This window comes from Triticum urartu, chromosome 7A (genome assembly GCF_056163025.1).
Source record: "Triticum urartu cultivar PI428250 chromosome 7A, HENAU_Tu73, whole genome shotgun sequence".
Classification (NCBI taxonomy): Eukaryota; Viridiplantae; Streptophyta; class Magnoliopsida; order Poales; family Poaceae; genus Triticum; species Triticum urartu.
This window is the reverse complement of record NC_141879.1, coordinates 4270682-4342290: the sequence shown is the minus strand read 5'-3', so window position 1 is coordinate 4342290 and position 71609 is coordinate 4270682. Positions and strand designations below refer to the sequence as shown.

General features: G+C 47.6%; 4 protein-coding genes and 1 pseudogene across 5 annotated transcripts; 2 read left to right on the top strand and 3 right to left on the bottom strand.

Moving 5' to 3' along the window:
- Positions 1-3476: 3476 nt before the first annotated feature.
- Positions 3477-4079, top strand: LOC147956712 (leaf-specific thionin-like). The gene is made up of 2 exons (XM_087537901.1): positions 3477-3708; positions 3953-4079. Exons 1-2 carry the CDS (start codon positions 3477-3479, stop codon positions 3961-3963), a joined length of 243 nt encoding a protein of 80 aa, XP_087394027.1. The 3' UTR covers positions 3964-4079.
- Positions 4080-10253: 6174 nt separating this feature from the next.
- Positions 10254-12594, bottom strand: LOC125524401 (F-box/kelch-repeat protein SKIP11-like; the record flags this gene model as incomplete). The annotated part of the gene is made up of 3 exons (XM_087531432.1): positions 10254-11299; positions 11394-11428; positions 11489-12594. Coding segments are annotated over 3 exons (2187 nt in total), but the record flags the coding sequence as incomplete, so codon positions are not given.
- A 26927-nt stretch (positions 12595-39521) lies between these two features.
- LOC147956711 (uncharacterized) lies at positions 39522-40441 on the bottom strand. Its single transcript, XM_087537533.1, has one exon. It carries the CDS (start codon positions 40369-40371, stop codon positions 39688-39690), a length of 684 nt encoding a protein of 227 aa, XP_087393659.1. The 5' UTR covers positions 40372-40441; the 3' UTR covers positions 39522-39687.
- Positions 40442-45998: 5557 nt separating this feature from the next.
- LOC147956710 (uncharacterized) lies at positions 45999-51964 on the top strand. Its single transcript, XM_087531430.1, has 3 exons — positions 45999-46456; positions 47430-47863; positions 51822-51964. The coding sequence occupies exons 1-3, from the start codon at positions 45999-46001 to the stop codon at positions 51962-51964; spliced, it is 1035 nt and encodes a 344-aa protein (XP_087387556.1).
- Positions 51965-54140: 2176 nt separating this feature from the next.
- On the bottom strand, positions 54141-65044 carry LOC125524645 (disease resistance protein RGA5-like; annotated as a pseudogene). The gene is made up of 6 exons (XR_015610047.1): positions 64412-65044; positions 59160-60108; positions 56745-58736; positions 56566-56651; positions 55413-56474; positions 54141-55312 (listed from the first exon to the last, which is right to left on the bottom strand). The product of XR_015610047.1 is annotated as a disease resistance protein RGA5-like (transcript).
- Positions 65045-71609: the final 6565 nt, after the last annotated feature.

The window sequence follows — 71609 nt, the reverse complement described above, 5'->3', positions numbered from 1 at the left end:
CGACGAGGAGGAGGAGGAGGAGGAGGTTGGGGAGGGGGAGGCAGGCGAGGAGGAGGGTGGTGGCGGGATGGGGGTTGACAACAAGGGGTGGCTGCGTGGTAACGCAAAGCTACCAAAGCAGGTTCCTTCTACTGAGGAGCAGAAGTGGCTCATTGAGCCCACGGGGAAAGAGTAAGTGCCACTTTATAATAATTTCATTATTTTGCTTGTCATATGCTCATTCCGGTTGTTATTTATTTTGCTTGTCACATGCTAATAGTTTATTCTTTTGCAGCAACTGGATATATTCTAAAGGGGTCCATATTCCCAACGGCCTCATCACCGTCTTGCTGAAGTTATACTGGCCGTGGTTGTACTGTCTGGATCTAGTCAGGCACCCGGACCGTCGGGTTTTGGCCACGAGTTGGGACCACTGGGAAGCGGCCCTCCACGCGGACCATCAGACCCATGCCAAGGCCGTGATCACTACTTTATGGGTGAGTTCTCTTCAGAAGCACAAGTCCATTCTAGTTTCATGAATGATTTAACTCATGGCTTCTTCCATTCTTGTTTCATGTATGATTGTAGAAATTCTATCGAGTTCTTCCGGAGCACAGGGCAGAGCGGACCAGATCGTGCTGCGCCAATGCAAGAAGAAGGCCCACCAGATGCAGTACGAGGTGCGCTATGTGGCCATCTCGACATACTATCACGACTATCTTAGTGTGAAGATGACCAAGGAAGAAGCGCGGAGGATGGGCATTACCTTGGAGAGGGACGAGTACTTGGCGGTAAGTATAAAAGATTTTTCATTATGCTTTCATTACCTTGTGGTACATTTCACCGTTTCGTGTTGACATGCCATTATGCTTTCATTATGTAAGTGTGTACAAATTGGTGTTATGGAAAAGAAGAGTCCTGAGCGGCATTGGTGGATCTTTGGTGTGATGAGGCTGGAGCCTGGGCGGCTATGAGAATAAAAAACAAGGCTAACTGAGGGAAGGAGGCGGGAGTACATGCTCAGGGAAACCGAAACCACTATCTCCACAAGGCAGTTAATGTATGACTAACCCCATTAAACATTCTTCTTCTTCTATTTACCATCACTTTCTTATGTATGACTAACCTTTGTTTGGTGGTGCAGGAGGAGAAACTGAAGCGGCCGCGCTCACACATGCAGGCGTGGGAGATCTCCCATACGCGAAAGGACTCCAAGCCTGGCGAGCCCAAGTACTACGGCAAGCACCCCGCGGGGAGGAAGAAGGCCTACTCCGATGGGTATCTGAAGTTACATCTGGACACAGCGGCGGATCTGGACGATAGGGTGGTGGTGGGCATGGGGCCGAAGGAGGACGGTCGGGAGGAGGTTCTCAATGTTGTGATCACTCCTACTATCTCCTACACACAGCTCTGTCGGATCGACCCGAGCCTGACCCAGCGCACGAGCACGCCAATGACCAGTGCACAGTCACAGTCCCTCTTTCAGGAGCGGCAATCTGTAAGTATTTTCCCTCTTATCTTCATTGCTCACTTTATTTTCCGCATTTAGTAGTTTTATGACTTCCATCATGTCATACCATAGGCCTACCTGGAGTACACACGCCAGGAGACCATGGCGTGGCATGAGAGGCTTTATGCATACCATGAGCAGAGGGATCGCCAGATACAGCACGCTTTTCAGGAAATGGCGGTCGGCAGGTGTCCTCAGTTGCAACCAGCACAATGTCCTCCAGCACAACCAAGGTTGCTGACCTTTGAGGAGTTTGTGATACAGAACGCTGGCCCCTCGCCGGTTAGTTCATCCCCAATCTATTCACCCAAAGCATATCATGCCTTTCAACATAGTCATATATCCCGTTAATATGTCTTTTCAACATCCAGGGAACCGGTGGATCAACCGTTGGTGGTGGTCTTCGCAGCACTCCCGAGTCACGGAGCCCGACCACTCCGATCCGCGGAGGCGGAGGTGGAGGCGGTCTTGGCGGTAGCGCTGCCGCTAGCAGTGACGACCTGGGCTTCGGCGGTCTTGGCGGTGACGACCTCCGTGGTGCTCGACGTCCTGCCTTTGGGTCACATTGTGGCGGTCTTGGTGGTGATGATACTTATATGCTTGTGATGTTTCTTATTTGTTGTTTATGAGATTCTTATATGCTTGCTGGTGATGATACTTACATGTTTATGCTTTGCAATGCTTCTTATGATGTGTGATGATGAATTTGTTGTGTGATGTTGCTCCTTGTTGTTCTGGGTTGCATATATTGTTGTATGATTCTTATATATGCTGTATATATTCAAACGAATTGAGCTGAAACAAAACAGAAAAAATAGACATAAACTATGCCGACGGCTAGGCCGTCGGCATAGAGCTGGCGTGAGCTCCCAGTGGCTGACACGTGGCAGGCCTATGCCGACGGCCTAGCCATCGGCATAGTTTCAAACTAAGCTGACGGCTAGGCCGTCGGCATAGGCCTGCCCCAGGGGTGACGCCTACTCGCCATGTGGCACGTCTATGCCGACGGTCTAGCCGTCGACATAGTTCCAAACTACGCCGACGGTTAGGCCGTCGGCATAGACGTGCCACGTGGCGAGCAGTCGTTGGTCAGCACTTGACGGAGGCCGCCGTTAGGCGATAACGTTGCCGACGGCCATGGCCGTCGGCATAGATGTACGGACACCGTCGAGATAGGACCTATGCTGACGGCCTCCCTGGCTACGCCGATGGATATGTTGCCGACGGGGGCCGTCGGCATAGCGTGCGATTCCGGTAGGGAATGCTGACTTTTATTTTCGGATTGGGTTAAATATTGCGGCAACTTTAGGAGGGTTATAGAAAGAGAGATGATTGGGGTTAACCATAAACAAGTGAGCCCGAGTGGGCTAGGAGCTGTGGCCGAGTGGTCAGATATAAATTTCAGCATGAGGCAAACCTATAAAAAAAATTATCAACAGTAGGCCAATTGTTTTTCTAAACTACTCCAACTTCTTTCTACTTTGAACATACCAGTATTTCTCCATGGTGCAATCAAGCTTGTGCAATGATCCTATTGTTTTCAATTCTCACGAATCAAAGATAGAAGCTATATAAGCCTTGCTGAGCCAGATCTTATCTAATTGTCCAACACGTACGTACAAGCTGTTGTCATCCATAGCAATAAGTGTTGTGAGCCTGTGACATGATTATACTTTCCCGTATTCATGACAGTGAACAACCACCAAGAAGACGACGGTGGCCACGGCGACTACATGTTTATATGACATGCATGCACCACTACCGTACGTTACTACCTAATTAACCCCTTGCCTGTGCTGGAAGTCAAACCACACCTTAACAATACAACATTGTACACCCGCAAAAAAAAAACAGTACAACATTTTACAGTTGTTGCGGTGGGGCAGTTAGGAGTGTGTAGATGCAGCTTGCAATATCTCCTATAAATAGCTGGCATGCAAGTCTAGGTCCATAAGCAAGTTTTCTGAGTTAATCATACAAGGAGAATATGGAAACCAAGAGTCTTAAGAGTGTGATTCTGGGAATACTCATACTAGGCCTAGTCCTACAGCAAACCCAGATAGAAGCTAGGATCTGTTGTTGTTCTGACACCGCATATAACTGCTATAAATATTGCAGTATGATGAGTGGCGATATTCTCAGATGTGCAAAGAGATGTGGCTGCCAAAGTCTGGGCAAATGTCCTCCTTGTGTTCGTTTCAATCTTTACGCGGACGCAGGTAAAATGCAATCCCATTTTTTCATATATTTTTACTTGTTAATCTGTTATGTACAAAATATTTCTTTTAAAACAATACGTTTCCGTACATGATGCTATGCAAGCTGGGATGTATGCCCTCATTGTGTGGTAGCATGAACACCCGTGAGATAAATTCATTATGTACCTTTGGCTTGCTTATATTGTTACTCATTTGAAGTCAGTGATTGTTTCTAATGCGAACTATTTCCCTCGGTGGTTGGCAGTGAAGAAGTGAACGATGTCGCAGAGCACTGCAAAAATGGATGCTACCGCCTCCACACTAAGGACACTTACGTTGCCACAGCTATTGCTTAAAAAAGTGTAAGCACCGAGATTTCATGTTGAAACCACGGGCACATCGATGTTATCTTGAATAATTGGGTATCATGTACAATCCAGTGTGTCACCTGTTCTGTGTTCCTTTCTAAATATTTCCACTAAGGGTCTCGGTGGTGCCATTTTCATGAGATGTGCTCATCGTTTTGTAATAATTGGATATCATATCCAACATCGTGGGTCATCTTATTATGTTGTATATGGTTGTCTAGTAAATGATAATTTAATTGTTTTGTTCTTTTCTACTCCCTCCGTCCTAAAATGCTTGTGGCTCTGATGGATGTATCTAGTACTAACTTAGTGCTAGATACATTCTTTTGAGCCCATTTGAGTGACAAGCCTTTTGGGTCGGAGTGCGGAGGGAGTTGTTTTTGTGATAGTTTATGCATTTTTATTCAACTAATAATGTGTGCTAAGTGTAATGTTGACGTACCTATAAAAGATCCTTGACCATATAAAACATGAGGTCTATACTGTGGAAAACAAGGAAACCTCAAATTCTAGTTTCTTGTGACTGTTCGTGTCACAACTAATTCTTTCCATAACCAGTTAAGGTGGTACCGTAATGATTAGTTATGATAGGGGAGCTATAGGAAATCTCTGTATATGGCCACCAGACAAAGATTGACCCGCGGGCTTCGCTTACGAGAACCCCGACTCCAACCACCAGGGTGGCCGCCTCATCATCTGAGACCGTCACTCGGCCATAGACAAACCATACAGGCGTGTCCGACCAAAAAACACTACTGGGAAAAGATTTATATGTGGCCCAAAATTAGTGGCGGGTGCAGCAAGTCACCCGCCATAGCTATTTTGCTGAAGTAGCTGTGGCGGGTGGTAGATGACGACCACCACTGGTACAGGCAGAGCAGTGGCGGGCTGTACCACGCGCCGCCACAAATAAACTCTTCCAATTTCCCCGCATGGTGAAATCTACCACTCTACCAGTGGCTGGCGCACGACACATGACCGCCATTGGTTCATCGGGCAACCGTGGCATGCTCGCCATAGGTAAATTGTGGTAACCCGTGCCAAAATAAGCAGTAGATATACATAATTTAGCTGTGGCAATCCCTACTGGCCGCCTGCCACACATAAGTTAGGTCCAAAAAATCCAATGAAAATCAATTGATAGAAAACTAACTCGAAAAGTGACATTTTTTGAGAATGAGGCTTCCAATGATGTCTATTACTCATGGAAAAAGTTTGAAGTTGAAATGATTTGAAAAAAGGAGTTGGGTGTGTATGACGACGGTTTTCGTTCGAAATCCTTACACTTGGAAGCAACTAAAAAAGGAAGCAAAAAGAATGAAAAACTCTACAAATTGTAGAAACATAGCAGCATAACATTGTCAGCAACATTCAGAATTAAGAGATTTATCCTGTGACTGAATGAAGGACCATGGTAAAAGGTCTGTAAAATTTAGGCACGTCAAAGTCGACCCGACCAGAACCAGATATACATTGTGTCCAACAACATACATTAGATGGTGCGCTCTGTTAAGGCACATGGCCAACCAAATAGACGTGCATATAGATACGGACTGTAGTTGTGCTTGCATGTAGCTAGCTTTCCTCTGCTTTTGCTCTGTTTTCTCAACTCTGAATACTTGCCTGTCGCTTCCTCTGCTTTCCCGTACACAACCCTGTTTACTTTATATAGACGGACGCATAACCAGGACTAGCTATCCGACTCAAAGCTGACCTCAACTTTCTAATTCCTGCACGCTAGTACTACTTTCTAGTACTAGCTATTTTCCCGTTTCTTCAGTTACCAGCTCAGTTAACGGACTAGTTCAGGCTTTGTTTGTTTTTTTCAGTTCCATAGTTGTAGCTCGGGAGGGTGTTTATGCGCGCCGCAATGCCAGGTCTTGGGATGGCACAATCAGAATAAGATTGACTGGATAGTTGTAGTTCCAGGCTGGGCCCTTTCTTGCCCTTTTTACATTGCACATAAAAAGTGGCCCTGGGGGGCTCTTGGGGGAACGGCTGGAGATGCTCTGATCAGAATGGATCGTGGCGCGTGCAGCACTCCACCTCTTCCATGATTTCTGTTGTCAGCTGAATAAAAGGAATAGACAGAAAAGCTGCGCAAGTTTGGCAGCACAAAAAACCTTGTCTGAACTTTGTCTTCCACCCACCCCGCAAAAAAAAAAAAAAAAAAACTTTGTCTTCCACCTGACGTGAGTGTGTGTTGAGCGACAGAGAAAAGAGAGGATCGGCTGACAGCCAACACCTGTTCATACAACCCAGCTACCCACGGACATAATTAAACTTTCCTAAACTAATCTCAGCTTGATCACACTTGTATCTAACCGGTCTTGTGTTATAACCTTGCACACGTATAACTAGTACTTGCCTAATTCAACACAACTCAGTTTGGGTTACTTCACTATACAGAAGACATGATTGAAATGTGTTACAAGATTCAGACCTCACAAGGACTCCCGGGCGGATGTCGCAGGTGTGGTCTTCAGGGATACGGTGGAGATGTTCGTGAAGCTACAGTCCTTCACTAAAGGCATGAGATGGAAGAGCCATAATTATGGATCATGAATCTGGGCCAGTCAACCCTAAGCCTCTATACAGAAGACATGATCCTTGTTGCTGTCAAGACTTAATGGACTGGCGAGCCTGCTCAAAAGCAGTTGCGATATCGTTGTCTGCAAAACTGTTGATTCTCCATACATAGGAGGCAATTCTCTCTTAGCTTCAGGATATCTGTTCCAATGAGGCAATTCAAACTATTTAGTTGGGATATTAGTGTCACCTCCGATTTGTGGTCAGGACTCCGGGCTCGCTAGGTGCATTGCATGCTTGTGAGTCCTGAAACACGTTGCAGTTGTCTGTGTAAGATGGAATTGACGCAACCGTTTCGAGAAGATATTAGATCATACTCAGCTGAGCCAGTAAGCTATAATAGATGTGCTTCTTTCCAAATTGTTTCTTATTCAGAATTTGAACAATGTTCAGCAGAAAGAAAAGGGCAAGCTAGAGACTCAACTTGATGTTCAAAAGTAACCATCAGTAACGTGCTACGGTACAGATAACATTGTCACCAACATAATGATGGATTTATCCAGAAACCAAAAAAGGTTTCGGCTGCGTTTGGCAGCAAAGTTTCTTTAAAGTTTTTTGACAATACCACGGTTTCTGAAAAAAAAACCATGGTTTTGAATACTTCGATGCGTTTGGCTTAAGCAAAAACTAAAGTTTTGTAAACCACGGTCTTTTTGGAGTATCTGAAAAAGAGGTCCCGACCTCTTTTTCCAAAACAGAACGGAGAGAAAACGGCAGGGCAATCGCTGTTGATGTTGCCGTCTGCGTCGAGATAACAATATCCAACTGCGATCCCGTCCTATTTTTACTCTTTCGGTTATATGGTAAACGACCTGTATTATATCTGCAGGTCCGATTCAGTTTGATTTGTTTACGAGTAGTAGGTCTCACGGGTCCTTCCAGCCGGCGTCACGCGCTAGTCTCCATCTCTTCTCTTCATGATGAGCGAATCAAGCTCGCCACCAAGGAAAAAAGGTATGAGCTCGTCTATGCCCTACAAGGTAATTATCTATCCAGTCTGATTGGAACAGTGCCGCAAGAGGTCGCATATAGATTAGAGGTGACACCGCCAGATGGGATGACGGCACTGATTAGTATACAATGATCTTGCATGCATGGTTCTCCGTCGATTCCTTGGCCGCCGATTAATTTAGGGCGAGTAGCGCACACTGATTAGATGGATTGGTCCTCTTGGAGAACATTAGCAGGCTATTTCTCCATCGAGTCCTTGGCTGCCGATTTATCTCCGGTGAGTATGTTGCTCATTGATTAGTTCGATTGATCCTTTCAGAGAACACTCGTACGCAGCACGAAGCAGGTTATATATGCTAGCTAGCCAATTCTGTATAAATGGCGCACGTATGAATTTAGGACCGGCTGGATCGATCCTAGTATCTACTCCCTCCGTTCCTAAATATAAGTTTTTGTAGAGTTTTCACTATGAACCACATACAGATGTATATAGATGCATTTTAAATGTAGATTCATTCATTTTGCTCCGTATGTAGTCCACCTTGTGGAATCTCTACAAAGACTTATATTTAGGAGTAGCTAGGTCGAGTCGGACGTGTGCATGGCGGCTGCATGCAGCCGGCCGCCGTTAACAGCCGCTAATTACCCAGTCATCCACTCCAAATACTTGGGTCAAAACTTTGATAAGACAGCACCAGCTAAACACATGTAAAACAGAGAAAAATATTGTTTTTGATAAACTGTGGTATTCCTCGACCATCCATGCTAATACTGTGGTTTTCAATTACCACAGTTTTTTAAAAACTTCCGTGCCAAACTAAGCAAAAAGAAAGAAAAACTCTACAATTTGTAGAAGCATAGCAGTATAACATTGTCACCAACATAATGATGGATTTATGCTGTAACTGAATGAAGGACCATGGTACTGTTACGGCACATAGCCCACCAAATTGACATGCATGAGAACAAACTCATATATTATAACATTGCCCCGGTGCTGGGCAAAGATTGACAATCAGAACTGATACATGTAGATACAAACGGCTTTCCTCTGTAGCTTCAGGTTTCAGGCGTCAGGTCGACTCTTCTTGGGGACAGACAGACATGCTGCCTCACCCTAATGGCAGCTGCTATCTATCTTTTTTGGCAAGGAGAATACACGGTAGACTGTGATTGTAGATACTCGATATTTGCCGCCATACGGTACCGAATCGAAGGCATCAGGAACACTAGGTAGCTACAGGACCAACACTTACAGATCAAGCCGTGATGACTCCACTCGACTTGATCTCATGGACTTGATCTATATTGAGTAAAGATACAGACAAGTACCACATCACCTTATTTATCAGTTATCTTTGAGCAGGAAAAAACAACAAGTTCGGTCTTTCCTTCTATTCTGTTGAAGCAGGTTGTACAAACTCTTAAGAAAAATGAACAGACGGAAAGAAACACATTCATTTTAAACTATTAGTGCACGTTAATGTAGCATAGATCCCCCGCAAAAAAAAATGTAGCATAGATCAAACTATGAGTACCTACCCTTTCAAAACAGTTGACAGAATATCATCTTTTACACAATCACAATGTGTTAAGTGTCAACCTGAAGTCCACCCAAGAGTCCGTCTGAAGTCTGAAGTCTGAACCTCACAAGAAATGCCGCACACTGAGTACAGAACACAAAACAGACAATGACGGAGATGCTGCCTGCTCACGCTAATGGCGGCTGTTATCTATCCTCTCTTTTTCTTTGGCAAGGAGGATACACAGTAGACTGTGATAGTAGATACTCAATATTTGCCCCATACGACGCTGAATAGAAGGCATCAGGAACCCTAGGTAGCTACAACACCAACACTTACAGATCAAGCCAAGATGACCCCACTTGACTTGCTAGGTGCATTGCATGCTTGTGAGTCTTGTGACACATTGCAACTGTGCGTGTAAGATGAAATCCACGCAACCGTTTCGAGAATATATTCGATCATATTCATCTGAGTGAATACGAAATGATACTCATGTGCTCCTTTCCAAATAATTTTATATAGTCAGAGTTTGAGAAATTTTGAACAGAAACAAAGGCAAGATACAGACTGAATTTGATGTTCAAGAATAACTGATAGTGGCATGCTACGGTACAGATAAAGTTGGGTCATAGTAACAGACAGTAACATTTCTGGAATCCAAATTGAAACAAGAAATCACTTTCTCCAAACTCATACATGTCTTCTCTGTTTGTAGCATCAGTGCTCACAGGACACTCCAGTAGACTTGAGAATGAGGCACAGGCAGACGTTCCAGCATCCACTGCATGGAAATATGTACAGAAACACGGTGTCAGTCAAACAAACCCGCTAATTGACCATCACAAGTAATATCAGTACCATTCAGAAGGTGTTAATACAAGTGAACAAACTGGGTAAAAACAAAATAGACTAGAGCTGCTCACCTGATTGATAATAGAGAAGACATGCGCCTCTGTTGCAGCCAAAGTTGAATCATCGACAGTGAAAAAGCCATGTTGAAAACACGAGCTGATGATCCAACTACGAATGTAGAAATAGATTGGGAAGGAAAACACGAACTAAGCTCTGAAACTGGGCATAAATCTTCATTCATTCATAAATGCCCATTGCAGTCGGCATTTATTCTGTTGCCTTAGCAACCCATCACGGCGCACTGAATCTTGTAGCTCGTGAATGGCCGTGTGGCAAACAAACTCCACACAGGCGGTTGCCCATCCGGGGTCCATGAATGAAGCTCAACTACCTTTTCATCACTAGAGTTGTTTGGAGGCCCAATAACAATCAGCCGGTCACCACACGCTCGGAAACCCATGTCCCTGCCCTTTCCCTTAGAGTGTACAGGCAATTTTCCAAGAGTGATCCACTTATTGCCCAGCTTATCATAGTGCTTCAACTCATTATTCTCACTGTAATCAGCGGCATAAAGCTCATTGTTCACAACTGCAATGAGCGGAGGAGCACCCATGGCTGTATTGTTGAGCCCCTGAGACATGTTGTCGATGACCCTCCATGACCGCCGGTTCAAGTCATACTCCTCACCGCATGTCAATAGCTCGTCGCCACTGGTAGTACCACCGATCACATAGAACTTGCCATCCATGAAAGCGCCGGAGCATCCGCACCTGGCCCTATTCATGCTGGGAAGGAGTGTCCAAGTATGTCTCTCGGAGTCATACATCTCTGCGGAGCTCAATGACATCGTTACGCGAAATAAGCCTCCCGCGACATACGCCATTTCACCGACACTTGCTGACCCAAACGAGGACCTCGCTTTGTTCATCACATCAGCCTGCCATGAATTGGTTAGGATGCTATATCTAAAGGCTGCGTTGATCCCAAACACCAGCAGCTCGGTTCCTACAGAGAGCAACCCCGTGACGTATCTTAGAGCCGGAGGCATCCTGGGCACATGGATCCAGCGCCCAGTTGACGGGTCATAAGCGTCCCACTCGTTGGCATCATCGCAGGAGAGGTATATCCAGTGCTCAGCCACACCATTCTTGCGACGCAGGCGGTAGATGTCCCCGTTGCGAACCACCGAATTGAAGTCACGGTTGAGGGAGGCGATGGCGCCATATTCCCACCTGGAGAGGCGGTGGAGGCAATAGATGAAGAGGTCACGACCTATCACATCAATGATATTGCTCCACAACACCACATCCTGCTGCTCTCCACCCTCTACACCTGACAAAAGTCAACAGTTCATCCATCGTTCCGCTAATTGCTAAAAAATTTACGAGCAAATTTATCACCTGATGACTGAAAAGCATACCTGGAGGATGCAGGCGCGAAGAGGACTCCGGTGAACTGCATGATATCCTGCAGATTACAACAACCATTTAGATAGCTTCATTTAAATTGAATAACTGAGAGTTACAAAACAATGAACGAGGACCATGGGAACCATAATCCACTAATTGCATGTCCATTATAGGATTGCCTGGATGATTACTAACTACGCCAATCCTGGAGACATACTCTAGATCAAGAGCTGCACCCCCAAATTTAGCGGAGACCTCTCTAAGGCCTGTCATATTCTCAATGCTGATTAATGCATTACCATGTCGATATTGTTTCCACTGGTCATGCTTCGAATAAAGATCAAGTCGTTGGTCCATTTGAGAGATGGAATTGAAAACGAGCCTAAGCTTCAAGAGATTAGGCATAGCGTCCGCCTCAAATCTTAGCCAAGCTATTCCACTCATGAACCTCAGCTTCAAGTACTTCAGAGCTGTGAATCCAGCAGCCGTGCCAAAAATTATCTTAATATTAGGCGACTTCTCCACATACAAGGACAGAGCAGCGAGGAAAGGCAACCCTCTAAGAATATCAACATCATTTACTGACAGTCCATCCACTGCAATCTTCAGAATGCATAGGTTGCCAAGTTGGATCTTCCACAAATGCATATCACAAAATATGACGGGGCTGTGCGGTGAGACCTCAATTCTCTGGACATGCTGGGTAAGTTCATCCAAAATCCAGCCAACTCTTGCTTTTGAAGCATCACCATAACTAACCGAGGATCCGTGAGCCACCAGTTTTACAGTTTTCAGGCTGTCATGTCCATACCTTAAATGATCCAGAGCATACATGCTTTTCTTCAGATGGTCGGAATCTGAAGAGAGCGGTGTAGAAATGCAAAGATCCTGCAGGCGGTTCGGCTTGCAAACGCTCAGATCATCACCGATAGACCAATCCAGCAGATTTGTGTGAGGAGGAAGACTGAGGTGCAACAAGCGTGTGAGATATATAATGTCCCATGGAACATGAGTGCCTCTTGGTGTATCCATAACATCCAGTGTTTCCAAACACTGCAGCCCTCTCATACGGTTTGGAAGTTTTATGCAGACATCACAAACAATCTTCAGATATCTCAGATGGACCAGTTCTGATACTCTAGTGAGGTCTATGGACTGGTCTTGGTTACCATGACGACAGCCGGACAGCTGAAGGTTTAGAACACGAACAAGGGGAGGGGTCCAGCAGGGGCGCCCGCGTCAAGGAGGAGAAGGCCGACAACGACGAGGCGGTGAGGATGGCGGCGACGGCGGTGACTTCAGCAAGTTTTTTTTAGATTATTTAGTGCTATGTAATGAAAATACGCGAACTTTGTCGAAATATATGCCCAAGTTGGCCGAAATTTATCGTGTTTAGCCGAACTTCGCCGAACTGTGCTGAAATTTGCTATACATCTTTTGTTTTTAAACGCGCCTGGGGGCGGCCTTGGGGCCGGCGGCTGGGGACCAACTCGCCCCCAGGCCCAATTTTTGCGCCGGCTCACCCCCAGGCGGTGATTTTAGGCGCCCCCTGGGGGGCCAACGGCTGGAGATGCTCTAAGGTATCAAGACAAGGAGGCACAAGTCTCTTACACCAATGATAAGCTCAGCAACACAAATAGAACATTATTTGTGTCCCCAACATTCCCAATGGGTTTCAACCTTGCTAGCCTTGCTTGATGTACAAGATTTGAAAAGATAATGTGAATGCTTTCATGTATGCTATGCTACCACATGGATCGTGGTTTCATAGATTAAGTGAATGATTATCTCTATGCTTTTTTTTCATGCTTTAGGTTAACTAGGCTCCTAATCACATTCATGCATGGACAAGAAAACAGTCTGAAGGCTGCCAGTTCAACAAGCTTTACTATACAATATTGGTTAAAATGTTGATTGGCTGCATTGGCTGAAGTGACCCATACATTTAGTAAAGTCTCTCCTTTTTATACGTAAAGAACACTTGTGGATTCACGTGATAGCGCATGCATCAACACTTAGGCGGTTCGAGGACAAGAGATGAGATGGAAGAACCTGTAAATTAAGATTCCAAGAACCATATGCGCTTTTCTAGATTGGGTCAAGGCAAGTCAGTGTTTGCACGATAACATGATTGAGCATGATTATTACCCTTAAAACTGATAATAGTGGGAGTAACTTCAAGAGTAACATTGGGCACTCAACAATTTTGTCTATGTGGCAATGAGTTAATGGAGAGAGAGGTAAATTGAGTAACTTAACTAGTTACCATAACATCACATATCTCAAGACAATATAAGTCTATAACCTAATAAATGAAGTTTTGCATGACACCACACATGTTAAAACCCACTCTGAGGACTACATAGTGGGGAGTAACTTAGACTAGCAATATTACTACCTCTATGGTGGGGAACAACATATGTGTGGTGTCATGCAACTTTCATTTATTAAGTTGTAGACTCATCTTGTCTTGATATGTGTGATGTTACCCATAGTATGAGTAATTAGCTATGTTACTACATGCCTCTCTTTCATCATTAATTACTTGCCACGTCATATATTTTACCTAGATAAGTGTGATGTTACCACCTATATTACCCCCACTATGGATAGCAAGGAAGTAATATTGCCTAGGGTAGCGTGTATGTTACTAATGTAATTTACTCTCCACTATGGCTAGTCCAAAAACTCAACATGGCTTGATCAGTTTACTCCACAAGATGGCATCAACCAACAAGATGGGATTATACCTACTTTGTATTTCACGTTGTTGGCAAGACCGTTTCTCAAGCTGCAAGAGCATCCCGTCGGCCAAAACAAAACAAAAGCCTCATATCTTGCCCTGGTGGCTGACCAGTACCATCGCGGCCTTCAAGGTTCAGTGTTGCCAGTCGACACACTATCGTGATCAGCCAGTGCGAGACAGGCAACATCTACCACTACTTCGGGTTTGGCAAGGTACAAAATTATTCCGTCTGTGATCTACCTAACTAAATTGTTGAGCATGTAACAAGTCTGCGATCCTTAGAATTGCATAGCTAGCTACTCCATCCTTTTCAGTTTACTGGTCTTAAATCTGAAATCTCATCAATCAAGACAAATGGTGAGTGAAGGAAAGTATCTCGTACTTTACAAAACTATTTAAATTAAACTGATGCATTAATTTGAATCAATTGTAGTGCATGCATGCTTGGTCATTAGATGAGTAGGAACATTACACGCATTGGTGAGTTCATTTTTTATTTTGCATGCAAAATTTTAATGCGCCTCGAAAACTCAAAAGGAGATGAAGATGAGCCGTTTAAATCGGAAAAAACGAGAAAATTGAGCTAAGCCCTCTAAATCAGAAAGGAGATGGTAACTAGTTTTCTTTGTTTTATCTCTTGTGTGCTTAGTCTGTACTACCTTTGTGCTGGTTTCAAAGTCCCCTTTGTATTTTAAACCAAATTTTGACTAGAGATTTGACTAACAAAATATTAATATATGTCACCAAAAATTACATCGTTGGATTCGTATTTGAATAGTTTGCAATTATATTATTATTTATGAAATGCATTAACATTTTGTTATAAATCGTAAAAAAAATAAGATCAAAATTTGGCATAAAATACGAAAGAGACTAATAAACGAGGACGAAGGTAGCAGGCATTTATTAGCTCCGTGTCATTTGTCCAAATTTGCATGTGCCCTGGGCATGCATGTGGATGGCTCAACTACCAATAGCCGTGCAAACTGAACAGCTAGGTAATTAGCACTGTCCAACGCAGTTGTCTGCTACTGTTACTACGTAGTAAATAATTCAACCTGGCAGCTAGCTAATTAGCACTGTCCAACGCAGTTGTCTGCTGCTGTTACTACGTTAATTAACTCACTCCAATGTTGTTAAATTGCTAAGTAACTATTCGCTGCCAGTAGGCATCCCGTGAAGCAACACTATAAAAACAATACTCGGCTTCAGATGTCACACAGTCTTCAATGTTCAATTGTACTCCACCAGCTTCTCCATCGAGCTGAGTAGCAGAAAATCCAAAAAGAACACCAATATTTTCGAGCCTCCACCAGCTAATTTACCGTTTCCCCCTCTGTCTTTCTCGTGGTTGGTTGGTTACTATATGTCAGAGCAAATGTTAGAACAAACGTGACTATACGTCAGAGAAAACGTTAGGACGAATTTGTTGAGTATTGTGATTATTACAAAAGATATGATAGACTAGGATTTGTTCTAGGTTGTCTTGTATTTCCAGATGATCATGTACTAGTATGTGTCCAATGGCTGGCAGCAAGTTCGAGTACCTCAGAGGGACGAACAGAACAGATCGATGACCTCTATCTTCTCCCTGTCCTCAGTTCTTCTTCCTCCGGTATCCCCATTGTATCTCTGTATTTCCTATCCCTAGTGTGAGATTGCTTTCGTCTACCTCCCAAACCGCATCTTACTTCTCCAATACCCATTCCCACTGTGATTTGTGAGCTCGGTTCGTGACAGTGCAACCCGCCTCATAAGGGCATCCCCAGCCGGCCCCCCAAGACGCCCTCCCAGGCCATTTTTTAGCCGCTGGCGGGCAAAAAACGCCCCACTCAGGCCTCCAGGAAGCTGTTTTTCGCCGGATTTGTCTAAAATTACGACCGGCATGCGCAAGCGGAACGCAGCAAACTGGGAGGCAGCTGGGGGCGCCGGCGCGATACTTTCGCTGCCAAAGGCCCACTGCCAGCCTCTCTACTCTCTCTTTCTTTTCCTGGCTTGGCCCATCACGTGTTGTATGCAAAAAAGACAAGCCCTCTCCTGCATGCCCGCCTCGCTCCTCTGCTCTCTCTCCTCTCTCCCCTGCTCCTCGCTCCGGCAATCCTGGACGCCCTCCACCGGCGAGCCGGCCCCGTCTCCCGTCGCCGTCCTCGCCCGCATCTCCCCGGAGGAGCCGCAGGCGGCCGGCCCCATTGCCCGTCGTTCACCCCGCGTCGCGCCTCCCCGGAGCAGCCGCGGAGAAGAAGGTCTCGCGCTCCCGCCCGGACACTGCCCACCCTCCCGAGCTCGCATGGCCGCGCCTCCGCGCCTCCCGCCCTCGTAGCGGCACGCGAGCTCGCATGGCCGCCCCTCCGCGCGCACCTCCCGCCCTCCATGGGCCGCTCGCGTGCAAGGGCGCCGTCGACGCGCTCTTGTCCGGTGACGCCCAGCGGCGAGCGCGAGCGCCTGGCCTTGTGGCCGCGGCTGCTGCTGCTCGGCTTCTGCTCGTCTCCCCGTCTCCCCCCTGCTCGAGCGAGGCTGCTGCTCCCGGAGACGGTGCGGCCTACGTCATCGAGCTCCACGCGGGCATGGAGCGGCTCAAGGAGGATAGCAAACTGCTCGCCGCCGTGAGATAGGAGACGAGCGTGACATCCTACGGCGGTGTGCCGCTTCCTTCCAGTACCACCAGGTCGGCAACGAGGCGGCGAAAGTTTGGCTTTGGGGTGGGAGGCGGCAGCAGTGCGCGCGACGACTGCTGGGAGGTCCGTCTCGCACGCGGCAGTGCAACAATTCCGTGGCGCAGCAGCGCAGCCTGCGGGAGCCGAGGACGTGCGGTCGATGCCACGCCAAGGACATGCCATAGCGGCGGGTCGGCGGACGGCGCACCGTCGGCCCGCGCCTCGCGTCGCCGTCGGGGGCCAGGTCGCTGGTGCTCCTTCCCGCGCGCCGTGGCGCGCCTGGTAGCCGTCACCGGCGAGGCCCACCACACGGCGCGGACCTGCAGCTTGCCGGCGTCCACCTTGTCAGGCGGCTGGCAGCAGCATGGCGTGGGGCTTGGGAGGGAGGGAGAGCGGCGCCGGGGCCGGGCCGCGCGGTCGAGCGGGAGACGGCGGCTGATGGGCGCGAGGAGGAGCCGGCCGGGTCGCGGGCGCGAGGCTGCAGAGCGGGGAGGTGGCGAGCAGGCGGATGCAGAGCCGGTCGGTGGCGAGCAGAGCACGCACGCTTGGGCGGTGGGGGGGGGGGGGGGGCAACGAGTGGATATCATTCGACTCCTAGGCTATAATTTTCGCCGGTAGCCCCCCAGGCGGCGAAAAAAATGCCAGCATATTGTGTTTTGTTCCCTCATCATTGCTTGAATTCTTGCCATGTGGGCCCGGCAGGCACCACCCCCCCCCCCCCCCCCGGCGGTCCTTTGGCTCTCTTCCGATGATATTCTCTGATTTTTTGATAATTTATTTGGGCTCCGGAAATATATTGTCTTCCGCGCACTTATTTTTGGCTAGTTTTCCCACAGTACCACCCTCCTTCGTTTCAACATATAGATTAAGAGGAAAATAGCATCAGGATGGTGTGATAATTTGCAAAACATGGATAATCATGAGCAATTTATAATACTAAATAGTGATCCAAAATGGGTGTAACGGCTCTTAGAAGCTCGTATCATGGGAGCATCTAAGGCTTCGTCTCGCCGGATATTTTCCGCATGCTCATAACTCCCTGTCGATGCCACTGATTCCATATTTGTCCTCTAGTACAAACAACATCGATTGCAATTGTATCCCATGCACTATCCCAAATTTAGTGACTTCTGAGGTGATGCGAGGAAGCTTTCCAGCGGTTGTGGAGAGGTCCTGACGTCCGACTTGTGTTTTTTTACAAATGGACGGGCCGTTAACCTGCTAACACCACCACGTATTCTTGTGTGCATTCTATGCCACATATAGATATTCCACTTACTATCTATCTTACTTTTTCGATAAAGGGCGCTTCTGTTAACTCATAATGTAGCTTCAAGTGGATACAAAACATAATGAGCAACATCCGGTCACTGCATAGCTAAGATGCACACAACCTTAAACGAACAACCTAGCAAATTATAATTAAAAAAAGACAAGTTGGCGACATTAAAGCCATATGAGTCCAAAAAATTCTGAAACTTTGTGGGAATGATGATCAACAAATGTTGTGGGCGCTTGCAAAGTTTGGTGGTCAAACAACATTCGAGGAGCTATGTACAAAAAAGAAAAAAAATCACCAAAAATTAGTCAAAATGTAAGATCAGTGTTTGAGTAGATTTTGTAATTTCATATTTTTTGTACGGAGCTCCTCAAATGTTATTCGGTCAGCAAACTTTGCAAGCACCCATAACATTTGTTGATAATCATTCCCACAAAGTTTTAAAAAAAAATTGAAAATGTTTTGCTATGTTTTCTTTTGTCGGTGCACCCACGGCCGGGGTTCAGCCACTACTTTCCCATCGTTCTTATCACCTAAAATTTGGTACAAGGCTGGATACTGTTCCTGAAGAGTGGTGTTTCCTAGCCAACTGTCCTCAAAGAAACGTATCTTGGAGCCATCCTTTATCGCGAATGATCGAACGCGGAATAGATGTTTCTTTACCACCATCAGACCAGACCAAAAATGTGACTCACCAGGTTTTTAGTATGCCCGAGACAACGCTTTTGTCCAAGATACTTATTGCGCAAAGGGTTCACCAAAACACCATCCTCGGTAAGTAGGTTGAACAGCCATTTACCGAGTAAGGCATCATTCATGACCTGGAGGTCCTGAACACGTAAACCTCCCTGGTCTTTTGGTCGACAAACCACACTCCATTTGGTTAACTCTATGTGTGTTACTTATGTATGAAACTAATGCGTGGAGGAAGAAAAACTGTAGACGCACCAAAATTGCTACAGAAAATAGTTTAGTTGAGTTCAAACAAAAACGTGAAAAAAGTTCTTATGTCGTGGACTTGGGTAGTTTCCCGGCTCGCTTTTTACCTTGGTTAGGATTTAGTCATCCTTCATGATGAGCACTAACAGGCATGGGCGGCTCGCCATCGCCTGACTCCTCTTTGATTGTTGTGGCTGTATGGTTTGTCTTCGCCCTGCTCCTAACCCGCGGAGGTTCCAGTAGGTATACCATGGGCAACACCTTGGCCACTATGTTGTCGTTCAGTAGTTTGCTGTCCAGGGAGATGTTTGCTGCGATTTTGGCTTTTGGTCCCTGTACCTTCATCATCATGTAGCTAGGTGCAGTTTGGATCACCATGAGCTATGCCAAGACCGGTCTCCTAAGGAGGACATTGTAGACCATCTCGAAGCAGATGACTTCGAGAGTTCCCAATTCTCAGCTGAAGTTCTTCCCATCACCAAAGAACATTAGTAGTGTGATATGTCCAAGGGGCACATACGACCTCCCTAGGATGACCGCCTGGAATGGCTTCGAACTTTGCTCGATCTGCTCCTTTGGGATTTGCATTTAGTTTAGGGTCTAGGTCGTGATAATGCTCAAGGAGTTGCCTCTGTTGATGAGCAACCTGTGTACCTTCATGCTTCTGATATGGGCCAAATTACCAACGGTAAGCATCAGGACAGGGAAACTTGATGGGTAGCAACCGCTGCTTGCTTGCTCCGAGTTGTATAGCCTAAAAACAAGTTGGGTCCCCAGCTGCAAGGGTTTGCAGCAAGTGGCAAATTATCCCAAAGTGAGAAACTAAGGTATCAAGCCATGGAGGTACAAGTTTCTTACACCAATGATAAGCTGAGCAACACAAATAAAACATTATTTGTGCCACCAACATTACCAACAAGGGTTTTAACCTTGCTAGCCTTGCTTGATGTACAAGATTTGAAAAGATAATGTGAATGCTTTCATCTATGCTATCACATGCATCATGGTTACATAGATTAAGTAAATGAGTTTATATATGCTACTTTTCATGCTTTAGGTTAACTAGGCACCTAATCACATTCATGCATGGACAGGAAAACAGTCCGAAGACTGTCAGTTCAACACGAAATTCCACAAGCTTTACTGTACAATATTGGTCAAAATGTCGATTGGCTGCATTAACTCAAGTGACCTATACATTTAGTAATGTCTCTCCTTTTATCAAAATAGGCTTACGCCCCGCTATATTGATATAGCAACCACCCGATACAACATTCCGATCAACGCTGGGGCAAACAGCACAAGCACGCCCAAAAGAAAAAACAAGAGAAAATAAGATAAGAAATGCCAACAACGCCGGATCAACGAAAGCAACGGCACACCGCGACCGCTGCGCCCACCGAAGATAACCACCACGCTCCAAAGCCACCGAGTTGCCGTGTACCAAGCACCACCTTCAAGAAGGAATGCGACGATGACGACGCTGCTGCCCGGACGAATCCTAGGATTTCTCCCGGTACACGGAGGGTAGAGGGGGGAGAGGGTCACCCGACGCCCTTCAAGAAGGATGGCGGCGCCCGCAGGCGTCACCGTGTTGGTGCCGGCAAGACCCGACATGGATTTCTCCCGACCTCTCGCGCCCACCACCCAGGACCAACCTTCGGCTCCACCACACCCGCCGCCCACCAACATGCGCCAACAGTCACGAGGACACCGCCGTCGTCTCACCACGGCCAACGAAGCGAGGCCGGCCGGATCCAAACGAGACACCCGAAGACAAGGACCGGCAGCACCGCAGCCACGAGGGAGGGAACAACCTCCACCGGCTTAGGCGGTAGCAGACCGGGCATGTCTCTCCTTTTTATGATGCATACGTAGAGAACACTTGTGGATTCACGTAAGTAACACATGCATCACCACTTGGGCGGTTCGAGGACAAGAGATAAGATGGAAGAACCGGTAAATTAAGATTCCAAGGAACCATATGCGCTTTTCTAGAATGAATCAAGGCAAGCCAGTGCTATCTCTAGTTTACTCCACAAGATGCCGTCAACCTAGAAGATGAGATTATACCTAGTTTGTATCTCACGTTGGCAAGACCGGTTCTCAAGGCGCAAGCACCGGCAGACAGCACGTGACATAACTAGAGCATCCAGTCGAGCGAAACAAAACAAAAGCCTCAGATCTTGCGCTGGTGGCTGACCAGCGCCGGCGCGGTCTTCAAGGCTCAGTGTTGCCACTCGACACGCTGTCCTGATCAGCCGGTGCGAGACATGCAACACCTACCACTACTTCAGGTTTGGCAAGGTAGATAGATTATTCCGTGATGGCATCCCTACACATCTGTGATCCACCTGACTGAACTGGTGATCATGTAACATGTATGCATATCCAGCTAGCTTATGACTGCAGCAATGTGGGAAATTATATCCAGCTAGCTAGTTGAGCAGTCGTTGGATTACACAGAGTCTTAGAATTGCATAGCTAGCTAGCTAGTTTTCTTTGTCTTATTTGTTGTGTGCTTAGTCTGTACTACCTTAGGTGATGCGAGGAGGCTTTCGAGTCATTTGTTCAAATTCGCATGTGCCCTGGGCATGCATGTGGATGGCTCAATTACCAATAGGCGTGCAAACTGAACACTGTCTGCTACTGTTACTACGTAGTAAATAATTCAACCTGGCAGCTAGCTAATTAGCACTGTCCAACGTAGTTGTCTGCTAGTACTGTTACTATGTTCAGTACTTAATTAACTCACTACAACGTTGTTAAATTGCTATGTTACTGTTCGCTGCCAGTAAGGCATCCCATAAAGCAACACTATAAAAACAATACTCGGCTTCAGATGTCACACTAGTGGCGTCGCAGTCTTCAATTTCAGTTGTAGCAGAAAATCCAAAAAGACCACCAATGCTTTCGAGCCTCCACCGGCTAATTTGCTGTTTTCCCTCTGTCTTTCTCGTGGTTGCTTCGTTACTATATGTCAGAAGAAATGTTAGGACGAATGTGACTATATGTCAAGGAAACGTTAGGACGAATGTGACTATGTCAAGGAAATGTTAGGATGAATTTGTTGAGTATCGTGATTATTAGGAAAGATAAGATAGATTAGGATTTGTTCTAACTTGTTTGTACTTTAAGATGGTCATTTACTCCGGTGTATACACCCACAAGGCTCAAGTACTACAACAATAGCTCCATTAATCTCCCTCTTAATTCCACTTACATGTGGTATCAGCCTAACCATCTCAAAGCCCTAGCCGCCGCTTTCGCATCGTGCCGCCCCCGAGGCCGCGCTAACCGTACCAAGGGTTTGTCTGCCAATCCAGTTGATCGGCTGCCCTAGATATTCCTTTTCCCAATCTTTTGATCCGGAGTTTTCTTTCTCCCGCCGGTCGCATTGATCGGCGCTTTGTTTTTTATTTTAAACTTAAGATCGGTTTGCGTCGCCCGCCACCGGCGTCGACCCCACATGCCTCTGCTCTGACACAAGCGCGATAACCCAGCCTCTTCTCCGACATGGCGGCCCCTCGCGATGCGGCGGCCCGTCATGGTCATCGTCTGCGTGTCTGCCCGCCTGTCCTTGTGCTCCGGACGTCGCCGCCCTGCTCCGAATGGGACTACTCCATCACCTCCCGCGTCTGTCGCGTATCTACTGCCGCCTCCGCCTGGCGCTGCGTTTGCCGCTCAGGCCTGGCCGCTCGGGCTTCGCTTCTCGGGCACCGGCGCTGCATTGACAGCCCAGACTCTACTGCTGACACGCTCGTCCACACGTTGTCACACGCCTGCCGTCATTGTCGGCTTCAGCTCGGACGCAACTACTGCGTTGGCCGCTCGGGCTTCGCTTCCCGAACACCGGCGCTGGATTGACCACCCAGACGCCAGTGCTGAATCAACTAAAAAGGAAAAGAAGCGATGGTGGTGGAATTAGTAAAAGGCAGGCGAACATGTTTGCAGACTCGACAGGCATGAAAAGTGTGATCCTCGGTCTTATTGCAGCTGAAACTGAAACTCCTAAGAATATGACAAAGTGTGACGGGGTTGGGATGACCCAAGCGAGCGTGCCAGAGATTGACTCCAGCGAAGAGAGAAACCGGTGCGGTGGTAGTGGATGAAGGCGAGTGCACCGGATAGAGCTCGTCGGGGCTGTCACATCGGTGAAGTACCATCCTAGTTCGAGCGTCTTTGACACAAAAACCAAGCTCGCCAAATTCAACAGTAATAGGATTTTCACGAGTGAAACAACGAACGGAAATGAGATTCTTAATAAATGAGGTGACACAAGTATGTTACATAAAGACAATGGAGTGGAACTAGAAGGAAAAGAGGTGTGCCCAATGTGTGTGATAGGAAGTGTGGAACCGTCGCCGGCAATAATGTGGCGGTCGGTAGAGATAGGAGTGAAGGAGGCAAGGTTATCAGGATGAGCAAACATGTGAGCCGTAGCACCGGTGTTCATATACCAATCACCGCCTCCAGTGTAGTTGTTCGGTGTAGGCGTGGTGTACAACGCGGCGAGGGGAGTCGGATCCTAGGGCGACGGTGGCAGGGCCGGCGAGGGCTGCGGTGGCGCCATGGAGAGGCCATAGCCGCCGCTCAGCTGCGAGTAGGCCTGGGCGTTCGGTTCCCCCGAACCGAACGGTTCGGTACTTCGGTGTTTCAATTTTCTCGGTTCCTTGAAAACGTGGACCGATCGGTCTCTAGCAATAAACGAAACCGAGGCTTCGGCTCCCTCATCAATCGGTTCGGTACTCGGTTTTGTACCGAACAGACAGCTGGCGGGTTGGGCTAGCCGGATGGGATGGCTGCTGTACTCATTTTCTCGGCTGGGCTAAGAGATATGGTTTGTGTGGGCTAGATAACAACACGTGTTATGCTCAAAGAAAAAAAAACAGGCTGTGAGCGAGACAACACGCAACAACAAACAACACCTAGGCTAGGTTCAATAAAAAAAGAAAGGCAGGCGGGCGTCCAGTACACGTGACGAGAAGCATGGAGGGAATCTCGGGCCAGCCGGCCAGCCTATGGCACTGTTCGCCACTAAATCACATTAACGCGACATCAATTCATTTGATTTTTTTGCAAGGATAATTGATGTTCGTTGGCTAGTAGCACAAAGCGAATAAATGGGAGCTAATTTATGAAGACGCGCCAGACAGTTAGTGGTAGGCCTCGGTGCTTCGGTCAATTCGGTTGACAGACTGTGTAGACCGATTTCACCGAACAAAATTCAGTTTCTCAGAATTGCTAACCGAGCATAGTATCGAACAATTCGGTTTCGGTCACTTCGGCTTCGGTTCAGGTTAAATCGGTTCGATCGTTCGGTTTTCGGTTTATATGCCCACCCCTAGCTGCGACGGTGGATACCCTCCATAGGGTTGTGGAGCCGCGTAGTATGCCTGATGCGCCGGCGGACGCGGTACGGGGAGCGTCGGTGCAGGTGCCCGTGGAACCTGGAGCTGTGGTTGCTGCTGCTGACGAGGTACACCGACGTCCTGCTGCGGCTGTGGCGCGTCCGGTACAACGACGGACGACATGGTGTGGGCGCGGGCGGCTCGGATGGTTCGGGTGGTGCGGCAGCGCGGGATCGTGCGGCAGCTGGCAGCTCGGCGGAGGTGACTCGGCGTCGGGCGGCGGCAGCAGCGACTCGGTCGCGTGCGGCGGCTCGGGTGGGACGAGGCGGCTGGCTCGGGCGCGAGCGCTCGGGTGGATCGCGCGACGGCTGGCGCGGGTGAAGCAGGTTAGCGGGCGCGCGGGCGAAGCAGGTTAGCAAAGATGATGGATCGCGGGTGTCGTGGTTCTAACTCTGACAGTGATGTAGGGGGGTGACTATGGAGAGGCTAGATCCTAGCTATTGGGGAGTTGTTACACGCGAGATTTACGAGTTCAGGCCCTTCTCGGAGGAAGTAATAGCCCTACGTCTCAGAGCCCGGAGGCGGTCGACTGGATTATGCGTGTATGGATTACAGGGGTGCGAACCCTTCCTACTGAAGAGGGGGGTGGCTTATATAGAGTTCGCCGACCCCCTCCTGCCCTCAGTAATGCAGGGTTTTAAAGTACATTTAAGATGGGGCGTTACTGGTAACGCCTCTAATAAAGTGCTGTAATGACCATGAAGACTACTTAACAGCTGACCGTTTGCCTACGGAGTGACTGTAGATCTCCTGGCAGTCGAATGGGTAGCTTCATGGTCGAGTGGTAGCTTCTTGGTCGAGTGGTAGCTTCTTGGTCGAGTGTGTTGAACCTGTCGAGTGGGATGCCTTCAAGTCGATTGAAAGGTGATTTCTCCCAGGGGTGTCCTAGAGTAGGACCCTTCGGTCAGGTCCGTGTCCCTACCCTAGGTACATGTCTTCATCATTAGCCCCCGCATGGATCGAGGTTAGAGTGGGGAAAGAGTTGGAGATCTTTCCGACTGGTTCTTCGGGCTATGTGAGCGCCTCGTTTCGGGACAATCGTCACAGATGACGTTGCCAACCTTTTTCAGTCGCCTTGATCCATTCCAGGCCTTCCGTCGAGTGAATTTCTTTGTTTGTGCCATACCGAGTGCCGGCGCGATCGGGGTCTTCTGTTTTTTAGCAAGCTGTTCTGCGGCCCGCGGATGTCGCGGGATTTGGATTTTGGGAAGCGCGCGGGACGGGAGCCGCCGCAGTAATCGGGAGCGATAAAGCGGAAGTTCCTCGATCTCCGCGTCGCCTTTTTCGCCACGTACTGCGTGCGCGCCTGTTGCGGGATTTGACTGGATGGCCTGGGCCTACCGGTCAGCCACTCGGGAGCGGCCCCTTATAAGTTGCCGGCTCGGGGTTTCCAAGCCGTGCGCTCTCTTCTCCTTCCTTCTTCCTCTCTCCCTTTGCCAGTCTCTCTGCTACCTCCGCTCTCACCCTAGCGCCGCGAGCCCGTGCGAGATCTCTCCGGCGACGATGGTGAAGGGCAAGACCACCGCTTTGGAGCGCGCGAAGAAGGCGGCGGCGGCGGGGAAAGGGAAGAGATCGGCTCGGGGCGGATCCTCCTCCAGGACCGCTCTGCCCAAAGGTTGGATCCAGGGCGACTGGATGCCCTCGGTGCTCCGGCAAGACGATCTTGACGACATGGTCGAGGGGGGAGCCATTCCCCACGAAGCTGCACGTCTTCCGGAGGGAGAGATCGAACCTCAACCCCGTGACGGTGAGTGCGTGCTCTTAGCCACCCACATCGACCGAGGGTTTTCTCTGCCGCCCCATCCTTTCTTCCGGAGTTTCTTGAATTTCTTTGGAGCGCAGCTCCATCACTTTACCCCCAACTCCATAGTCTATCTTGCCGCGTTCATTTCCATGTGCGAGGCCTTCCTGGGTTGCCGTCCGCATTGGGGGCTTTTCAAGCATATTTTCACATGCCGCTCTCAGTCGGTTAAAAAGGCCAAGTTGAGTGATGAAAAGACGCAAGTGATCCAGCTGTGCGGGGGCCTGGCGATCCAGACGAGGGGGAAGAGCTGTTTTCCCTCTATCACCTTCCCGGAGTCGGTCCGCGGCTGGCAGTCGATCTGGTTCTACTGCCAGGACCAGGCTACCTCCGGACAGTCGACTGGTCTTCCTCCTTTTTCCCTCGACCGAGCCGAGAAGCCTGTCTCTCTGAAAGTCACGCCGGAGGAAAGGGCCCAGGTCAAGGTGTTGGCGGGTCGAGTGGTTGAGCTTGTCCGTGAGGGGGTGACCGGGATGGACCTGTTAGAGGTCTTTCTCCAGAGGCGCATCCAACCGCTCCAGGCGCGAGACCATCCGATGTGGCTGTATTCTGGCCTTGACGACACCACTCGGATCCACCCGGAGGAGGTCACCGATGAGATGCTGGTGGGTTGGCTGTCAAGTATCACGGGGAACAAAGACAACCCCCGAGGAGCCAGAAGGGTGATTCCACTCGACAACTCATATGAAGTGGATCAGGTATGTCTTTGTGTCGGATATCTGGCCTTCTGTATTAGTCTTCTTTGTATAAGTCGACTGACTTTCGTCCTGTCTGTTGTCCTCCAGGCTACCACTGAGATGTAGTCGACGCCCAGCGGGGCACAAGGGCCGACCGAGGAAGGTGAGGGGAGCGGAGGCGAGAGCGGGGACGACCAGGTCGAGTGGGAGTCCGACGGTGAGGGAGAGGAGGGCGACGACATCTTCTCCAGCGAGGAGGAGGAGGAGGCTGAACCCTCCCGCCCGGAGGGACGGTCCAAGCTCGCCCACGATCCAGCGCAGGAACGTGGCAAGGCGGCCGCTCCTGTTGGGCAGTCGTCGAAACGCCCTCAGACTTCTTCTCCTCCGCCGACCGGGAAGGCTCCCAAGCACCCACGAACGGCGCCATCTAAGCCGCCCAAGGCCTTGCCCAAATTGAAGATAGCTGTTCCCACCATTTCGGGGTAACAACAACACTTGCTTTCCTTTGTCGACTGTGGACGGATCCTTGGTCGATTCACTGGGCCAACTGACTAATTTTTGAGATTTGCAGTGGTGCAACTTCTGAGGTCTCCGCCAGGAACGACGACCAAGAGATGGAGGACGCTGTCACCTCCAACCCTGGTACGATTACTGCCGTCCTGCTTACGAGTCGACTGAAGCGTTGGTCGATTGAATGTTTTCCTTGCAGCTCCTCCTCATGTTATCGACCTCCCGGACGACGACGACAACACACCACTAAGGGTGAAGAGGAAGAAGAAGGTGTTGGCTGACAAGGCTCCGCAATCCACTCCCGCGCCTGAAGCTGCAGTTCGGGATGATGACGAACCCACTCGGGCTTCCGTGACTTTCGCTGTTCCTTTGACGAGTGTGCAGCCTTCAGCGTCGACTGCAGATCCGTCTTCGCTTTTTGCTGCGTACCCCGTCCCTGAGGACCAAGCGGCTGCTGCGAAGGAGGCTGTACGCCAGGCTGGAGTCATGATGGAGCAGGTAAAAGTGGCTCGGGAGGCTTGCCAGGCGGCTTACGACGCAAGCTCGGCTCTTCAGAGCAATGTCCAGGTCAGTTGACTTCAACACTTGGTCTGTTTTGGTATGTTCTTTGAAGAATCTCTTTTCCGAAGGTCTTTAAGTTTGTACACCCAGTGGGTGTGTTTGCCAATTCTTGGGCGAGTGGGGGCACGCTAAGTGCACCCACTAGGTGTAGTCCCCGAGACTACGGTCGACTGCTTGCAGTCGACTGTAGTCTTTTTAAGTTGAGTCGTAGTTGAGTTTCTTCGCTCTGTCTGATCGGGCCGTGCCGAATGGAACCTCGTCGACTGCGGGCAGTCGACGTCTTTTCTCTCTTTTTTTACTGTGGGGGCACGCTGAGTGCACCCACTGGGTGTAGCCCCCGAGGCTACTGTCGAATGTTTTGCTTCGGTTGTAGTCTTAGAAACTCTGTTATTGTCTCTTAACTGCTCGGAAGCAGCTTGTCTTAGACTCGACTTCAGGGATCGGCCGAGTGGGATAGGAACCGGTGGGGGCACGCTAAGTGCACCCACTGGGTGTAGTCCCCGAGACTATGGTGGACTGCTGGCAGTCGACCGTAGTCTTAGTATTTACTGCCTTTGTTGCTTTTTCCTTTTTACTGAAATTGTAACTTCTCCTCTTTGACTTCAGAAATCTTGTGATCTTGGAACCCGCTTGGCTGACTTGGAGAAGCAGCAAATTCAAATGAACCTTGATCTGGAGCTGGCCAGGACAGAGCTGCAGAATGTCAGAGACGGCGCCGCAGGTAAGACACCTTTGTCGACTGGTTGGTTTTTAGGCTTGAATATCATTTCGCTTTCTCCGACTCAACCGTCATTTTTTTTGCAGAAAAACTTAAAGAAGCTCTGGCGAAGAAGGATCAGGACTTGGCTGCTGCCCGTAAGGAGGCTGATGACAGGACTGCTCTGGCCGCGCAGAAGCTGGCTTCGGTCGACCAATTAGAAGGGGAGAACACCAAGTTGAAGACCGCTCTGAAGGAAGCCAACAGGGAGTGTTCGCGTTGGAAGAAGGAGCACCTCACTCTGAGCGAGAAGATGGAAAGCGTCGCTCGCAGGAGAGACGACCTGGAGAGCTACTTGAGGAGCTTTGCCAAGAAGCTGTACATCAAGCTCGAAGGTGCACAATCAGTTCCGACTGGTTCTTTTGTGTCGACTCAGTTTTATGAAATTTGACTTATCCTTGGGCCGTGCATGCAGAACTTTGCCAGAACTTCAAAGTGGAGACCGGGCGGATCGAAACAGGTTTGGATCCAATCAACTCTCCGGTGCAAGACGAAGCTGCCATGAACCTGCTCCGACTGGAATCCCGCGTTGACGGCGTCGTGGATTATTTGGCTCGACTGAAGGTCGCCATGACGCGGATCGACCCGACGCTTTGGCCAGAGTCCATGCTCCAGAACGATCTCGAGTCTCTGATGACTCAACTCAACGGAATCCCTGACCGAGTGCAAGAGTGGAAGAAGTCTTCAGCTCGGTGTGGTGCCGACGTGGCTCTGTCTCTGGTCCGCGTCCATTGCAAGGAGGCGCGGGAGGAGAAGCTGGCCGCCATCCAAGTTGCCAACACGAGAAAGCACAACTTCCAGGACTTCATGGAGACATTTATTGTTGCTGCTACCCGCATCGCAGATGGGATCGACTTGGATGAGTTTGTCGCCCCTGCCAGTTCTCCTCCTCCTGAGGAATGAACAAACTTGCCTCGGGATGCCGAGTGTATTTTGTAATCCGTGAAACTCTGCCTTAAATTTGCCTCGGAATGCCGAGTGGAAGTGTAACAGTTAAACTCTGCCGAGCTGTGGGCTCGAGTACTTCGATCTGAGGTCTCTCGGATATTTTAGGCTTTATTTGAACTTGATTTGTCGTTGAATCTCTTTGTGTCTGTGGTGATCTTCACTCGAAGTAACTTTGTGTCTGTGGTGCAGCTCCGAAGGAGGAGGTGGCAGTCGACCTGCCCCTCGTCGTCCTTGGGACATGAGAAATGTTTCACACTTAGGCGAGCTCTGGGCTGCAGCTAAGTCTCCGAGTGGGAGGTTTGCTCTCCACTCGGTAGGATTTTTCAAACTTAGGCGAGTGCTGACTGCAGCTAAGTCTCTTCGTAGGAGAACTTAGGCGAGTGCTGGACTGCAGCTAAGCCCCCGAGTGGGAGGTTTGCTCTCCACTCGGTAGGATTTTTTTTGAACTTAGGCGAAACGGGTTCGCGGCTAAGTCATCCACTGGGGGTTCTTGTATGTAAACAGAAGTGACAACAATCATTGGAACACTCTTGACCTTGATAAAAATGAACTGCGGAAGTTTCTCTTATTACATCTTTATGGGAAGGAACTTAAGTGTAAAAGGGGCGGAGTAGTTCCGCGTTCCAAGCTCGAGGCTCGTCGATCTGCCGATCAACATTGAAGAGGTGATACGCTCCATTGTGGAGGACTCTGGTGATGATGAAGGGACCTTCCCAAGTGGGAGCAAGCTTGTGTGGTTTCTGTTGATCCACTCGGAGGACCAAATCTCCTTCTTGGAAGGCTCGACTCTTCACATTCCGGGCGTGGAATCGACGCAAGTCTTGCTGATAAATGGTCGATCTGATCATGGCCATCTCCCTCTCTTCTTCGAGGAGGTCGACTGCGTCTTGCCGGGCCTGTTCTGCTTCATCTTCGGTGTAAAGCTCGACTTGGGGCGCGTTGTGCAGAAGATCACTTGGCAGAACCGCTTCGGCTCCATAAACCAAAAAGAATGGAGTTCTTCCAGTCGACCGGTTAGGGGTGGTCCTCAATCCCCACAGAACTGACGGAAGCTCGTCGACCCAAGCACCTGCCGCGTGCTTGAGATCACGCATCAGCCGAGGTTTCAGTCCTTTAAGAATCAGACCATTTGCTCTCTCAGCTTGCCCATTCGACTGAGGATGCGCGACCGACGCGTAGTCGACTCGTGTGCCTTGAGAGGCGCAAAAAGCTCTGAACTGGTCCGAATCGAAGTTTGACCCATTGTCGGTGATGATGCTATGAGGGACTCCATATCTGAATGTTAGTCCTTTGACGAAACTGATAGCAGTGCCAGCATCGAGGTTCTTGATAGGCTTGGCTTCGATCCATTTGGTGAACTTGTCGACTGCCACAAGCACATGCGTGAACCCACTCCTGCCTGTTCTCAGTGGACCAACCATGTCCAGTCCCCAGACAGCAAATGGCCAGACGAGAGGAATGGTCTTCAGGGCTGATGCAGGCTTGTGTGACATGTTGGAGTAGAACTGGCAGCCTCCGCACTTGTCGACTATCTCTTTTGCCATCTCATTTGCTCTAGGCCAGAAGAATCCTGCTCGGTATGCTTTAGCCACAATGGTCCGAGAGGACGCATGGTGGCCACAGGTTCCCGAGTGGATATCATCAAGGATTATCCGACCTTCTTCTGGTGTTATGCACTTCTGACCAATTCCAGTCGCGCTTTCTCTATACAACTGCCCCTTTATGACTGTGAAGGCCTTAGATCGGCGGACGATCTGTCGAGCCTCTTCCTCGTCTTCTGGGAGCTCTTTCCTTAGGATATACGCGATGTACGGTATCGTCCAGTCGGGAGTTATCGCCAAGACTTCCATGATTAGGTCGACCATAGCAGGAACTTCGACTTCAGTCGGATCTGTGGCACTTTTTGGTTGTGGGGCTTCTTCTGTGAAAGGATCTTCCTGGACTGACGGCGAGCGGATGTGCTCTAAAAACACATTGCTGGGAATGGCTTCTCGCTTGGAGCCTATATTTGCCAGGTCATCAGCTGCTTGGTTTTTCAGTCGGGGGATGTGATGAATCTCTAACCCCTCGAATTTCTTTTCTAGCTTTCTTACTGCATTGCAATAACCAGTCATAGCTGGACTTCTGACGTCCCACTCCTTCATCACCTGATTAACCACCAAATCTGAGTCGCCATAGACCATGAGGCGACGGACGCTGAGTGAAATGGCCATGCGCAACCCATACAAAAGTGCTTCATACTCTGCTTCATTGTTGGAGGAATCGAAGTGAATCTGGAGAACATATCTGAGCTTATCTCCTCGGGGGGAGACTAGAACTACCCCAGCACCGGAACCATTCAGCATCTTAGATCCGTCGAAAAACATGGTCCAGTGCTTCGAGTGAACTTGAGTCGGAAGTTGCTGCTCAATCCATTCGGCGATGAAATCTGCGATTGCTTGGGACTTGATAGCCTTCTTTGCTTCAAACTTGATATCTAAGGGAAGGAGTTCGATCGCCCACTTGGCCACTCGACCAGTTGCATCTCTGTTATGCAGAATCTCTGACAGTGGGGCGTCGCTGACGACTGTAATGGAATGGTCAGAGAAGTAGTGTGCAACCTTCTTCGTGGTCATGTAAATCCCATATACAAGCTTCTGGTAGTGAGGGTATCTTTGTTTTGAAGGGGTCAAAACTTCGGACAGATAATAGACTGGGCGCTGAACTCTGAAGGCCTTTCCTTCTTCTTCCCGCTCGACCGTGAGTACTGTACTGACAACTTGTCCCGTGGCCGCAATGTACAGCAGCAGAGGCTCTTTGCTGATTAGGGCAGCAAGCACCGGCTGGGTGGAGAGCAGAGCTTTGAGTTCTGCAAACGCTGCGTCAGCTTCTGGAGTCCACTCGAACTTGTCAGACTTCTTCATCAGTCGGTAGAGAGGCAGCGCCTTTTCACCGAGACGAGAAATGAATCGACTTAAAGCGGCCAAGCAGCCTGTAAGCTTTTGGACATCGTGCACGCGTACAGGACGCTTCATCCGGAGTATGGTGCCAATTTTCTCAGGATTGGCGTCGATCCCTCGTTCGGAAACGAGAAAACCGAGTAACTTTCCGCCTGGAACTCCGAATGTGCACTTTGATGGATTGAGCTTGATATCATACCTCCTGAGGTTGGCAAAGGTTTCGGCAAGGTCAGCTCGCAGGTCGGAACCTTTCCGTGACTTGACCACAATATCATCCATGTATGCCTCCACATTCCGACTGATTTGAGTGAGTAAACACTTCTGAATCATTCTCATGAACGTGGCTCCGGCGTTCTTGAGGCCGAACGGCATGGTGACATAACAGAAGCATCCGAATGGGGTGATGAAAGCTGTTTTGATTTCGTCGGGTCCATATAGACGGATCTGATGGTACCCGGAATAAGCATCTAGAAAAGACAATCTCTCGCACCCCGCAGTCGAGTCGACTATTTGGTCGATGCGAGGGAGAGGAAAATGGTCTTTCGGGCAGGCCCGATTGATATGTTTGAAATCTATGCACATGCGAAGTGACTTGTCTTTCTTGCGGACCATGACTACATTGGCGAGCCACTCGGAGTGGTAAATCTCTCGGATAAACTCCGCTGCTAAGAGCCGAGCCACCTCCTTGCCAATGGCTTGCTTCTTCTGGACGGCGGACCGTCGAAGATGTTCCTTCACAGGCTTGAATTTTGGGTCGACCCGTAGGCGGTGCTCAGCCAGCCCCCTGGGAACTCCAGGCATGTCGGAGGGTTTCCATGCGAAGATGTCCCAGTTCTCACGGAGGAGCTGGATGAGCGCTTCCTCCTATTTGGAGTCAAGCGTCGTTGAGATGTGAGTCGGGGCAGCATCGGGGTCGGTCGGGTGAATGTGGACTGTCTTTGTTTCACCAGTCGACTGAAAAGCTGACTCTGAAGCGGGCTTCTTGGCCCGTAGCAATTCACTCGGGTCGGCAGTCTTTTGGTACTCTTGCAGCTTGACCACTGCCATCTGAGCATCTGCAATCTTTGAGCCTTTCTGAAAGCATTCTTCTGCCTTCTTCCGATTGCCTGTAACAGTGATTACCCCTTTGGGGCCAGGCATCTTCAGTTTGAGGTACACGTAACATGGCCGGGCCATGAAGCGTGCGTAAGCTGGCCTGCCCAAAATGGCATGATAAGCACTTTGGAAGTCCACGACCTCGAATGTCAACTTTTCCTTGCGGTAATTCTTTGAATCACCGAAAACCACATCAAGAGCGATCTGGCCGAGTGATTGGGCTTTCTTCCCAGGAATGACTCCATGGAAACTCATGTTACTGGTGCTGAGTCTGGACATCGGAATGCCCATTCCTTTCAATGTTTCAGCATACAGTATGTTCAGGCCACTGCCTCCATCCATCAGGACTTTAGTCAGTCGAGTGCCTTCAACAATTGGGTCGACCACCAAAGCTTGCCTCCCAGGGGTGGCAATGTGCGTCGGGTGATCAGACTGGTCGAATGTGATGGCAGTCTGGGACCACTTCAGGTAACTGGGTGTTGCCGGGGCAACCATGTTCACCTCTCGGTTAATGACTTTCAGTCGACTTTTGCTCTCGACATCGGCAAAAATCATCAGGGTGGAATTGACTTGGGGGTATCCATCGTCGCTGTCTTCCTTGTCCTCGACCCTGTCCGACTCTTTTTCCTTATCCTTGGACTACTTTCCTTGGAACTGCTGGATCAGGAGTCGGCACTGTCGAGTGGTATGCTTTGGGTAAATAAAATTACCCTCTTCATCCTTCTTGGTGTGGATGTGACATGGCAGATCCAAAACATCATTTCCGTCTTGATCCTTGACTTTTTTGGGCTTCCAGGTGCCCTTGGGTTTTCCCTTGAAGTTTCCCTGGGCTACGGCCAGGGCCTCCCCAGGAGCGGCTGGCTCGGCCTTCCGCTTCTGCTTCCGACTGGAATTGCCTCCAGTTTCCTGGGCGACTGCTTTCTGCTTGCCACTCCGGAGTCGATCTTCGTCTTCTTCGTTAGCATACTTGGTGGCAATCTCCATCATCCGATTCAGAGACATCTCTCCAGTTCGACCGAACTTCAGATTCAACTCTCTGTATTTAACACCTTCCTTGAAGGCACAAACTGCTTGATGGTCCGGCACGTTCTCAACCGAGTGATGCAGCGTGATCCACCTCTGGATGTATTCCCTCAGAGTTTCATTCGGCTTCTGCACACAAGACCGTAACTCTGTAAGGCCTGCAGGTCGCTTGCATGTTCCTTCAAAGGTTGTGATAAACACTCGGGAGAGGTCCTCCCAAGTGTAAATGCTGCTGGGTGCCAACTGATTTAGCCATGCTCTGGCCGAGCCCTCTAACATGAGAGGCAAATGCTTCATGGCCACCTCGTCATTGCCACCGCCAATCTGTACAGCCACTCGGTAATCTTCGAGCCAGGTGTCAGTCTTAGATTCACCGGTGAACTTGCTGATTCCAGTCGCCAACCTGAAATTGGGAGGTATCACTGCGGCTCTGATGGCTCGACCGAAGCACTCTGGCCCTGAAGCGCGTACTCTGCTGCTGGCAGGCGCATCTCTGTTGTGGCCTCCTCGATGAGCTCTGTTCCTGTCAACCAAACCTTGAACGAGGATGGATCTCGCATCAAAGCCTGGGTCTCTGGGGTCGACTGGAATCCTCTGCCCAACACTATGAGGGCGTCTGTCATCTTGCCGTCGAGGCGCATACGACCCACTCCTCGGGGGAGGGGTTGGCACTCGACGTCGATCATCACGGTCGAATCGGTGATCATACTGCTCATTCCTCCTGTACTGATCATGTTGGCCACCACGTCCCTCACGCCTCGGGGGTGATCTCGGGCTGTGAGCTGACTCGACTGTATCTGTTGCGACAGACCGACTGTGGATCCTATTCCGCGACTGAGAGACAGCGGAATTCTGGTCTCCCGCCGCCCGGAGCAATGCTCTGATCTATAACAAGCCCCTGCCAACCTCCGACTGGGAGGGCTGAATCGATTCTGCTATACGGGCAGCGGCGGCCAGATTCTGAACTGGGGTTCGATATACCTGCGTCGGCGGGAAGAGCTGGCGTCGACTAGACTCGGGAGCCCGTTGACAAGCTTGCTCGTCGAGTGCTCGTTGGAGATTCTCCAGTCGAGTGCGCTCGGCCAAGTTGGCCAAACGCGCGTCCTCCAAGGCCCGGGCCTCGGGGGTCTCTCCGACGATAGAAGTGCGGAGCGCGTCCATGTTCCGGCGGTGAAGCTCCTCTCGCTGCAATGACGTGAGAGGTTCGGGGAGATACTCGTCGTGGTGATGCGACGGATCGCCCCCACCCGCGCCTCCATCAGTGCGATGGAAACCAGGGGGACTGTGTGTTCCATCGACCGCCAGAACCTCAGCCGCTGGATCGCTGCTGTCGCACTCGGATGCAGTCTCCACGGAGCCAGTCGAACAGGCCGTAGAGGGATTCGACGGGCTCGATGGCTGCGACTTGCAGGGCTGCCGATTGGCGGGCCACGGCGTGCCTCACCCACCGCTGAAGTCTTGACCGACCGGAGCGCTTGCGCTGGTGGGAGACAGGACGGGGAGACGATACGGGGGCCGACCCATATTGGGTCGACGGTTGCCGCAGGAGGACGCCACGAACGCATGCGCGGAAATGTGTCGCACCGCGGGCGGGGAGCGCGTCGATGTCGAGCGGTGCCTCCTGAAGCCAGGCGGAGTTGTCGACGATGAAGGTGAGCGCGCCGAGATGGATCTCGCGGCCCTCCACCAAAACTCCGCAAGAAAACATGATCAAAGGGATCGAGAAAAATCACAACTTCTCCAACTAAGCGCTAAAATTCCTGCCCCAAGGTGGGCGCCAACTGTCATGGTTCTAACTCTGACAGTGATGTAGGGGGGTGAGTATGGAGAGGCTAGATCCTAGCTATTGGGAAGTTGTTACACGCGAGGTTTACGAGTTCAGGCCCTTCTCGGAGGAAGTAATAGCCCTACGTCTCGGAGCCTGGAGGCGGTCGACTGGATTATGCGTGTATGGATTACAGGGGTGCGAACCCTTCCTACTGAAGAGGGGGGTGGCTTATATAGAGTTCGCCGACCCCCTCCTGCCCTCACTAATGCAGGGTTTTAAAGTACATTTAAGATGGGGCGTTACTGGTAACGCCTCTAATAAAGTGCTGTAATGACCATGAAGACTACTTAACAGCTGACCGTTTGCCTACGGAGTGACTGTAGATCTCCTGGCAGTCGAATGGGTAGCTTCATGGTCGAGTGGTAGCTTCTTGGTCGAGTGGTAGCTTCTTGGTCGAGTGTGTTGAATCTGTCGAGTGGGATGCTTTCAAGTCGATTGAAAGGTGATTTCTCCCAGGGGTGTCCTAGAGTAGGACCCTTCGGTCAGGTCCGTGTCCCTACCCTAGGTACATGTCTTCATCAGCGGGCGCGGGCGGCTGGCGGCTGGCATGGGTGAAGCGGCTGGATGCGAAGCGGGATCGATCGGGCAGGAGCGGCGGCTGGCACGGAGGGCGCGCGAGCGGCGGCGGCGGGGTGGCGGCGGCGGAAGCGAGAAAGAAACCTAGGAAACTGATACCATGTATGAGATTATGATTGCACGATGTATTGCTCTTCGTGCATAGGTACGTATATATGATGTATAAAGGTGGGCCACGGACCTCAAGTATACAGGGAATTAGGAGGCGGACTTAATACACAATATGCACATAACACATATACTCAACAGTTTTAAGCAAAGAAAAGGGTAGATGGGTATGGACCCTTTTAGACATCAAAAGCTTTGCAGGTTAATTGTTCTTTTAGAAAGACCTGGTTCCTGAAAGTCCCTTTAAAAATTTAAGTGTTTCTTTGGTGGATGTTTAGGAACAGTATTTTGGCACAAGATAATTTGTTAAAAAGGGTTTGGGTGGGTTGTGATAAGTGCAAATTATGTGACTGTAACGAAAGTGTTGATCGCTAATTTATTCACGGCCTGCTGGCAAGATATACCTGGGGAGTGGTTACTTGTTGTATCGGCATCAAGATGAATTTAAATTATGTGCAAGAATTCTGCCCCTGGATCTTTAGTTATCTTTTATACAACTGTGACTTTGACGATAGCTTTTCCAACTCAAAAATATAATAAATAAGAATAATACTCAGTTTGTTTGTAAACAGGTGATTTTATAAAACTTGTGCAATTAAACACTTGTAACTTTGCTTAGTAATAGATATAAAGATATTTAGATTGACAACGTGAAAATAACGCGAATATATTTTTCATAAATAATAATTATATATCAAATTTTATAGTTTCCTACTAACATGTTCTTACAAAAACTAATGGTCAAGTATACATACCGGCGACCGTGTCACTATCTAAAAATCCTCAAGAATTTTAATTGCGCTTATATCCATTGCTGTAGGACTTGGGTTCAAGCTTTTCTTGGCCCCTTTTCATCAATGGACTCCTAACGTCTATGGAGGAGTGTGGTTCGTTCAATAAATTCCTACCTCTATATCTATCTCTCAAGTGTTTGGGTTTTGCAAAACTCCGTAGACATGCATAATATATTCATACGGCCGACAGTGAGTATAAACCATTACATGCATTTATACTTTTCATAGGGAAACCACCACTAGTAGGAAACAGCCCATTAGTCCCGGTTCAGTCTAGAACCGGGACTAATGTGAGCATTGGTCCCGGTTCGTGCGGCTAAGGCATTAGTCCCGTTTCACTCGGACCCTTTAGTCCCGGTTTAAGACATGAACCGGGACTAAAGGGTGCGATGACCTTTAGTCCCGGTTCGTGCCTCAAACCGGGACTAAAGATTAGACCTTTAGTCCCGGTTCGTGCCACGAACCGGTACTAAAGGTCCCATTTTCAAACTCTACCCCCCCTCCCGTGGATCGCCTTTTCAGTTTTTAAAAAAATAAAAGAAAATAATGGAAATGTCAAAAAAATAAAAGAAAATAAGTTTCTCATGTGATATGTGGTCTAGTTGTTGGGAAAATTTGCAAATGTGAATTTTGACTTTATTTGCAAAATCTCTCTGAAATTTGTAAAAATGGGCATAACTTTTGCATACTAACTCGGATGAAAAAGTTTTTTATATGAAAAATCATCTACTCGAAAAGTTACATCCAAATTTAACTGGGGGAACCCCGTTAAACATTTTCAAAATCCTCAAAAACCTAATAGAAAAAAAGTTACGGGGCTTTTAAGATCTAGAGTGGAAAAAATTGAAAAATATTCAAACAGTGGGCAAACTGTGGTCAAACAATGGTCAAACTAATTATTCTAGAATATTAGTGTTACTAAATAATTATTTTAGTTATTTCAATTTTGGTCAAATCTGGTCAAACTGTGGTCAAACTGTGGTCAAACAATGGTCAAACTAATTATTCAAGAAATATTAGTGTTACTAAATAATTATTGTTTTTTAAAACAATAGTTTCAAACTCAAACAGTGAAATGTGTCACTTCATGCTCAAGCAAAATTCCTGAAGGTTAATAGTATTGACATCTTAGTATTGTCAGGAAAACAACAAGTGCAGACTTGGAAACGAGGGAGAATAGAACCTGGAAGTTAAGCGTGCTCAGGCTGGAGTAGTGAGAGGATGGGTGACCGTCCGTTCGGGAAGTTAGATGATTTGGAATGATGAGGGGTGATTAGAGGATAAATTGAGAAGTGATGAAGGGTGGTGATTACAGACCGTGGCCGCGTCCTTTAGTTCCGGTTCTGGATTGAACCGGGACTAAAGGGTCAGGGCATTAGTATCGACACTTTAGTCCCAATTCAGAAACCGGGACTATAGGCTCTTTTTCTACCAGTGCACGGTGAACTGATATATAGTTGTACCATGCTAGAGTAACTAGAAGTTGCATACGTGAAAGTGAAACATACAATGGGCAGCTCGGAGGCCACTGAAAAATATATGGTCACATGTCTCGTCAGGTCATGTCACGTAGGCCGGAGAAACACCTTAAAAAGCAAAACGTAGGCCGGAGAATGGCTAACAAAGATACATGGTGTTAATAAATAGATCCTCTCCAAATCATTTGGCGACAGCGCACCTGACATCGCCGTCGACAGCACGCGCGCCGCCGTTGGCCTTGGCCGGGTCAGGGAACCTGAGCAGGCAGCTGTACTCGTGGTAGTAGACGGCCTTCTTGGGCCAGAACCTGTAGGTGAGCGTCGTCTTCACAACAACCTCCATGGTGAACAGCCCTCGCTTTCCCTCCATGGAGAACCCGTCCGCCACAGCCCCGCCGACATTGATCGCCCGGCCGCTGAGCACGGCATGGACGTTCCGGTGCCGGCGAGGCCTCAGCTTGAAGCTGCTTGGGAGCTCGCCGTCGCCGTCGGAGGAGGAGGAGCCACCAAGCTTGGTACCACTGTAGTAGGCGGCCACGGTAAGGTGGTCGAAGCGGACGCTGTAGAAACGGTGGGAGTTAGAGAAAGTGACATCGAGGGCGAGGTCGTAGCGGAGCGTGTCGGCGGTGACATTGTTGAAGGTGGTTAGGACGGCGGCAGTGGCGGTGGGGCGAATCTGGTAGGGGCGGAAGAAGACGAGCCAGAGGAGGAAGACGCTGAGAAGGGAGACGACCAAGTTGGTGGCTGTCTTGCTGGCGCACACGGCCACCTTGGTGCCACAGCTCTTCCCATCGTGTTTGCACATGCGGCTGTAAACCTTCTTGGGCAGACGACGGCACGCCGTGAACACCCACCGGAAACACATGGACGGAGCGAACAAGATTGGCGTACACACTTTGGAGAGCTCGCTGCTTACTTAAGGGGAGCTAGCTAAAAGAGAGTGACGAGGGATCTCATACTTTGGAGACACCTTTAGGCCACTTGCATATAAGAAATACGTAGTTTTTTTTCCTTGGATTTTCCCCCAGATATTTTGCTACCGTTTGAAAAAGAATCATATTTTTTAATTGAAGCCAAAACCGTGTGAAATAACTTCCTGATGCCAAGCTAAACACAAAATCGGCCCTGCCTTATTGGAAGTATGAGATCGGCCCTGGCCCAACACCACAAGAATTGAACATATATGTAAAGGACGATAGACTACCAGCCCTTCTTCTCAGGCCATCCACGCAGCCAACACTTCCAACTCGTGTTCGTTTTCACCCCATGCCCTGCCTAGCTTACTGATGGACCCTGTGGTCGTGGGCCTGTCGATCGAGAGCCTACAGAGAGGGCATGTTTGATTCTCAACCTAAGGTTGCCGCCTAATCTTAGCCATGCCACAACATCTTAGGCTTGCCACATTTATGACTTGCCACATTTTTCTAGTTATATGGTCCACATGTCATAGGCTTAATTTTTTTTGCCAAATCTTGCCACACTTGTGGTGGCCATTTTTTTATTTTCTTGCCACTGCCGGTCGGCTCCTCTCCTCTCCCCCGGTTCTCCTGGCTCCGCCTGGCTGCGGTGATGGTGGCGCGACGAAGTTCGTGGTCAGCCGGCGGGTGGCTCTGCTCTCCCCCGGTTCTCTTGGCTCCGCCTGGCTGCGGTAATGGCAGCGCGCCGAAGCTCGTGGTCGGCCGACGGGCAACACCAGGCGGCGGATCAGCCATCGGCCCCAGAGCGAGGGGTCGCAGGGCGTGAGAAGAGGGAGGGGCAGATGCGTGAGGATGACAGGGGCGTGGTCGTGGTGGCGCGACGGAGGTGGCCGGTCGATGCGCGACACCAGGTGGCGGCACATGAGGAGGAGGAGGTCGTGGTCGTGGGCTTAGATTCTTGTGGAGAGCACCTCCATGGAAGGGTTGGGAGATAATGAAAGCTTCTTTTGGCATTTTATTTGCCAAGTCTACTATCCAGGTATCTGGGATTTGATATCTGAACCCCCTTTCTTAGCAGTAGGTTATGAATACAACTATTTATATTATGGTTGTGCAGTATTCGCCATGGTGTGTAAAACATGTAACCATTAGGAGATGGTGTAGTGGAAGTGTGGAACAGAGGACTGGCCAATATAGAAAATGTCGATGGATTCTAAGCAATGTAACTAATGTAAACAATGTGCGAAAAAGCGATTCAAAACTCTCCCTTTTATTTATTTTTTAAAACATTATAACCAGATGTATCTACAATGATGCACATTGGTGTACTAACTTACCATGAGATCACAGACTGGGTAGCACCACCTTGATGCAGAAATTCAAGTGCCTTTTGCGATGTGAAGGACAGTTAAGACTGAATATTATCGCACTTGCCTGCAGAACAGTTGTAGTTGCACAGTATTATGCTACTTACCAAGAGGTTAGGGATCGAATAGTAAGCATGTTCCATCTTGATGTTTACCTTCCCAGGTGAACACACAAACACAATACTGCAGTTATCAATTACAGTGCCGATGTCCCTGGTGAACGCTTGCTGTGCATTAGCTGAAGGTTTCAGAATCTTTCCGCAGCATATATCATGTGCCACCAGAACTGCGCCATGCAATCCTCACTTCCCAATCAACATATCTGAATTGGAGAAACAAAACTAGATTTCACTTCTGCTGAAAAAAGGAACATTTATAGTCCCAAGAGTAGTTTTCTATCGACAACAGTGAATTCTCCACATAAGTTTGCTCTTTCAGCCAAAGCTTCAGTTTGTCAATCCAGATATGAAATCCCGGGCTCCCTGTAGAGTTTTTCAATGCCTTACATGAACTAAAATAATCACATACAATTAGCTAAGAGTGGTACGGGCAAGCTGAATCATAAAAGTAAAGGTCTAGCAGTCGTAATGAGTTCAGACAAGAGAATAATAACATGAATATCAATCTATTCAGAGTTTCCTACCGATGGTAGGACACATTTATGCAAACCTAACTTCAGTATTCTTGACAGTTCAGTTCACAATGATCTAAGAGAGTACATGTATATGTGAGTTCAATCAGAATACCACTAAATGAGTTACGTCGGAATGGGATCAAATGGACTATCATGAGGGGAAGATTGATTGGCCTCATTGGTCCAATTCCCCAGTTTCCCCAAGGGTTTGGAAAGGCTGAAGAAAATATTCTGTAACAGTTTCGACTGCAGGTAATCAAATTTCTCTACCAATAATAGGCTTTTCTGGCTCTCGGTCGAATACCCAGGCCTGCCAAGGTCAACAATTAGCGGTGCCACGGTAGCTCCATTTCCCTTTTGCGTGTACGCGACAGACTGCAAAGTCACAGGACCAAATTAGAACTCACCAGAATATGATGGCATTAGACTCGGCTGCCTTTTTCCAATTGACGTAAACCGGCAGCGTCAAGAGGTGATCGCTAGCTAGGGTTTCTGATGCCGTCAATTCGTCGTCGTATCTAAACATCACATAGTATGTATTCCTTACTAAAATGAAGGATAGGATAGATAGCACCCACCCTTAGCACGAGGATGCAGGCAACATCTCTGAAACCTCAAGATACAAAGAGGTATTCAGAGTTGAGAAAACAGAGCAAAAGCAGAGAAAGCTAACTACAGGACAGAACAGAGTTGAGAAAACAGAGCAAAAACAGAGCCACCAGGAAAAAAAAATACCAAATCGCTCAAAGAAAAAGAATACCAAATCTTAGGTTTTCACCCTGGAGAAGATCCACCCGTATCACTTATCACTTCAAGAATATTACTTCCTAAGTCGTAACTTCACCGCTGTTCTACGAATTGCGCTAAAGAGTGCATTGGAAGAATGTAAGACAGTTATTAGCTTGCGTAAATTGCCCTTCTTCCATCTGCTGATCCCCTCAAACTGCCACCCTTCTTCCACCTTCTTTTTAAACATTTGTGGCTCACGTGGTTTGCTTTATATATAAAGCGGGGTTAACTGGACTGCCTTGTTTGTTGATGGCTCTTACTCGTCTCAGGATGGCAGTGCGAGTGTTGGTATGATTTTGCGACGTGATGACGGATCGGTAATTTTTGCTGCCTACCATGTTATTTTTTTTATTGTAACGAGGTATTGGAGGCGTAGATTCATGCACTTATGCAGCGTTACAACATACAGAGCGACAAGTAATGGTGCAATCTGATTCTTCCGAAGCGCTATCAATCCTCTCAAGTGATAGCTTGTCTCGTTCGGCTTATGGACACCTAGTAGCAGAAATCAAATAATGATGAATGAAAGGGAGTTTGTTCCATAGAAAATTAGTAGAGCTCAAAACAGGGCAGCAGATTGTATGGCAAACTATAGCCGCATCGAGTCATGTACTGCGGTGTAGATGTGCAGATGTCCTCCATGTTGTGAGGACTTATTGCCTCTCGATTGTAACCTTGTAAGTTTGGAATAAAACTCCCATATGATTTCGCAAAAGAAAAAAAAGCAAGGCGAAAGCCCTTTTGGGTAAACATTCAGTGTTAGTCATGGGATCATATTCCTGTTGTACATTAGAAAAGGCATCATGATTCACCGACAATGTCGTACATTGGAAAAGGCATCATGATTCACTGACAATGTCGTATCATCAGTAGTAGCTGGCGCATGGATTGGCGCACGTGTGTGTATATATATATATATATATATATATATATATATATATATATATAGGTACAAAGGGAGTCTAGACCTTAACTATACAAAGAAGAAGGTAGACTTATTGTATAAGAAACACACATGCAATATACATCTCAACAAGCCCTTTTGGGTAAACATTCAGTGTTGGTCATGGGATCATATTCCTGTTGTACATTAGAAAAGGCATCGTGATTCACCGACAATGTCGTATCATCAGTAGTAGTAGCTGGCGCATGGATTTTTGCAGCCATCACCATTCCCATCTCAGAAATAACAACTTGTACTACACAGAAATCACTGGAAGCTCGGCGGTGCAAGATACGGCACACATGGCGACTGGGCGGGCGACCATGCGCCCGACCGCGGCTGGGTCGTCCAGCGCCGGCGATCAACGGCGGGTCGGCGGACGTTTCTGGGCGCTTGCCGAGTCCGACGACGAAGATACGGATGAGGATGGGGAGGAAGCGCCGGTGGAGTCGCCGCCATCTCCCTCTCCTTCGGATCTTATATGTGAGTTTTTCCATTCAGGTTATAGCGAAGAGGAGGTGGCTACTACGATCGATCGGGTTCTACCACCGGACGATCCGGCACGTATAGGTCTTCACGTGGGCGAGAAAATCGAGATGATCCGGCGCGTTGTTCATCGGAAGACGGCGGCGTCGGCGATCCGGCCTTGGAAAGGACCCATTCCTAAGGTGAGTCTTCCAAATCTTACATTATTTGATATGATTAGACCGGAATCTTGGATTACGGTGAAGAAGCGGAAGAATGCGAGGCGGCGCGCCGGTCGGCAGGCGTCGGCGGCGCCCGTCATGGCAGCGGCGGCGACCGAGATCTCGACCACAAGGTCGATTCGTTTGAATCAGCTGCTGGGTGCGGCTGGGCCGGTTCGGACGGATTTGGGCCTGCGTGAAGTTGGGCCGGAGTTAGATGGGTATGAGGCCCATGCTGCTCCAGGCCGCTCTTCTGCCCGTATCGTTATCGATGCCCCATGCACGTACGAGGGCGAGCGTGATTTGTGTCGTGCGCCGTCGCCCCTTCATTCTAGGGTTCGCAAGCTCGGGTCGCGAGGTTTCCCGGTTTGCGGGGCTAGTCGGGCAAGGAGGATCCCTCCACTCCGTGCTATGGCCGGCCGTGGGGCAGCTCCGCCGCCTGCTAGGAAGACCACCGGTGCGGTGGGAAGGGGCGGGGCAGCTCCGCCACCGGCGGCGGGGGCTGGGCGAGGTGCCCTGGCGCCGCCCGGACAGAGACCGCCGGCGGGAGGTGGAGGGGCGCTAGGTCTTCCGGGCCGGGGCAGCAGACCCCTGCTGCAGGGCGGGGCAGGCCGAGGCCGCCTGCGCCGGGTGCTGGCATGCGGCCGCAGGCGCCGGGCGTGGCCGAAGTGGCTCCAGCTGGTCGCGGTGGTACTGCCCTTGGGGTGGTGCAGACTCCTTCTGGTGGTCCGCCTCGCGCCGCACCTCCGCCCCACTACGTCGCAAGGCCGGCTCAGAACCGCGCGGGTCCAACGCAGACAAGGCTGAATTCTAGCAACAGAGAGCCTAATGATCCGCCCCGAGGCCAGTGGGGGGATGATGGGTATGATGCGTATGGTGACAGTCAGCACCGAGGATCCTCTTCCACGGGAGGAGGTCGTGGATATGCCTGGCAAAGCGACGGGTCTGCTGAGAGACCGTTTCTCGGCCCGGCAGGTGGTTTTGTCAAGGGGGCCTCCGGCCCGGATCACCGTCAGAGAGGAGGCTTTCGTGGCCATCGTGGTGGTCGGGCTGGGGGCCGTGGGAGATTTCGCCGACCGCCCCCGCCCAGGGCAGTTGATCCTGCGGCGTCTACAGTGGAGTCCGACCATACTTCCACTGAGCTTCCTTCCAGGCGATGGAGGTGGTGAATGCCTTGGCCAGTGTTGAGGCTCCTGAGGCTGGGACGGTGGATGAGGTTACCGACAGGTCTGATGCCAAGAGGGCGTCCAAATATGCGCGTAAGAAGGAGAGGATGGTTTGTTACCGTTGTGGTGAGAAGGGCCACTTCATTGCTGAGTGCGTGGCCCAGCTGTGTGAGTCGTGTGCCAAGCCTGCACATGACTCGGGGGAGTGCCCGTTGTTGCGTGACCTGCCTCCGTCGCTTACTATTTATGGATTCTATTGTGCTGAGCTCATGTTTTTTGAGTCCCCGGCTGCGAGAGAGGTCTCGGAGGAAACCCTGAGTTTGACCACCGGGATTGTGAAAGCGACCCAGGGCGAGGTGACTGAGGCACAGATTGTGAGGAGGCTTCAGGAGCTGGCTCCCGAGGATTTTAGATGGGAATTGGTGCTTCTCGAGGACAGGGTTTTAAGGTTGATTTCCCAACTGTGGATGATTTGCAGAGATTGTTGAGCTTTGGCTTGTGTAGAGTCCCCGGTACTAAGTGTATCCTGGAGTTTCACGAGTGGAAGCAGGTTGAGCCTAAGGGAAAGCCGCTTACGCAGGTCTGGTTGCGGTTTATAGGGGCTCCATCTAAGCCTCCGCAGGATGCTCGAGTGGTGGCTAGTATGGGCATAATGGTTGGGAAGACAGAAAAAGTGGATATGGCTTTCACATGTGCCCATGGGGTGGCCCGGCTTTTAGTGAGTGTTTTGGATATTGAGTTCATGCCTGATAAGGTCAACTGGACCTATAGGGGAGAGGTGTTCCCGCTAGAGATCGAGTTTTAGGACACCGATTTATTTGCTGATGCGGTTAATGGTAACGATGTTGACATGCACGACAGTGATGGCAATGCGGGGGCCAAGGGGGCACCGTCAGATGAGCCCACGCGAGAGGGGTCTAACGGTTCTCACCCAGCTACTCAGTTGCCTGGGGATGGGACCGGGGTTGAGCCCGCAGCATCACCAGTGGTGCCCATGACTACGCTGCGTTTTGGGTCCTTTGAGCCAGCCTCGGCACCTTCCTGACTCTGGAGTGACCGGGTAGATTCTGATGATTATCTTGAGCACACGCTCCCTCCGTTGGAGTTCGAGGGGGATGCTGGATCTTTTGCTGGATGGTCGGCAAGGACTTTGGTTGGAGCTATGAAGGGGAGGCCGGAGGGTGCTTCTCTTGTCCTGGCGTCTCACGTGGACGCGACTCCAGTGTCGGCGACTGCGGGCGAGATGGGGCGTGGGGGAGGGGGTTCGGGGCAGGTGGCCTCGCCTTCTCCCCTCCCTATCCCGATCTCGGTGGCGTCGGTGACGCCGGCCCCGAGGGGGTCGGCCTGTGCTGGGAGAGGGAGCCCGAGGCAGGCGGCCTCGGCTCCGGCTAATCCGGTGGTGGTGGTGACCACCGCGACAGCAGCTGCGTTGGGGGGGAGCTGGGGCAGGAGGCCCTGGCTCCTCCTTCTTCCCCGACGGTCAGGAGGACCGCTTCTCCTTCGCCGATGGCTTATCCGTCTGAGCCGGTGGGTGGGGTGGGAGGAGGGCGCGGGCAGGCGGCCCCCGTCATCCCCTCTTCGCTCATACCCATGGCCGGGGTCCCCGGTGTGGGGCACCCGTCTGAGGGGCTCGGGAGCCCGCAGACGCCTTCTCTGGTAACCTCGGTAGACCCTTTGAGGGACTCTGTGCCAGGTTTTACTAGGGAGGAGGCTGTCGCGTTTGGCGGGATCCCGGACCCTATCTCGGCGGGGAGACGGATGAGTGCTCGCATCCTCGACATCCCGGAGGTGGATGATATGCGGCAGCGGTGCGCTATGAGGGCGGCCAAGCTTCAGGAGGCTGCATTATCTTCTGGTATGTCCGTCAACTTATCTAATTCCTTATTGCATTTTTCTAATGAGGAGATTATAAATAATGCAAACCAATTAGGAGTTTCACTAGGTGCTACGGATAGTGAGATTACCAATTCGGTGAATGATCTATTAGATTTGGAGGCGGAACGTGCCTTAGAGACTATTCGTAATCTTGCAGCAGTTAAACCAATGAATGATGATGAGATTGATGCGTTAGGGGTTAGAGTGCTCGATAATCTGTGTGCAGATCTAGCATCCTCCAATCATGACTCTGAGGAAGATGATGTACCCCTAGAGAATGATGCTAGTAATATATGTGAACCCGGTTATGAGGACCGGGCGACAGAGCCTAGTAAACCAAAGCGTAAGTGGAAACGGAAGATCTATCCCGATTCCGCAGTTCGTAGGAGTGCTAGGATTCAAACCGCTAAAAAATTCCATGATAAAATATGAGAGGAATCTTTTGGAATAGCAGAGGTCTGAAGGACTTGGCTAAAAGAAGATTCCTAGCTGAGACAACTTTAGAGCAGAGGTTAGATTTTGTTGCTCTATCGGAGACTGGTAGAGATAACTTTGCGCCCCAATTTCTTTCTTCTCTTGTGGGTGGTATTGATTTCGATTGGCATTGCCTCCCTCCGCGAGGAAGATCGGGTGGTATCTTACTCGGTGTGAGATGCGATTCGCTTGAAGTCCGAAGTGTAGTGATGGGCGACTTCGCGGTGAAGTTTCGAGTCAGGTCTAGGATAGATGGTTTTAACTGGGCTTTGGTGGCGGTTTATGGTGCCGCACAGCCCGAGCTTAAAGTGGAGTTTCTGGCGGACCTTGTTCGAATCTGTGGGTCAGAACAGCTTCCAATTTTAGTTGGAGGTGATTTCAATATCATCAGGAGGAGAGAGGAGAAGAACAATGATAATTTTGACGGTAGATGGTCGTTTATGTTCAATACCATTATTGAAAGCTTGGATCTAAGAGAGATAGAGCTTTCTGGTAGAAAGTTTACCTGGGCTAATGCTCTGCCAAACCCAACCTATGAAAAACTTGATCGAGTTCTTGCGAGCGTGGAGTGGGAACAAAAGTTCCCTCTGGTTACGGCGCAAGCTCTTTCGAGGGGAATATCCGATCACACCCCCTTGTTCGTGGACTCAGTGGAGCCGAACCACGTGGGTAACAAGAACACCTTCTCTTTCGAGATGGTTTGAACGTGAGGGGTTCTTGGACTTGATTGCCAGGTAATGGGATAGAGGTGCAGGAGGCAAGACTGCGATAGAGCGTTGGCAGAATAAGATTAGGCATTTGAGAAGTTTCTTACGGGGTTGGGCTAAGCACCTCAGTGGTGTGTATAAGATTGAAAAGGATAGACTCCTTACTCTTATACAGGCCCTGGACATAAAGGCCGAATCCACTATTTTATCGCCAGCTGAGCTTCAGGTTAAAAATGAGGCGGAGAAAAGGTTGAAAGAACTGCTCCACGAAGAAGAATTGAAGTGGGCTTTGCGTGCTAAAGTCCGCAAAGTGGTCCAGGGGGACACGAATACTCAATTCTTCCATTTGATAGCTAATGGTAAGCACAGAAAGAAGCGTATCTTTCAGCTTGAGCAAGACGAGGGCACTATTTTTGGTCAGGATAACCTAAAAACATATATTACCGACTATTATAAGCAGTTATTTGGACCTCCGGAGGATAATTGTGTGTCCCTCGATGAGTCCAGGACTGAGGATGTGCCTCAGCTATCGGCTGCCGAAAATGATATTCTGGTTGCCCCGTTCTCGGAGAAGGAGGTGTTTGATGCTATTGCACAGATGAAAAATAATAAGGCTCCCGGACCGGATGGATTCCCGGCAGAGTTCTATAAAAAGTGCTGGCACATTATTAAGGAGGATTTACTACCTATGTTCCATGATCTGTTCTCTGGACAGCTTCAATTATTTCACTTGAATTTTGGGACTATCACACTGCTTCCCAAGAAAACGGATGTTGTGAGAATTGAGTAATTCAGGCCAATCTGTCTCCTCAATGTTAGTTTCAAAATTTTCACCAAGGTCGGGACTAACAGGCTCACACAGATTGCGCATTCTGTGGTGCAACAGTCCCAGACTGCTTTCATGCCGGACAGAAATATCCTTGAAGGGCTGGTCGTCCTGCATGAAACACTCCATGAAATCCATTCCAAAAAATTAGATGGAGTAATTTTTAAGGTGGATTTCAAGAAAGCATACGATAAGGTCAAATGGCCATTCCTCCAACAGTCATTGCGTATGAAAAGTTTTGATGAAGCCTGGCGCCGACAGGTTGAATCATTTATGCAAAAAGGTAGTGTGGGAATTAAAGTTAATGATGACATAGGTCATTACTTTCAGACACATAAAGGCCTAAGACAAAGAGATCTGATGTCCCCTATCTTGTTTAACATTGTGGTGGATATGTTAGCAATTTTGATAGGAAGGGCTAAGGAAAATGGTCAAGTAGGTGGATTGGTACCTCATCTTATTGATGGAGGTGTATCCATCCTTCAGTACGCTGATGATACAATCATCTTTATGGAGCATGACTTGGCCAAGGCGAGAAATATGAAGCTTGTGTTATGCCTATTTGAACAATTGACCGGGTTAAAGATTAACTTTCATAAGAGCGAGCTGTTCTATTTTGGTAGAGCCAAAGACGAACAGGAGGCTTATAGGCAATTGTTTGGGTGTGAGTTGGGAGAGTTACCCTTCTCTTACCTGGGTATTCCAATCCACCATCGTAGGCTGACAAACAGAGAGTGGAAGTGCATCGAGGACCGATTTAAGAAGAAAATGAGTTGCTGGAAGGGTAAGCTCATGTTATACGGAGGCCGATTAATCCTGATTAATTCGGTGCTCACGAATATGCCAATGTTTCTCCTATCATTCTTTGAGGTCCCAGTTGGTGTTAGGAAGAGACTGGACTTCTATCGATCGCGTTTCTTTTGGCAGGGTGATGAGCTTAAAAGAAAATATCGGCTTGCTAAATTGGATATCATCTGTAGACCGAAAGACCAAGGGGGTCTAGGTATTGAGAATCTAGAAGTTAATAATAAATGCCTTCTTAGCAAGTGGCTGTGGAAGCTCTCATCGGAGAATGATGCTATGTGGGCTCAAATCCTTCGCAGCAAGTACCTCCAGACAAAAACTTTGTCCCAGGTTATAGTCAGGCCGACCGATTCACCTTTCTGGAAAGGCCTAATGAAAGTCAAACAATCCTTGTTTAATAGGATGAAGTTTGTTATTGGAAACGGCACGAGTACACGTTTCTGGGAGGATACTTGGCTCGGCGAGACACCCTTGACCATCCAATATCCGTCTTTGTACCGTATTGTTCAACGACGTGATGTGTTCGTCGCATCGGTCTTTAAATCTATCCCCCTTAATATTCAGTTCCGACGAACGCTAGCGGGCAATCGTTGGGAAGAATGGCTCCGTCTAGTTAGGAGACTGATGAAGGTCCAGCTTTCACAACAACCTGATGAATTATGCTGGAAATTGACTAAGTCTGGAGTATTCACTGTTAAATCAATGTATATTGATGTTATTAATTCGAACTCCATTCCTACATCCAAGCATGTTTGGGATGTCAAAGTTCCTTTGAAATAAAAGTGTTTATGTGGTTTGTCCATAAACAAGTTATTTTAACCAAGGACAATTTGATAAAGCGTAATTGGACAGGACCTACTAGGTGTAGTTTCTGCGATCGGGATGAGACTATCAAACACCTCTTTTTTGATTGCCCGTTGGCCAAGGTACTTTGGCAGACGTTCCACATTGCTTTTAATATCAATCCACCGAATTCTGTTAACGCGTTATTTGGGACATGACTTAATGGGATTGAGCCTGACTTAGCGAGACACATTCGGGTTGGAGTTTGTGCTTTGCTGTGGACTATTTGGACTTGCAGAAATGATTTGGTTTTTAACGGAATATCATGTATCCATTTTTTGCAGGTCATATTCCGAACTACGGCACTGATCCGTTCGTGGCCGCTACTCACCCAGACGGAGGCCAGGGGACATTTGGTTACTGGGTCTTTCCGCTGGGAGATGATAGTTCGGGATATCTTCAACCGGTTTGGATGGCGGTCATGTAATAGGATAGGCATTTAGTTTACCTATCTAGTTTTAGCCAGCCGGTTGTGGCGTCTTTTCATGGCTAGTTGGTGTTTCTAGCCCTTATTGGCTCTATGTGAGCTTTCTTTGCTTTTTTATTTTACTTTTGAAGACCTTTGGAATCATGTTGGCACTACTTTATTTGGTTAATAAGATGACCGTATGCATCTTTCTGATGCAGAAGCCGGGGAATCCCCCTTTTCCAAAAAAAAACACAGTTGAGAATAAAATAGAAGTCCTTTTAAAGATTTCAATATGGACTACGTCCCAATATGGAAGCTTAAGCACAAGCAAATATCCAGAGTTCAGAAAACAGAGCCAAAGCAGAGTTCAGAAAACAGTGCAAAAGCAGAGCCACTGGGAAAAAAAACTTACCGGATCGCAGCTGAATTAATTTTCGGTGGCCGTCTGATTCGCGCGAGCAGAGTCGAGAGAGGCGGCGAGCCAATGTTTCTTCCAGCGTCGATGGCCAGGGCTGCCCGGAGCGGGAGCCGGCGCCATCCCGTTCCTGGGATCTAGTGGAGAGACTCATGGCGGCTTGATCTGTAAGTGTTCGATCGAGGTTCGTGAATCCTGATTCAATCGAGGTTCAGGTGGGGGCGTGGCCTTAGTTTCTCGATCGCAACACAGTCTAGTTTTTGCTCAATGAAAAAAGAATAGCATCCGCCATTAGCGTGAGGGGGCAGCGTCTCCCTCCGTCCTCTCTTCTTTTCTGTTCAGGAGGAGGAAGATGAAGTCTCCATTTTTTAATCGTTCTTTCAGAACAAGACATCCACTTGCTGTAGTACCAATTCCTAGTTCAGACATAGGGATATATAAAGGTCGCCGATCTCTCCCTGCATAATACAATAGCCTCTAGTACATGATGCATTCTGGATAGATGATTGACAACATTTATTGCTTAGTCCATTCGGAAACCAAAAAAATAAATAAACTCTGCAAAATGCTGAAACATATAACATTGTCACAACACATAAATAAATGATCCTGATTGTAAAAAAAATTACAAATAGATGATCCTGTAACTGTAACTCTGATTGCTTTCCTCTGTTTTTGATCTGTTTTCCCAACTCTGAATACTTTCCTGTACCTTAAGGTTTCAGGCGTCAGGTCAACTTGGGAACAGACAGAGATGTTGCCTCCTCAAACTACAGCATACCATTTCAAAACAGTTGACTGAAGATCATCTTATTCACCATCACAATGTGTTAAGTGTCACACCTCACAAGAAATGCCGCAAACTGAGCACAGACCACAAAACAGACAATGACTCTATCACAGCTATCCTGAAGCTTGGCAATGAAGACCCTACAGAAAGGCCTAAAGTGCTGACAGGTCTTGTCTGAGATCTTTGTAGAAGTCGAGCATTAATACTAAGGGAACAGCTAATTACCTAATCGGAACTTTCTAATGGCAACCAAAATGCAAAGCAAGTAAATGCAGCGTGAAAGAAACACGTCATGACAGGTGCATTTGAACACTACAGAAAGACCTTGCCACATCTTTGGTTATTTTCTCCTCAATACAGAAGGCATGATTGAAATGAGTTGAGGGATAAGGGATTCCGACTTCAGAAGGACTCTGGGGCGGATGTCGCAGGTATGATATTCAGGGGTACGGTGGAGATGTTAGTGAAGATACAGTGTATCACTAAAGGCATGACCGCATGAGATGGAAGAACCAAAATAAGGGATCATGAGTCTGGGCCATTCAATCCTGAGAATATCCTTGCCGCTGTCTTACTGGACCGGAGAGCCTGCTCAAAAGCAGTAGCAATATCTACATCTGCGAAATCGTCGTTTCTCCATCGCCCATCTCTCTTAGCTACAGGATATCCGTACATAGGAGGCAATTTTAAATATTTACAGTAGTTGGGATAGCAGTGTCACCACCGATTTGTGGTCAGGACTCCGGACTCGCTAGGTTCATTGCATGCTTGTGAGTCTTGTGACACATTGCAACTGTGCGTGTAAGATGAAATCCACGCAACCCTTTCGAGAAGATATTCAATCATATTCATCTGAGTGAATACGAAATGATAGTCATGTGCTTCATTCCAAATAATTTTATTTATTCAGAGTTTGAGAAATCTTGAACAGAAAAGAACGCAAGATACAAACTGAATTTTATGTTAAAAAATAATTGATAGTAGCATGCTACGGTACAGATAAAGTTGGGTCATAGTAACAGACAGTAACATTTCTGCAATCCAAATTGAAACAATAAATCACAGCTAGCTGGCAACTGAAAATCAAATTGGCACTTTCTCCAAACTCATTCATGTCTTCTCTTTTTGTAGCATCAGAGTTCACAGGACACTCCAGCAGACTTGATGATGAGGCACAAGCAGACGTTCCAGCAGCCACTGAACGGAAATATGAACACAAACATGGTGTCAGTCAAACAAACCTGAACAGTGTGTGAGGTGCGCACCCGATTGATAATAGAGAACACCTGAACATTGTTGCAGCCAAAGCCGAATCGTCGACAGTGAAAAGCCATGTGGAAAACACGAGTTGTTGATCCAAATGCAAATGTGGAAATGGATTGGCCAATAAAACACAAGGACTGCTGTATTCATGTATCAAGACTCAAGGGTTGCATGAGAGAGACTGCTGTACAAACTAAGGTCTGAACCCATGTAAAAATATATGGTTGCATTTATGATTTATTCTGTGGACTCAGCAAGCCATCACGGCGCACACAATCTTTGAGCCCCTGAATGGTCGTGTGACAAACAAATTCCACACAGGCGTTTGCCCATCTGGGGTCCATGAATGAAGCTCAACCACCATGAATGAAGCCATCACTCGTCACACGGAACACGAGTATTGCAAGTGCAGTAAAAGCAGGAAAAACATGTTCAGCCTTTCCTTATTTTCGGTTGAAGGTTGTTCAAATGACTCTCAAGAAAAAAAAACAATTGGAAAGACAAATCATGATTTTACACTCCTAGAGCAAATTAATCTATACCAAACTACGAGTAAATACATTTTCAGAACAGCTGACTGAATATCGTCGGGTCCAAATTGTTTTTTATTCAGAGTTCGAAAAATCTTGAAGAAAAAAAGAGGGCAAGCTAGAGACTGAATTCGATGTTCGTAAAGTAACTGAGAGTTCTGTTTTACTGTAGAGATAAAGTTGGGTGATGGAGATGAAGATCATCAGAACACCGTACAAAGCGTTAAAATATTATTGGAACACAAATTGCAACTCGAAATAACAGCTAGTGACTAAAACTCAGATGTTTCTGCAGGCACTTTCTCTGGAACTCATTCATGTTTTCTCTTTCTCTGGAAATTCAGACTGAGAATGAGGCACAACCAGCCCTGCATGGAAATATGAACAGAAACTCTGAGTCATTCAAATCATGGAGCAAACTGGATAAAGAAAAAATTATACAAAGCGAATACATGGTAAGTAACTTACTCATATCTTGCATGCATCCAACCTTTATTCAGTTGACCCACTCAGCAAGCCATCACGGCGCACCGAATCTTCTTGCCCGTGAATGGCCGTGTGGCAAACAAATTCCACACAGGCGGATGCTCATCAGGGGTCCATGAATGAAGCTCAATCATCTTTGAATCAGTAGAATTGTTTGGAGGGCCAATAAAAATCAGCCGGTCACCACATGCTCGGAGACCCATGTCCAAGCCCTTTTCCTTAGACTGTACTGGCAATTTTCCAAGAGTGATCCACTTGTTGTCCGGCTTATCATACTGCTTCAAATCATTCTCACTGTAATCAGCGGCGTAAAGCTCATTGTTGACAACTGCAATGAGCGGAGGAGCACCCACAAATGTAATGTTGAGATCCTGAGACATGTTGTCGATGACCCTCCACAACTGCCGGTTCAAGTCATACTCCTCACCGCATGTCAATAGCTCGTCGCTACTGCTAAGACCACCGATCACATAGAACTTTCCGTCCATGAATGCACCAGAGCATCTGTACCTAGCCCTATTCATGCTGGGAAGGGGTGTCCAAGTATGTGTCTCCGAGTCATACATCTCTCCGCAGCTCAATATATTACTAATAGAATCATAGCCCCCCACGACATATGCCTTCTCACCCACACTTGCTGACCCAAACCAGTACCGCTGGATGTCCATCACATCAGCCAGCACTGTCCATGAATTGGTAAGGATGCTATATCTCAATGCCAAGCTTCCTTCCCCAAACACCAGCAGCTCGGTTCCTACAGCGAGCGACTCCGAGATGTACCTGTGAGCCGGTGGCATGTTGGGCACTTGGATCCAGCGCCGAGTGGACGGGTAATAAGCCTCCCACTCCTGGGAATTATTACCACAAGAGAGGTAGAACCAGTGCTCTGCTACCCTATTCTTGCGACGCAGGCGGTAGATGTCCCCGTTGCGAACCACCATATTGAAATCACGGTTGAGAGAGGCGATGGCGCCATATTCCAACCTGGAGAGGCGGTGCAGGTATTGCTCCACGAGACCTCTCCACCACCATCAGCTCCCACTCCTGACAAAATTTGACACTTCATTTCCCTGGCCTTCAATATTACGGGTAATTTATCACCTGATGGCAAATTGTATCTGTTAAAAAAGTATACCTATGTGAGAGCAATATCCTGCAGATATCCGGCAGATTACAGGAACATGCAGGCCGGAAGTGCGCTCCGATGACCCTGATGATATCCTGCAGATCACAAAAACCATTTAGATACCTTCGTCGGAGCATGAAAAGTTAAATGAGGAGTTACAACAACCATTCAGCGGGAAGTACTTTTACCTTTTATTACCATGGGAACCGGAATCCACTAATTGCACACCGATTACAGGATTGCCCGGATGATTGCTAACTACACCGATCCTTGATACATACTCTAGATCAGCAGCTGCACCCCGAAATTTTGCGGAGACCTCTCTAAGGCCTGTCATATGCCCGATGCTGATCAATGCATTACCCTGTCGATATTGTTTCCAATGTTCACGCTCCGAATAAAGATCAAGTCGTTGGTCCATTCGGGGGATGGCGTTGAAAACGAGCCTGAGCTTCCAGAGATTAGGCATTGCGTCCGCCTCAAATTTTATCCAAGCTATACCAGACATGAACCTCAGCTTGAAGTACTTGAGAGCTGTGAATCCAGCAGCCATGCCAAAGGTTATCTTAATATTAGGCGACATCTCCACATACAACGACAGAGCAGTGAGGGCAGGCAATCCTCTAAGAATATTAACATCATTTACTGACAGTCCATGCACTGTAATCTTTAGAATGCATAGGTTGCCAAGTTGGATCTTCCACAAATGCATTTTGTAAAATATGACGGGGCTGTGCGGTGAGACCTCAAATCTCTGGAGATGGTGGATAGGTTTATCCAAGATCCACTCAACTCTTGGTTTTGAAGCGTCACCATAGCTCACAGAGGATCCGTAAACCACCAGTTTTACAGTTTTCAGGCTGTCGTGTTCATACATTAAATAATCCAGAGCATCCATGCTTCTCACCAGATGGTCGTAATCTAAAGAAGGCGGTGTAGAAATGCAAAGATCCTGCAGGTGGTTCGGCTTGCAAAGGCTCAGGTCGTCACCAACAGACCAATCCAGCAGATTTGTGTGAGGAGGAAGACTGAGGTGCAACAAGCGTGTGAGATATATAATGTCCCATGGAACATAAGTGCCTCTTGGTGTATCCATGACATCCAGTGTTTCCAAACACTGCAGCCCTCTCATACGGTTTGGAAGTTTTACGCAGACATCACAAACAATCTTCAGATATCTCAGATGGAGCATTTCTGATACTCTAGAGAGGTCTATGGACAGGTCTTCGTCTCCATTATGATGGCCAGACAGTTGAAGGTTCAGAACACGAACAAGCTTGAACTCTCCCATACAAGGCATGCACTCTGATGATCCAAAAACTCCAAGTGAACGCACTTGTGACTTTCTAATGTTTGCTGGTATCTTGGCATGTTTTGCATCACCAAGTTGCAGAGATAGTCGACGGACCTTATGAGAAAGTGCCAAAATCTTTCGATTGTGATCTACTACCACAACGAAATTCTCTTCTGCAGACTTGTGTGCAATAAGATCATGCACAATGGCATGAACTGTGCAGGACACCACATCATTGTTGAAGTTGATAGACACAGGTTGGATGAATCTTCTATCAACAAGTTCATCGAAATACATCCCTGCAACTTCTTCCATATTCTGCCCTTCACTTGCAGTAAGAAACCCTTCAGCCACCCATTGCCTGACCAGGTCATGTTTGAACAGTATGGAGCCCTCTGGATACATACTAAAATACAGCAAACATGTCTTGAGGTAGTGAGGAAGGCTGTTATAGCTGAGCTTCAATACTTGTCTCGTTGTTTCTGGACTGGAATTTGACAGTAAACAGGAGATTAACGAATCATGTATGCGTGTGAATAAATCCATTGATAAGGAAGGCTGGTTTGCCAAAATACTAGCTATGCTGATGGTCGCTAGCGGCAAACCACCACATATCTCTATAATTTGGCCTCAAACTTGTTTGAATTCTTCAGGACAATCACTTTCAGTACCAAAAATCCTGCCAAAGAATAGCTTCCTTGAGTGATCATCATCCAAAGGTTTCATCTCAAAAACTTGTTCTGGGTGATTGCAGCCACATGCTAATGCAACATCTTCAATCTGTGTAGTTGTTATTATTCTGCTGCCTTGAATACCCTTGGGAAAAACCTGATTAATAACATCCCATGCTGATGTATCCCATAAATCATCTACAACAATTAGATACCTGCATGTCAAGAATGCACACATGTCACATTATTCAACAGGCTAACAGTAACAACACTTAGATGCGCTAGAAAAGAATGAATTTTTAGTCCATACATGTCCAGGACTTATGATATTAACCTGAAGTTAAATGTTACTACCAGCGTCAAGTTAGTGCGGACTTGAAGATTAAAACTAATGTCCGTTCACTAGACAGACATGTACTCCAAATTTTCTAGCTCACTTTAAAGCATAGTATCGAGCTTATCTGAAAAACATCTTTTCCGAAATTGACTATATATCATCATGCCTTTTTTTTTGTCAAAAACAAAAGAGCAACCTGTAGGCATTTAATGTAGTACATGCGATTCTGGACCATGTGGAAAATAAGTACAAACTATGCAACACAAGTAGTACATACGGTTTGCTTGTGGAAAATAAGTACCTCTTGCCATGTAGATAATTCCTGATATTTTCAGCAGTAACACGAAGTTCATCGGAAACGTCTTGGCTTCCTCCGGGCTGCTTCCGCTGGAGTTGTGATAGCATGTCGCGGAAAAGCCTCTTCATATCAGGCTTTTTGGACACCCGGACGAAAGCCCGACAATGGAATTTCCTCCCAATTTTATTGTACAACACTTTTGCAAGCATTGTTTTACCAAGACATCCAGATCCATGAATAGACACCACCTTGAGCTGCTGATCCGCGTCGTTAGACAAAGAGTTGATAAACTTGCTCATCCGACCATCAATTACTAGGCCGGAACAAGTTTTCTCACAAGGCATTGGCGACATTGGCATCATAGGCCCAATGGCTGAAAATCTACGTGCCGCCGGGGTGCTACAACAATGGAGTTGGTACCTCTCGTACCGTCGGATCACCTCCCGGGCATAGATCTTGAATTCTGATACCTTTTCAACTATCTGTTGGTACCACTTGAGCTTCCTGGGAGCACGAATGACATCAACACGAATGGTTTTGGAGATAAAATGTCCTGACACATCAGGAGCTGCATATTCAATCTGTTTCTGCCACTTGAGCCTCTTGGGAATCTTAACACGAGTCATCTTGTGGCCAGATTTGTAGCCAAGAGACTCAGGGGGCACAAAGTTGTCAATACAATCTTGGATGTCATAAGATAACTCCCGCGCCTCTTTCGTCCAGCAGTTGGCCGCTAGGGGAGGGTCTTCCACCTCTAACAAATCTTCAAGGTATGCGCCTATTTCTTCAAGATCATCTCTGAGGAGCTGCGACCTATCATTGACCCCCTTGGTCAGCTTGCATCCATGAGGACCTAGCATCATGTCAAGCTTCTTAAGTAGGGGTCTCATGGCACCCAGAGAAACACTGGTACTGGCATTCATCTCTCTGGCTCTACCTCCTATTGAAATATCTAAAAAAACATAGACGAGAAAGAACGATTTAATTTACCCAGCAGATGTTGCATGTAATACATAACTACCAGTACATGTCACACTCACATCTATTTTTATTCACATATCTGACATTCAGAAAAGCCAAATTATATGGATTTTGTACTTTACACTTCACTCATCATATCCACCAACACATTTAAATTGCAGAACAAACAAGTTGCTTATAGATTTTTTTTGAGAAAGAGTAGACTTTATTGACTCAAAATGAAGCATCGAAGACACAAGCACAATAAGCACACACATGTTGTCTGCATGGCTAGGACACCCACAACCAACCAACACACACACACACACACACACACACAAAGAACACAGGCAAAGAGAAAAGTTCATAAAATACAGAAGCTCAACTGTGTTTATTCAACCATTTTGCCTGACGATCCACTCGTAGAACATGTGGATGAGGTATGTAATCTTGTCTCCGACCCGTTGTGGTCGTGATTTATTTTTATTTTTAGTTTTGTTTGGTACTCGATGACTTGAACTTGTTTTCATGTTTAATAAAATTGGTGGTGTGCATCTTCTGATGCAGAGGCTGGGGTACTCCCCTTTTCGGAAACAACAATTACTCTATAATATAAGGGCAACAAAATTTGTGATTACCTAATTAGCTTGCGCAAATTGTGATGTCCAGTCGGGTCTCATCTAGTGTTATTATCGTTTTGCTAACCTATGCTTGCACTAGTGCAAAATTGTGTTGTTAAGCCCCCCCCCCCCCCCCCCCCCCCCCAAACCCAATCGCACATGCTAGTGATGAACAATGCATGGCGAGACACACATTATAAAAATCATTTGCACATCGCCCACGGTCACTAGTAAACAATTGTGTGCAATGTCTTACCGACAGGTTAAATGGATGAATCTGTGTGATGTTGGTGGGCACCTCACAACGTTTGATAAATAAACCATGTGTGAGATAAATTGAACATGATTATATGAGCTCAACTGTGCACTATGTTTTACATTTCGCACAGAAAAGATATTGTCAGAACTGTGCCGAACAAAGTTCACACGATTTTGCACAGTTGAACGTGCGTATTATACAAGCAGATGACATTGTATGCCTGACCATGCGGAAGCTACCCGACGACACTTCCTAATACGTGCCACAACCGCCCCAGCCCTGCGGCCTCACTGTTAGGCAAGACTGGGATCCCCGCCACGAGGTCCGCCCGACCCAGTCTTGGAAGAGAACACAGGGTGGTTGGCGATGGAGTGCGCCATCAACAAGGTGGGTGAATGCGCAAGCATAGTGGACGAGTTGGTCGCATGGATGGCTTGATAGTTCGTTCCAGTCATTCAGAATGGGAGGCCGATACATGTGCTGCCTTCCATGAGACCAAGGCATCCACCCCCACCGACAAGTATGGCACATGCACCTCCCACAACAACTAGTGTATCTATATCACCTGGTAAGCAGAGGCCAGTGTAATCCTCCTTTTCAAACAAATCTATATCATCTAGTTAGTTGAATGCAATGTCGACAAGCGACAAATCTATGTAAAATGTTTATAACGGGCTAATTTTTCCCTATTATATAATCAATACAGATCATTTGTTCTCGAGTGTTTCCTGTGTTCATGGGCACAATTTTGAAGTGCACTCTTCGCTTGTGAGACAATATGTTCAATCATAGCGGGAGTTACAACCATTACATATACTATGAGGGAGCGTAATTACAAGCGTTTATACACTACATTCATTCAAATTACAACAACAAAGCTAGAAATTCAAATGTAATTCAAAATCATAGAAGTTGTTTCTCTTAATATGTTATTACTATTGGACTTTCTTTTTCCTTGTGTGGCCTCTGTTTTGGGTCAATAGAGCTACTTTAGTTTTCATGTCACCACCTTCTTAAGGTGGCTATGCATATCTACTCCCTCCGTTCACCAATATAAGATGTTGTAACTTTCTTCTAAATCGGATATACGTAGACATGATTTAGTGTGTTTGTTGACTCATTTGAGTCTGTGTGTAGTCTATGTTAAAATTATCTTTTATATTTATGAACGGATAGAGTATTTAAAACACAAGCCACCACTATAAATCTGCTAAATGTTTTATCCAAGCCATTTGTACATGTGGAAGGCGGGTGGTGCGCGGCTGGTTGGGTCGTCTCCTAGGCATTTTGTTATTATTGGTTTGTTATTTTTTTAAATGTAGATCAATCCGTGCCCTCTAGACCTGTTGATGTGCACAACCATATATGATTGATTATTCAGTGATGGCAAGCAAAGCTAAGCACTGATGCTCAACAAATTAAATGCAGGAGAAAACGCCGGAAGCATGTTCAGGGCTGCCTCCTCGTCGCTTCTAGCCACTGCCTCATCACCATCTGGGAGTTTCCTACTGTATTTGTCAATCTAGCCTAGCTGGATGCGGGGGCCAATGGCGCCATTGCACCACGCCACTTGGAGGTTGGGAGTGCTATATGTAGGACATGCATCACAGACGGCACACTTGTATACATGAAGCCCTAGCCGATCTGCACATGCTCCACCCGCGAGATTGACATGAAACCGTCAACTGAGTAGCTCCACTTACAATCGTCGTTGATGGATGTCGTGGATGCGTCAGACATCGGCTACCAAAGCTGACACCATGTTGCCATGTGTCCACAGACACTACCACGGGAAAAGATGGTTGAAGAAGCCCAGATGCCTGCACAAAAACGTCGGCTGATGTTGCTGCTGGAGGAATAGAAGACAATGGAGTAGGGTGAGCTACCATTTGTTGCTACGGTGCAGTAGTCAGAAGCTCACCGAGGGCCACTGCCCTCTTCATCACTGCCTTGCCTGCCCCCCACGAAGATAGGGCCTTCCACGCCCCTCGTCAGAGGCAAGCCCCGCCGCCACCCACCATGGAGGTTATGCCCGATAGCGCATCGACAATGGTGAGAAGAAGAGATAAAGAGAAGGAGCCTCTAGCGCTGTCGGCCTGGAGGTCCTATTTTTTTATGGGTATTGGTGCAAAATAGATAATTAGACACAAAGGTATTGTGAGCGTCGCTAGTGGTATGCCTCTAAAAATAGCCATGATGCCGTTGGTGTACTCGACGACACACATCTCCACTATGGTCAACTGCCCGTGCACTTGCAAAATCACACACACAGTCACCAGATTTTTTGGTGGCAGCAGTCACCCGTTTGATGTAATTCACACACATTAGCACTGAGAACTGTGTTGAGGAGAGATCGATGCGGGAGGTGGAGGCTTCTGCTGTGGCCAATGTTTTGGATTTCATTTATTATTTTTATGACTAAGTTCATGAATTTCAAAATATTTTGTTGTTCATTTTGGATGAATTGATAAACCATAAATTTAAATTCAAAAGAAGTACATGAAAAATATAGGTACATTCTAGAGTCAACCCCGCAACTTCGCTAAGGCATCGTATGTTCTTTACCACTAGTATGTAGGAGTAGATGGTAACTGAAATACTTTAGATTTCCAACTTTTTATACAACTATATTTTGTTAGAACGACCAAAACCAAAATGATTTTCTTTCAAACCCCACTAAAACCTTGGCCCAGGGACGGTGGCTATGACGATGCGGATGGCCCATGCCCACCACTGTAGCAGAGATGATGATACCACGACGGGTTTGATGGCTGCCACAGATTTCTTCCCGGCACTAGAGCCCCAGTACATTATCTACATGAACTATTATTGTTTGCAAGAAATGGACAGCATGCACCAAGACAGCAAGCAACCCAGATTTATTCAACTGATTCAGGTGGCGACCTACTAGTAGGACACGCGATGTATGAAGCTTCATTTGCACTGTCGTTACAGAAGGAAGTTTCCTGCCTAAGCCGAGCTGAGCCTACCTGTCGTGCAATTCCACGATGCTCGACGTGAGCTAGGTGTGCGCACTTGCCGCGATCACCATGGCATGCCATCCCATGACCAGATCATGGCTGCACCTATTCAGCTAACTAACTAACGTGAGAAATGTTGCTAAAAAAACTAACATGGGAAATCAGCTAAAATAACCGCGTCATACCATACCATGATCAGATCAATGCTGCGCCTATTCAGCTAACTAACTAACAGAAGAAATCAGCTCAACCAAGTCATGTACAGGGACATGTCCTGGCCGTTTATTTTGCTAACTGAAGAAAATAACAGCAGCAGGGTATAGGCTAACATAATCGAGGGTTGGGTGCATCATTGAATGTAGTAAAAGTTCAGTCTCTGCGTTTTTCTTTTCTTTTTGTAGTACAGGGATATGAAGGAGAGAAACAAAGTGTCACCTTGGGTTGGATAAAAAAGGACGACCCTGTCCTCCTCCTCCTCAACAATGCCATGATCCAGCATCTTGTTGCGGGACTCGCTGCACTTTGGGCACGGCTCGGAGCCGACCCTCTTACACGCTTGGCAGACGAAGGCAGGGCTCGGCCTTGAGGCGCCGTCGAGGAGAGGCCGCAGCTCGCCGGCCTGGTGAAGCTGCCTAACATCGTCAGGGCCGCCAACGAGCCAGCCTCCCACGAGGAGCTGCGGGAGGGAGAAGGCGCAGCCCCGAGCCGCAAGCAAGGACTTGAGCTCGCTGCGGTGCGCTTTGCTCCTGGACACGTCGCGCACGTCCACGGTCAGGCCGTAGCCGCGCAGCAGGGCGCACAAGGCGTAGCGGTCAGCGGAGGTGCGCGCTCTGCGGCGCGACGCCGACGCCGTGTAGAGAATAACCTCGGGCTGCAGCTCCTCCTTGCCGCCCGGCCGGGACGAGGAGCTGCCGCCAGGGTCATACATGTCCGCTGGCTAATCCGCAGATGAGTGACGGTGGCTAGAGTTCCGGCAAGAGAAGACTAAGCGAAATGGTGGCTTTGTTGTGTCTCACTCTTCTTCGTCTCCTCGCATGCATCGCAGGTCGCAGCTATGCATCATGTGCTCGTGCCTCTTTTGTCGTGCCTGTCTGCCTTATCTTTACAAATTACGTCCTCAAACGCTATGCCTGTGGCCCTATGCGCTCGATTAAATTATGTTGTGTTTCTTTCGAAGCACTGGGATTAGACTGGAGAAGATCTCACTGGACTCTTGATCCTACAAAAGGCCACCATTTTCCCTCTGAATTTACGTTTTTTGCATCCCATGAATTTTGTTCCCATCGAGTTCCGCCCAGACGTTTAGGGGGGCAAGACCATTCATGCTGTTTTTCACCCCTCCTAAGGGTTGTAGATGCTGTAACAAAGGCCGTGACAAGACCATTCATGCTGTTTTTCACCCCTCCTAAGGGTTGCCTCTTAGACTAGGCCCGCTAAAGTCACAAGGGCTTTGACTGCATTTTCTTGATCTTCTTGGGTCGACTTTGTCCCGTGTGTGGTTGGTTACGAACTTACCATTTGTTACTTTCAAGCGTTAGTTTCAGGTTTTACGTTGTTTAAAAAGATTGTTCAAATTAAAAAATATTACAAAACACCAAATATAATATAATTCTTTTTGCCCCACCTTGCCCTAATGGAGTAGTAGGGGTGTACATGTAGTGTGAAAGACTTATGAGTTCATTTGTCCATTCAAGACATACTGTGTTTCCCTTCAATGCAAAGTGGAGTAAACTAAATGTACCGCCAGCTGATTGTTTGGATCAATGAGCTGACGAGGCATGAAAGATACACGAGTTGATTAGTCCATCCAATGTAACATTGTCTATCTTGAATTGGCAGTCTGACACATTGTGCATATCGATACGGTGCCAAGCTCTGCTTACCAACTTAAACAAATACAGTGTCAGCTGCTTTGGATCGACGAGCTAAGCAGAGAAAACAGGAGCTAAGTTTAACCATTAAGTCAGAGGGTGGCTTGTGGGGCACTACAGTTTGTATTTCCGCAGAATCAATGCAATTTCTCTCTACGTAACCATGAACTACAGAGGCATCTTGTGAGGTTTCATTGAGATTGAGGAAACTTGCACTGCTTTGAAGTAGGTTAGTGCACCTTGACGTAGGCTAACACCAACATGTTAACGAGGACCTCGTAGAGCATGGTGGGGCGACCGCCCTACCTTGATTCTTTTGCCAAAATATATCACGCAAGCATATGCATGCATCATTGCATCGCTACTTTCAAAACTCCAGAACATTGCGAGATTTGAACTTTCTAAAAGTTCAACACTAACATTGCGTATTTCGAGTCAATGCAAAGTGAAATTAAACTAGTGCACCACTAGCTGCTTGGATTGATGAGCTGACAAGCTATGCATGAAAGATTCGTGAGTTGATTAGTCGAACTAATGTAACACTGTCTGCCTTGAATTGGCCAGCGCTAAACTAATACAATGCTTGAATCCACCAACTTTTTTTGGACGTCGCATGGATCGATAAGCTAAGGGGGGAAACGGGAGCTAAGTTTAACAACTCCGATAGCAGGTGGCAAGGTACCAGAGCATCACAATCCAAAAAGTTGTGAAAATGTAGTTTTGGTAGGTGTAGTGTGAAAGACTTATGAGTTCGCTAGTCCATTCAACGTTAATACACTGTGTTTCGACTGAATGCAAAGTTGAAGTAAACCCATGAACCACTAGCTGCCAGGATTGATGAGCCGACATGCAAGGCATGAAAGACGCGTGAGCTAATTAGTCTATCTATTGTAACACTATCTGTCTACAATTGGCAGTCTGACAAGCAGTTCAGATCGATGCCGTAGCAAGCTCTGCGTGCCAAGCTAAACTACTACAATGTCAGCTGCTTGGATCGGTGAGTTAGGCGGAGAAGCGGGAGCTAAGTTTGACAATTTGCAGAGGGAGTGGCGCGGCAGCTGTCGATAAACAATATAATCTTTGTCTGCTTAACCGTGAACTGCGGAGGCATCTTGTGAAGGTACATGGAGATTGAGGAAGCTTGCACTGCTTTAAAGTAGGTTAGTGCATTCCGTTGGTTTCCCCGCTTCGACGAGATGAACAAGTTTCATATTGAAACTTTTTCAATTGGACGTCATCTTGATGACTTAATCACCCCTTCAATCATCAGACCCATGGAGATGCATGATTTGGTCTTGGACCAGATTATCTGCTCAACTAGACCACACCGTCTGGTCACAATAGAAGGTTTGAAAGTGTTTTCTGACCAGACCGGACAGTCCGATAATCCGAATCTTTCCTACAACATTGCAGCATATGGGCTATAACGTTTGCATACGATCTTCAATTGAAACAACTCAAATAAAAAAATCGATCGCCTTGACGAGACAAAGACTTCCATGTAGAACATTTTTTCAGCCGAGGTTGTCTCGGGTGCGTAATCAACCGATCAGTACTCCGAATTGAAAATCTCAGCACTCCCAGCACATGATTGGCCTCTTAGATGAGATCGGATGGCTATGACACAAACATCAAAGTTGTCCATTTTAACCATACAGAGATTATTCATATTGGACACTTTCTTATTTGAGATCATCTTAAATATTTATTCTGTCATGCCTAAAACTGATGTCAACACAAATGTTACTTTCAGCCATTTCGTTTCATGTTTTAAGTTCTTGTCGAAGATTGTTCAAACTAAAAAAAAGTTTTTCTAAACACCGAGTGTAATATAGACGTTCACACCTGACATAACTTACCTTTCGCTCCTCCTGCTTTTTAGATGTCGTCCACTGCCACCATTAGCTGCCGACACAAGGAGTAGCCCATGCATCTGTTAGCCCTAAGAAGTGGCTGGTTGCTGTTGAGCTTGCCGGCCGCTCTCATGCTCCCTTCTTTCATATCCTCCATGACTCATTGGATTGGTGCTTGATTTTCATTTAATTGAATGCAAAGAAATAAAATTATGAAAATGTTGTGTTGTTAGGTTTCGTGTAAAAGACCTAGGAATTCACTAGTCCATTCAACGTGAACACGCTGTGTTTTTCGATTCAATGCGAAGTGAAGTAAAATAAATGCACCTCCAGCTGTTACGATCAATGAGCTGACCAGGCGTGAATGATCCAAAAGTTGATTAGTCCATCTAATGTAACATTGTCTATCTTGAATTGGCAGTCTGACACATTGTGCATATCGACACGGTGCCAAACTCTGATCTGCTTACCAACTTAAACTAATACAGTGTCAGCTGCTTTGGATCGACGAGCTTGGCGGAGAAAACGGGAGCTAAGTTTAACCATTAAGTCAGAGGGCGGCTTGTGGGGCACTACAGTTTGTAATTCCCCAAAGTCAAAGCAATTTCTCTCTACGTAACCGTAAACTATGGAGGCATCTTGTGAAGTTTCATGGAGATTGAGGAAACTTGCACTGCTTTGGTACCAAAGCGTCGCAATCTAAGAAGTTGTGAAAATGTAGTTTTTTTTACTATGGCCCTAGGGCCGCATTTCATTGATTAATCAGACAGAGAGAATGCAGTTACAGAGTTACAGAACAATGGCCGCATTTCGACTCAATGCAAAGTTGAAGTAAACCCATGCACCTCTAGCTGCCACGACTGATGAGCCGACATGCAAGGCGTGAAAGACTTGTGAGCTGATTATTCAATCGATAGTAACACTACCTGCCTACGATTGGCATTCTGGCAAGCAGTTTAGATCGATGCCGTAGCAAGTTCTGCATGCCAGATTAAACTACTACAATGTCAGCTGCTTGGATCTGCGAGTTAGGCGGAGAAGCCGGAGCTAAGTTCAACAATTTGCGGTGAGAGTTGCGTGGCAGCTGTCGATAAACAATATAATCTCTATCTGCTTAACCGTGAACTGCGGAGGTATCTTGTGAAGGTACATGGAGATTGAGGAAGATTGCACTGCTTTAACCGTGAACTCGCAACACTTTGTTTCTATGGTAAACAGGACAAGGAAAATCTCCACATCTCCATAAACTATATTAAATCTATCAGAATCTCCATCTCTATGGTAGACTTCCCATGGAGTGTTTTCTTTTTCTCTACCTCTTTACCTCAAAGTGTACTTTGATGCAATGCATGCGTAATTTGTCTGTACCTACGCTCCTCATCGTAGTGCTTCTCATTGGTGTCTTTAGTTAGTGGGAATGGCCGGGAATAAATATGTCTGTTGCTACCTTTGTGGCTGAATTAAATATATTATTCATTATTTCTACTATCGTTATATTTTAACTATCTAAAAGACTTGAAAATCATATATGTTGACTAGTCTCGGAGACTAACTTGGTAGTATTACTTTTTTGAATATATTACAGCAAATATATTGTAACATGTGAGGTCGAGGGTAGAAAAGGAAAGACATAGAAGTAATATATATGTTCCGTATTCTATTTTGTAATCATCTAATCATCTCCCATATTCTATTTTGTAATCAGCTCTCATACATCAACATAGAAATACATTTGGCTGACTGCTAGGTGAATGCCTTTGTTGAATAAACCTCTCGAAAATTCTACGCAAAAGAAACTTAAAAATGATTTTTTTATCATTTTACAATCCTAAAAAAATACTGCCATGGGTATTTGTCTGTTTTTCCACAAATTTCTATCAAACTATCTGCCTATTCACTTTTAGAGGAAGTGATCAGTTGTCCCACACTACTGCAGGAATGCCTAGTAGTGGCGGGCGCAAAAAGGCCATCAGTGGCGGACAAGCCTCCCAGGGCCGCCCGCCACTAACCTCCCACCACCGCTAGTACACCATTATTGGGGGCGCACGCCCGCCACTGGTAGAGCACCTCTAGTGGCAGGCATATCCTCCCGCCCGCCGCAGCTAGATGATGTAGTTGTGGCGATCCACATTCCTTCGCCCGCCGTAGCTGGATGCTGGAATTGGGACCATATAACCAACGAGAATTTACATATTCTATCACATGCATTACAATGTATCACAGTTTAGTACCACATTTTATCATAGATAAATAAACAAGCTAATAACAAGTTGCCCACCTGCATATAGCAAAGCCGGTAAAAATTTTCATAGAAACTAATATGAGAGTATCGATCATAGAGACCACATTATGGCACTGCAAAAATAGTTGACAAAAAAAAATCAGCTCCATCATAGCTACTTGCAATTAAACTTAACTTCGTCTCCAATCATCTTCTTCACCTCGGCTAGGGTGGACTTGGCAGTTTCAAAAACTTTCTCGACGGCCTCGACGGCTCCTTGCACACTCTCTGTAGTAGCTTTGCGGCTTCTGGCTGCCCTCGCAAGATCAGGAGATCCTTCAGCGCTCCTGGCGTATGGTAGAGCCTTCTGGGTGTCTACTAGGGTCCTCTCCACATGGGTGAGTGCGACCATCGAGTATCCAATCAGCCCCGAGATGGCGTCCACAGCTATAGGAGTCGTAACGAGGCCTGTCGGCTCCTCCGTCTAAATCGCAAAAGTTGACAGTTAGATAAACCACATTTATACGAAAAAAGCAACAATGTAAGAAGGTAATTAAAACTTCGTACGGAAACCCACAATGTCTTTCTTCGGCTGGTACTTCGACTGTCAGTGGTGGTCATTCTTCACCTTCTCCTCCTCCTATATCAATATATCGTAGGAAGAAGAGGAGGCCAGAACGACCCTCTATGACAACAGTCGGTTCATCTCCCAAGTGGTTGTATATATATGATGTACACTCAATGTTATTTCGACTGATGGTGAAGGTCGTCCTTTAGCTTCTCCTCCTGCTTTACCAAGTTCTCAAAGGAGGAGAAGAGAAAAGACAACCCCTACGACAATAATCGGTATCCTTCTCTCAAAACAACTCTAATTTCAGTATGTGGATTTTGAGTGAGAATTGTCCCCCAGAACAAAGAATGCAGCTAACAATATCAGCAGACTAATTAAGTATTACCTATACAAAAAATTAAATAGCTACATGACTCAGTTTGGTGAAATTTGGGTACTCTCAACAGCACTACATTAAAATGGACATATTAATGTGGTCTCTAACAGTACTACCTTGAATTTGGGCATGAATTATTTTTTCAAATGGACATATTAAATGCTAGAAATTTGGCGAAACAGAAATAAATCAACGTTTCGCCAAAACATTAGATCTTATTAATCTCTAAAGGAAGTCCCTATAATCTACGGTCTACGATCTACGAATATGAATAAGAAAGTTTCGATACTATACAAGCAAAGAGTGTAACTAATAATATCAAAAACACTACATTGAGCATGAACTATGCTTTAAAATGGACATATTAAGTGCTAGAAATTTGGTAAAACAGAAATAAATCAACGTTTCGCCAAAACATTAGCTCTTTTCATTAATCCTTGTAAAGAAATTTCCTACAATCTACGGTCAACAAGTCTACGAATATGAATAAGAAAGTGTTGGGAAACGTAGCATGCAATTTCATAAAATTCCTACGATCATGCACTAGTAGAATAAGGCCCATTTGTCCTGGTTCCAGAGGCCCATTTGTCCCGGTTCACCTACGAACCGGGACAGATGGGGCTCCACATGGCCATTGCGGCTTTCCGAGGCAGGAGGGCCTTTTGTCTCGGCTGGTAGCACCAACCGGGACTAAAAAGCATCCACGCGTCAGCAGTTCAGGGGCTGGGGATTTTGATGGGG

Bases quoted from the DNA above. Each gene is read 5' to 3' on its own strand.
- LOC147956712 (XM_087537901.1), top strand. From the start codon at position 3,477: ATGGAAACCAAGAGTCTTAAGAGTGTGATTCTGGGAATACTCATACTA.
- LOC147956711 (XM_087537533.1), bottom strand. From the start codon at position 40,371: ATGTGTTTCCGGTGGGTGTTCACGGCGTGCCGTCGTCTGCCCAAGAAG.
- LOC147956710 (XM_087531430.1), top strand. From the start codon at position 45,999: ATGGAGGTGGTGAATGCCTTGGCCAGTGTTGAGGCTCCTGAGGCTGGG. The intron at 46,457-47,429 runs GTTGATTTCCCA...CCACCGCGACAG, and splicing joins CTCGAGGACAGGGTTTTAAG to CAGCTGCGTTGGGGGGGAGC. The intron at 47,864-51,821 runs GTATGTCCGTCA...CATTTTTTGCAG, and splicing joins GGAGGCTGCATTATCTTCTG to GTCATATTCCGAACTACGGC.